The sequence below is a fragment of the Peromyscus californicus genome, unplaced genomic scaffold (assembly GCF_007827085.1).
Source record: "Peromyscus californicus insignis strain IS unplaced genomic scaffold, ASM782708v3 Scaffold_11__1_contigs__length_118956290, whole genome shotgun sequence".
Classification (NCBI taxonomy): domain Eukaryota; kingdom Metazoa; phylum Chordata; class Mammalia; order Rodentia; family Cricetidae; genus Peromyscus; species Peromyscus californicus.
Window position 1 is genome coordinate 115,209,234 of NW_026294402.1, and position 72,089 is coordinate 115,281,322.

The window sequence follows — 72,089 nt, forward strand, 5'->3', positions numbered from 1 at the left end:
ATTGCACTTTTACATACTAACTAGAAATGGCACAGGAACCAAAGTTAGGGGGCTGGGTCTCAGGAGTGAAGAGACACTTTCAGGAAAATCTGGTGTGGTCGACGGAATGTCCCCATGTGGGTCAACAGTGGCCGAGCTACAGCATGGGAGGCCTTGAACTTGTGCCTTCTCTGTCCTACATTGTCAATGGCTGCCTGTGTGTCTGGGTCTGTCTTCCACAGAGCAGGAAACAGCTCTGCCAGAGTGAGGTCCTGGAGCAACCTGGGGCACGGCACCATGAACAAGTCCACTTCCCCATAGCTCCATCCTGAGGCCATTGTTTAGTCATTCCCTTATCCAGTTGAAACCAGAGTGGGACCAAAGAAGTACCCTGGAGGGACACAGACAAGAGCTCTCGCCCTTCAGCTAGACTGACACTTCCTATATGCCAGGGACAATAGATATCTTTCCTATATCCCGAGGAGCAGAATAGAAAACAACTGAGAATTATAGCAACTGAGGAGACCTGAACTGTTGAGCCTACCAGGGAAGCAGCTTGAGAAAGAGTGGATCCAATGGAATAAGGAGAACAATAATGTAAATTAATAAATCTGACATGATAAATATGATCAGGACACTCAGAAAGTGGGAAGACACAGTCAATTAGTTAGAGATGGTAGGCATCAGAAATGCATTTGCTCAATGGGCGGTGGTCGTGCACGCCTTTAATCCCAGCACTTGGGAGGCAGAGGCAGAGGCAGAGGCAGAGGCAGAGGCAGAGGCAGAGGCAGAGGCAGAGGCAGAGGCAGAGGCAGAGGCAGAGGCAGAGGCAGAGGCAGAGGCAGAGGCAGAGGCAGAGGCAGAGGCAGAGGCAGAGGCAGAGGCAGAGGCAGAGGCAGATCTCTGTGAGTTCAAGGCCAGCCTGGTCTACAGAGTGAGTTCCAGGATAGTCAGGACTGTTACACAGAGGAACCCTGTCTCAAAAAACAAAATAAACCAACCAAACAAAAGTGCACTTGCTGAACTGAAGCGCTCAGTGGACGGGTTGGGAACACCAGACTCACTCAGGATGAGTTCGTGAGGAGGTCGAGTGGTCAGAAAGGGATAGAGGATGGAAGAATGAGAGGACTGTGTGGAGGACAGACTTAGAAGTGTAGACATTTTTATTCATGGTTCTCAGGAAGAAATAGTGGAGGGGTAGAAAGAAGAAAGCCATTTGAAGAACCAGTGACCTAGAGTTTCTGATTTAATGAAATCATCGAGACTCTGGTAAGATGAACCCGAAGCAGGAAGATGAGTGCAGCTCAGCTCTGTCTCTCTCTTTTTGTTATTAAGTCCAGGAGCCTGCAGGATATGGCTGCCCCGTCCAGGTCAGGTGACTCAGTCTAGAAGCCCCTCACAGACATGCCCAGAGGTTTGTTTCCTAGGTGACTTGAGATCCTAGCAGGCTGGCAGTCCGAATTAACCATCACCCCAGCACTGCCCTGGTTTTGGCTTCTCTGTATTTGGATCAACTTCTGCATCTCTAAAACCATTTCCTTTATAATTTATGGAGTGATTTGGGGCTTTGAAAAAGGATCATCAAACAACTTCTTTTAACTCCTGCTGGTTTCATCAGTCTGGGGTCTCCCGTTATGGCCACGCTTTCTTCAATGCTGGATGCCCACTTCTGGCCCCCCACTGCGCTCCACCTCACACCCCCCACTACACACCACTTCACACCCCCCACTACACACCACCTCACACCCCCACTACACACCACCTCACACCCCCCACTACACACCACCTCACACCCCCCACTACACACCACCTCACACTCCCCACTACACACCACCTCACCCCACCACTACATACCACCTCACCCCACCACTACATACCACCTCACACCCCCTCTACACACCACCTCACACCCCCCACTAGACATCACCTCACACCCCCACTACACACTACCTCACACCCCCCACTGCACATCACCTCACCCTCCCCACTACATACTACCTCACACTCCCCCACATCACCTCACACCCCCCTACTACATACTACCTCACACCCCCACTACACACCACCTCACACCCCCACTACACACCACCTCACATCCCAGTACATACTATCTCACACCCCCACTACACACCACCTCACACCCCCACTACACATCACCCCACACCCACCACTACACACCACCTCACATCCCAGTACACACTATCTCACACCCCCACTACACACCACCTCACACCCCCACTACACACCACCTCACACCCCCACTACACACCACCTCACACCCCCACTACACACCACCTCACAGCCCCACTACACACCACCTCACAGCCCCCACTACACATCACCCCACACCCCCCACAACACACCACCTCACACCCCCACTACACACCACCTCATACTGCTGTGGAATGTCATTCTGTATGCTGTGAATATGTGTTGTTCTAATTGGTTGAGAAATAAAATGATGATTGGCCAGTAGCCAGGCAGGAAATATAGGTGGGGTAAGCAGATGAGGAGAATTCTGGGAAGAGGAAGGACTGAGTCAGGAGTCACCAGCCGGACATAGAGGAAGCAAGATGACAAGGCAGAACTGAGAAAAGGTACCAAGCCACATGACTAAACATAGATAAGAATTATGGGTTAATTTAAGACGTAAGAGCTAGCTAGTGAGACGCCTGAGCCATTAGGCCTTACAGTTCGTAATCAATATAGGCCTCTGTGTGTTTACTTGGGACCAAGCAGCTGCTGGACAGGGGTGGGAGAGATTCCACAGGACCGGAGAAAACTTCTGGCTACATCATACCCCCCACTACACACCACCTCCCCCACCTCTGGGACATGGGTCCTGGGCTGGCCATCTGTAAGTCTCTGGGCCTTTGGGAAGAGTTCTATAGAGGTGGGAGCTTCAGAGAGGATTGGAGCTATAAGGGAAGCACAGGAAGCTTTGAAGGCAAAGGACTGTGTATCCAGCAAATGCTTCCTCAACACCTGCTGAGTGGAATTCGCTGGAACATATGGAGGCTACAGTTGGCTGCACAGAAGCTTCCTGCCAGAAACTCCTAAAGAGAGAGCCAGACTGGCCTGTGACTGGTACCACTGTGGCTCCTGCATCTCTGCCTGGATGTGCTGCATGCATTACAGGCATTCCCACTCCACCGTGCAGGCCTGAGAGGCTCCTCAGTTGTTCCCCAACCAGGCAGCTGATCGTGTGCACAGCAGGTTGTTAGTGCTTCCCCAGGCAAGACCTCATGGGAGCTGGGATCCAGCTGTCCTGGAGAACAGAACCACAAGCCAGATTCTTTGTTGGAGAAAGCAAGCATGGCTTTCTAACGCCGTGAGCAGTGCCTGAGAGACGCAGGCAGGGGATGAACGAGTGGGAAGCTGGAGCTGCTGTTCCCAACAAGCCTTTTCTATGCAGAGACCCAAGAGAATTAATTCCAGCATTTCTCGGGTGTGGGAGTAAGGGTGTGTGGTCACCCCTCTTCCAGCTGCTGTGAGACATAGCAACCCCTCTCCTTTGTGAGCCCCTCAAAGACCACCACACTCGGGAAGCACACCCCCAGGCAGCGTCCTAAGATGACTTAGGACAAGATGGTGCAAAGCCTCTGACTGCCTCTGTGGTGGCGGAGATGGCTCAGACCAAGGCTAAACTGACCCGTGCTCTCAAGTGTTTGGCCTCTGTTTCGTTCCCTCTACACCCCCACCTGTGGGTTTCTCTCAGGCTCTGCTTCCAGGGCTACCCATGAGACAGCCCCTAGAGGCTGCTCTCTCCCTCTGAGCTGAACTTTGGAACGTTCTCAGGGAGCTTTAAAGCCAAACTGTCTTTTGAAAGGTGAGGAGATTGACGTTCAGGGTTGGAGAAGGACACGTGGCTGCTGGAAGCTCAGGGCACAGAGTGTCTTGCTCTTGTACCTATAGGCCATGGGACTTACGCCACAGGGGATTTCAGGGTATAAGCCTCCATCCTGACAGTCCTAACAAGCTAGGCATGGCTACCCATGCCCAACATGCCAGTCAAAGAGACAAGAAAGAGGAAGGAGCAGAGAAAGAAGAATTAAGAGAAAGAAAGAATTACTCAATGTGGCCACCTCGGGAAGAGGCAGAAGGGGCCCGTTGATATCCTGTCTATCTCAAGGCCCTAACATGAGGTTTAGGTTTAAATAGAGAGCAGAAAGTAGGAATAACAAGTGGTACTGGTCAAGAATGCTGTCTGGCCTCTCGACTCTGTTCTGTCCTGTGTGTGGTCTGACGGGATGGCAGAACTTGGTTAGAGCTCCTCCTGGGAGACAAGTCCCTCTGGCTGCACCAGGTTCAGCGGTTCCTTTCCTTCTGCACAGGTTTCCTGGGGAAATTCCAAATTTTGGAGGTCATTGTGAGGGTTAATATGGGTTGTCAACTTGGTGTTATCTAGAATTACCAAAGAGGTGAGCCTCTGTGTGTCTGTGGGGATTATCTAGATTAGGGTACCTGTCTGCTATGAGGCTGGGAGTACGGACTGAATGAAAGGGAGAAAGCAAGCTGGACATTCAGTGCCCTACTTCCTAACTGTGGACGCCGTGAGAACGGTTGCCTCCAGCTCCATGACTTCCCTGCCATGGTGGACTTCCTATTGAACTCTGGTCAGAAGAAAGCCTGTCTTTCTTAAATTGCTTTTGCTGCATATGTTACAACAACAGCAAGAAAAGTAAGAACTGCAACTGTTACAGAAGTCCTGGGGCTGGAGAGACCGCACAGATGTTTGGAGCACTGGCTGCTGCAGGTTCAATTCCCAGCACCCACATGGCAGTCCACAGCTGTCTGTAAGTACAGTTCCAGGCAACCTGATGCCGTCTTCTGGTCTCCACAGGCACCAGGTATATGGTGCACAGACATACATGCATGCAAAACACCCATACACATAAAGTTAAAAACACAAGTTTAAAACGACAACAAAAAGAAAACTTTACAGACTCTGAGGTGTGGTTCCTTCCACTTCATCTTTAACAAACCCCATGTTTTTAGCTGGAATATTCATTCCCAAATGAAAGACTACACTTCCCAGCTTCCTTTGCAGCTCCTTCTGAATGTGTTTCTAAATTTTGCTCAATGAAATATAAGTTCAGTTACTATTGGTAGAATTATTAAGGCAACTCCACGTAGTTAAAAGGGAGGTTTATTTTGTGGGGTAACTTACAAGTGAAGGGATAGGTAACAGGGTCTGGGAAAGGTGTAGCACAGTTCAGCGATGTTCTCTAGAGAACTCTGTTTGGTCTACCTCCAGCATCCAGGATCCAGGAACCAAGAGAGCTGGCCCCTCCAGATCTTGGGTCTTCAGGGGTCCTCTCTTGGCTCCGCCTTGTAGGCGTGACCGTTACCGAAGCCTCAATGGGGGTAGTACTTCCAGGTCAAAGTTGGAAGAGCTACCCACTACAAGTTACCCCATGAGACATGGGTCAAAAGCCTCTAACATCAAGCCTTCCCCCCTCTTCCTACACCATTTGATTCTTTGGATGTCAACAGGATGACAGGAGCTCCAGTTACCATCTTGGATCATGAGGACAAGTTCCAGACATGAGGATAAGAGCCTTATTAAATAGGAAAGGTGACCCACGGGGAGCCCTGTTCTCCATGGCTTTTCTAGCTGCCACACTGGACTGCATACTTCTGAGCATTGTTTGCAACTATAAAAATTAATTTCAATGTGATTTAAGTCATCCTTTCCCCCCAGGGAAGGGAAGGAGGGTGGAGGACAACACGCTCTGCCCTAATGCATCATTCTACCCCGAGTGAAAAGATTGGCAGCTTATTGTTTTAGCTGTCTAACCCATTAAAAGAAAGTGCTTGTTCTTACAGCCCTCTTTGATTGAGACTAAGCACCTCACTAATGCTTGACCTACCTGCCAAGGGAGGAACAGAAGGAAGTCACTGAGCCAGCTGCCCGGAAACAGCAGCCCAAGGGCCACACGGGATGCCCTCCCCAGGAGCGCAAAAGCGGTGGAGACACAGCCCGCCTCAGCGATGTAGCCCCTGTGGAGGACTGGCCGGGGTGGCAAAGCTGAACAGGGCTACTTTCTCAGAGTTCTGCTGGGGGCTCTGTGCAAGGCCATGACTGGTGTACCATAGTTGGTCCTCAGGGTAAAAGCCTGGGTTCTGGGAGCCCCGGAGAGGTAGGCTGAGCCGCTTGACCCCATTTGCCAATTAAAGAGAAGAGTGACAGAAAAGCAGAAATGGGATTTGAGCAATGTGATTGAGCTGGGAGAGCAAATACAAAGGTCAACCCAGGTCCATCTTCAGGGCACTGACATGAGCTTTAAGTAGTGGAAGAAGTGGAGCGAAGGGTAAGCAGCCCTGGCCCAGGTGTGGCCCTGCTGATCACCAGGCCAGCTGTGGCTCTGGGACGAGCTAATCATCCAGGCTGTGGCCGTGGCTTTGACTCCTGCATAGCTGCCCTCTCCTGGCAGTTCTATTCTGCCTGGTTCTGCTGTTCCTAGAACCCAGGGTGAATGTAGGGTTAGGTCAATGACTGTCCTTGTGCCTTCGGCCTGGAAGGGGGCTGAGCTATGTTAGGTAGACAGACACAGATGTTCCTATGCCGAGTCAAGCAGAGCTCCGAGCCAAAGCAGTGGAGACACAGTCAGAAGAAAGCACAGACGCCAGACCTCATTCTTCTCGCAGTCTCCTCTGGTCCAGGCAAGGAGTCAGCGCTCTATAGCGAAAGGAACTTCTAAGTTGCTTTCTTATAGTGATTTAGATTAAATTGTCAGGGTGCAGGGCTTTATGGGCATGGCAGTACAAGGTTTTCAAGACAGCCAGCGGGCACCCAGAGAGGGCAGGAGAGCCACCTGAGATTGTTCAGCTGTGAGCGCAAGAGCCACTGAGATTCTTGTCATTATTTTGTATGCTGTTGTATTTTAATGTCTTTCTTTTCTTTCTTGTTGACATGAGGGATACAGCCTTTCTTCAAGGGTCCCGCTGTCATCCTCAGCTCCCATCTGCCCTGACAGGCGTGCCGCTTTTGGGGTTCTCTCTCTGCAGGGCCCCCACAAGGCTGGCATCCAGGAATCAATGAGTGGAGTGCCCACCAGAAGCTTTCAGCCAGTGAGAGGTGGGAATTGGTAGAAGCAGCCCAACTTCTTGTCTCTGGGTGATGGGGACCCTAGAACAGCTAGCTGCAGCAGCCTCCCTTGGGAAACCGAAGCCGGAGCCCAGGAGACAGGACCCCCAAGCCTTCCAGGCAGCTTTCATGCTCATACAGACTCAACCCACCCCACAGTGTTTTCCAGTGTCTTGGAAGCTCTGCGTACCTCGGGCTAGCCTGCATGTTGATGGACTGTGTATTGTTGCTCTGATTCTCTGCATCATCATCTTCTCCTCTACCAATACGCTCTGAGATCTTTCTCTTTCTCCTCTGTGTTTCCCGCTATAGTTCAGGCTCATTTCAAATGCCGTATATGATCCCAGACTGCTGGCCTTGAATTTGAGAGCTTCCTGCCTCAACCTCTTGAGTGCTGTAGCTGCCTTTTTAATAACTATTTTCCCTCGCATGCTCGTTCCTTGCTTCTGTAGGAGCCTAGGTGGCACAGCTAAGGTTTCTTGTCTTTATTGCAATGTGGGGTGACAGAAAGTTCCTGGTAAGCTATGGTTGGGCCAGCGACTGAGTGTCATTGAACTTTAGCTAAGTGAGAGCTTGGAGTCTGTTGAACAACCCTTTCACAGGGGTTGCATATTAGACATCCTGCACATCAGATATTTACATTACAATTCATAACAGTAACAAATTACAGTTATGAAGGAGCAGCAAAAATAATTTTTTGGTGGGGGGTCATCACATGAGGAACTGTATTAAAGGGTCACAGCATTAGGAAGGTTGAAAGCTACTGCTTTAGACTCAAGGCCTACGAGCCAGAAGATGTGGGTGGGTTTATGGAGTTCAACATTCATTCTCTCCCAACAGAGTTCTTCGTATGTGGGGCTTGAACGACCCTGAAACTGTAGCTTCAAATGTGGCTTCTGCCATTCAACTCCTTCTCAGACAAAAGCAGTGAAGACTGAGTTGTATTCAGGAGAATGCTTGATTGTCTCTGCTGGTAAAGTACACACGGTTGGTCCGCCGGTACAGAGATGGAGTAGTTGCATATCTATGAACATTCACATTCATCTATCTACATTCATGTGCATATATAATAGCTTATTTACACGCAGATCTATGGAGATCTGCATTAGATGGAGAGGAGTAGCTGACTGTTACAGAAATGGAGCCGACAAGACTGCAGCCATCTGACAGAGTGCCTGACACAAAGTAGACACTCAGTGAAAGCAAACAGAAATACCCACAGCTCCGGAAGGGTAGCCCCAGGGTGGAGGGGCAGCTGCGGTGATGTCCCGTTGTACTCTAATAAAGTTTGCCTGAAGGTCAGAGGACAGAGCCAGCCACTGGATTAAACACAGAGGCAGCAGTGGTGGCACACACCTTTAATCCTAGCACTCGGGAGGCAGAGATCTGTCTGGATCTCTGGGAGTTCAAGGCCACACTGGGCTACAAGAGATTGATCTAGTCTAGGGGAGAAACAGAGCCAGGCAGTGGTGGCACACACCTTTAACCCCAGTATTTGGGAAACACACACGCCATCAATCCCAGCACTAGGAAGGTTGAGACAGGAAGTGAAATGGCTGGGTGGAGAAAGGCATGTAAGGCATGAGGAGACAGGAACTAGAGAGCCTTCCAGCTGAGGACTCAGGAGTGTTCAGTCAGAGGATTCGTGGAGTTGGCGAGGTGAGAAGTGGCTGTGGCTTGTCCCTTTGTTTCCTCTGATCTTTCAGCATTTACCCCAATATCTGGCTCCAGGTTTTTATTATAAGACCATTTAGGATCCGTGCAACAGGCAGCCACAAGGAACTCTGAGGAGCAAGAATGTACCAGACGCAAGGATATGAGGGAGAATCCGGAGCTGGCTAAGTGAGCTCTCACCTCCCACAGCCTGCACAAAGGCTGCCTGTGGGCTCTGGCATCCTAGGAGACACAGATTTCTCTCTCTATCAGTGAAGCATTCCTTCACAGACAGATGTGGGAAGGGACTCTGTGAGAGTCTGTCTGTTCTGAGGAAGTAGGCTGCATTGGTTACTTTTCTCACTACTGTGTCAAATGGCTGACAAGAAGCAACTTGAGGGTGCGCTATGGCTCCCACTGATGGTCATCTGACAGGGTCTAGAACTTCAAGCAAACGTCTCTGAGCACTTGCGAAGACAGCCGTTTCTAGATTAGTTAATTGAAGTGGGAGGATCCACCCTAATGTGGGAGGTGCTATCCTATGGGTTGGGGTCCCAGGGTACACACAAAGGAAGAAGAGGGCTGAGCACCGGTGTGCAGTCTCTCTTGTTCTGCCTCCTGTCCGTGGACACAATGTGATCAGCCACCTCACACTCCCGTGCTACTGTGACGGACTGCACCCTCAAACCCGGGGCCAAAAGAACCCACTGTTACGTTGTTCTTGTCAGAATTTGGTCACAGCAGCAGGAAAGTAACCAAGACAAGGAGGAAGGGGTTATTTATCTGCAGAGGGAGGGTCCTTACGGGGAGGGCGGGAAGCAGGAGAGGCTCATAGCTACGGTGGTGGCTGCTGTCCACTCCAGGCTGCTTGCCTACTTCCAGATGGGTTTGGAAGCAGAGGGAGGCCGGGGAGCCCCACTGGCTGCAAACATGAAGGCCAGGTCCCCAGTGAGCACCTCTTCCAGACAAGCACAGAGCGAGCCTAGGTCTATTACTGCCTGTTACTACAGAAAACACAGAGGGGACTGGGAGGAAGAAGTGAGGAGTGAGGGTTGATGACCCTCTGGCATGGCCACAGCCTGTGACTTGCAGCAGATTCTGGACAGCCAGATTCCTGCCTCCCTGCAGGGTGCACAGACAGTTAATTGAGAATGGGGACTGGATGGAGGAGGGGCACACACAAAAGCATCACATGTGCCTGGAAGTGTCTCCCCTGTCCACACTGCCTCCGGAGTCAGGAACCAGACACGATTTTTTTTTCCACTCTGGGAGGAATGATGGGGGTGGTGGTCCACACACTCACATGAGCCAAGTAGACGTCTCCCAGTTTGTTTTTCTGACACATTGGAAACCTCACAGTGCAGAGAAAATTCATCTCACCAGCTCTGGCCTGCCTTCCCGGAACGCATCCAGAGCCACTGTGTCAACACTGCTCAGCCAGTCACCCTCGGAGGGAGGGTTGGCTCTGCCAAGGAAAAACTCAACCCAGATTCTGGGGTGAGGGGTTTGTGCATCCTTCAAGGGAGAATGGGCCTCTAAGTGGACAAGGCTCTTCCCCCACCACACAGTCGTCCCTGACCCCTCTAAAGGCCACAGCTGCACCCCTGGGGTTCCCACTCTCAGATGGTGCTGAACTGTGTGTTTAGCTACTATGCTGTGCTGCCCTGAAGCAACAGAGAGGAACTGGGGAGGGAGCCAGGGAGGACGGTGAAGTCTGGGAGGACGATGAAGTCTGGGAGGACGGTTGTTCCTGGTACCACACTGGATGTCAGTCATCAGATGGAAAGTTCTGGTGTTAAGAGACCCAGATGTGAACCCACAATGTTTGAGATCTGGGTGTTAATCCCCAGTGTTCAAAACCCAGATGTAATATCCTCTGCCCACCCCCGCCCCACCCCACCGTGGGTTAAGCAACCTGGATTTAACCCCCACCCTCAGTATTTGAGATGCAGATATAATCATTCTCTTAAGAGATTTAGATGTAAACCGGGTGGTGGTGGTGCATGCCTTTAATCCCAGCACTGGGAAGGCAGAGCCAGGTGGATCTCTGTGAGTTCAAGGCCAGCCTGGGCTACAGAGTGAATTCCAGGACAGTCTTCAAAGCTACACAGAGATACCCTCTTCCAGGAAAAAAAAATCCAGATGTAAATCACCCCCAACATAGCATCACAGATTCAAATGTAACTCCCACTTCTATGTTTAAGATCAGTATGTAAACTCCCATTGTGAGGTCAGATGTAAACCTCAGGTGTGTTTCTATGAAACCAAACTGGAGCTACCTGTGCAGACAATAGAGAGGGGACTGTGGGCAGCCCAGGTGCAGGGGCATCAGCGCTTCTGACCTCCATCTTGCATCCTTGGAGGCCTAGTGTTCTTCTCGTGGGTCTCTTCTTCAGCTGCGGTTTGAAGGCTAATTCTTTTCTTTCGTGATTCTCACGGGTCAGAGGTCAGCTGCCTACAGGATCACGAATGTTTAAGGTTTGGGATTTCACAGTGAAAACAGTCCACTGGGCACCAGGAATAGCAATGAAACCCCCTTCTTTCCTACCATGGTGTAGGCCACTCACTCCACTGGGCAACACTGCCCAGTTCACGCAAGGACCACAGTCATTTCTGGGGTTAATTTAGGATCTTGGGCCTTAGTCACAATCCAGATCCTAATAACATCGTGGAGTTTCTTGCCTCTCCTGGCTCTGCCCCCAATTCTGGGCTCTCAGGAGCAGGCAGTGAGCAGGGATTTGTGGAGAGGTCCTAGGGAGCGGCCTCCTCTGGATGATTGTGCAGGGGTGGTTGAGGTTTGGCTGCTGAGAGGTCTAGTTTTCAAAAACTCACTGGGAATCAACTCAGCCACGTATTGCTTGGGTCTCTTCTCCACGTGAATTCGCCCTGTTTGGTGTGCGTCTCCCTGAGTTCCTTCAGTCACCTGGCAGTTGTGGAGACAGTGTGGTCTCTCTATTACAGTGTTCCTCCACACCGTCCAAGGCTGGGAAAGTCTGCTCCTGCCCCTACCTATGGCTGCACTGGCTTCCACATACTCTGCTGAATCCGTCCTGGCACAAGTGTGAGAGGCCACCATCCGAAACCTCAGAAACAAAAGGCCCCTCTCTTCCCTCAGCTCTCCCCAAAGTCACGAGAAGCCCTGTCCTTATCTGCCACTCAGCCCCGCTGACCGGCAGCTCTAAGATGTACATGACATCCATGTGCCATGCAGTGGGTTCCTCCCTCAGACTCCAGTCTCTTCAGTGACGGAGGGGAGTCTTTATAGATTAAATATAATCCACTGACAATTCAAAGCTCCATGGTAGCCTTTGGTTCTGATCTCATGTATTAGAGCAGCGAACAAGCTCCAAAATTGACCAATTCAAATTTTACCTGTCCCTTCTCGTTCTATCCCCTCAAAGACATGCTAATTTGATCTATAATGTGGCCAAAGGGCAGAGAGGAGAAGGGAGGAGAAGCCAGAGGCATGGAAAATCCCCAAACTGGATCATCCACTCCCTGGATAATGGGTCTTGCCTGATCAGAATGCTCAATGAAGACTTCTCTTCCTCTCTCTTTCTCCCCCAGCAAGCCCTTCCCCCCATTCTGCAGTAGCTGTAATCTCCATGGCCTAATGCATTAAACCGTTGAGTCCCTTAGACAAATCACTCCGTTTCTTACTTCATTCACAGGCAGGCTATATCGTTTGAAATTGAGAAAATGGTTAGTTTTCATTTGCAAATAGCAGGATATTTCAAACACCTTACCAAAATGCCAATCCAAGGGCTCAGAAACTATTGTTTTTCTGTGGCTTGGGTGAATAAGAGAAATTTACATATATTTTTCTTGATTGCCTTCATATAAATACCATTGTTTGAATGACTACCCCTTAAGTCATAAATGTGTCCAATTGGGAAATATTGATCTATTAGTCCCCGCCTTTTATTACTGGGGCCAAATACCAGACAAAGGCAACTTAAGGAAGGACAGGTTGATTCGACTCAGAGTTCATGAGGAAGAGATGCATGGTGGCAGGAGCAGGCAAATAAGAAGCAGAGAGAACAGAGAGAGATGGAGGCTGCTGATCAGCTACATTTATCCCTGTGTGGTCCAGGACCCATCGGACAGAACCACTCACATTCAAGGTGGGTCTTCACTCAGTTAAAGCTCTGTGAAAATATCTTCACAGACACACCGAGAGGTGTGTCTCCTAGGTGATTCCAAGTCCAGTCGGTTTGCTGATGAAGATTACCCTTCACTAGTTCATCATGGCTGGGATTCCATATGGCTTCCACTGACCTCTCTCAAAACCATGGCTTTTCTTTTTTCCTTCCTTCCTTCCTTCCTTCTTTCCTTCCTTCCTTCCTTCCTTCCTTCCTTCCTTCCTTCCTTCCTTCCTTCCTCTCTCCCTCTCTCCCTCCCTCCCTCCCCCCCCACTCTCTCTGGCACTGCAGTTTCCAATCTCCTCTCTACCCTCCAAAACCAGTGTCCTTCTTGTTAACTTCTTTGCCAATAAATATCCTTCAAATGATGATCTTGGCTTAGCTCTTGATCTCAAGAACGAGGTCTTCTCTCCTGCCTTACCCTCCTTGCTGATTTTAGAAGTTTCCCTCCCTCCCTCTCTCCCTCCTTCCCTACCTCTTTCTGTCCCTCCCTCCCTCCCTTCCTCCTTCTGTCCTTCTCTCCCTCCCTCTCTCTGTGCCTTCCTCATGTTTCTTTCTTTTCAAAAAAAAGGAATGAAAAATAGTGATGAATAATGATAATTTAGGATGAGATCTTCAAAAATATCTTATTATTGAGACTAAATTCTACAACAGGACATGGAAGAATATCCAAATGTGCTTTACAGTTAGCTGGACTCTCAGGATTCTCAGATTTGGGTGTTCAGAGCTCTTGGGATGGGGAGCAGTAGAGTCATGCAAGACAAGTATGAGGTCCGGCACTCAATCCCTAGAACCCATGCTTAAAAAAATGCTGAGCATGGTGGTGTGGGCTTGTAGTCACAGAGCTGGGAGAGCAGAGATAGGCTGTCCTTGAGGTTTGCTGTCAGCAGCAGAGCCTGCTCATAAACTCCACACCAATGAGAGACCCTGTCTCCAAAGAATAAGGCAGATGGAATCTGAGGAATGTGACACCCAAGGTTGTCCTCTGGCTTACACACACACACACACACACACACACACACACACACACACACACACACACACATTAGATAGATGATAGAGAGATGAGAGATAGATGATAGATAAATAGATAGATGATAGATAGATAGATAGATAGATGATAGATAGATAGATAGATAGATAGATAGATAGATAGATAGATAGATTAAATGGATAGATAAGAGAGAGCACACCCATTGTGGTGGGGAACATTAGGACATCTGCAACACTGGGGTCAACACTGGGCCATAAAGCTCAAAATTTACTCAAGTTTTCATACAGACAGCTTGCTTCTGTGTTGGCTACACTGACAGGATGCATCTTTTGCAGTTACAGTGATGCTCTTGTGGCAGATGTGAACTGGTTCTCATACATGAATTCCTTTGAATTAGAAACAATATTCAATGTCCACTATAAATCAATTTGGCACTAGCCCCTGAGGACCAGTGTACATGGGACTTGCTGCCGCACACCAATTGTCCTGATATGTTTTGCTCCTGGGGTGTGTGTGTGTGTGTGTGTGTGTGTGTGTGTGTGTGTGTGTGTGATGGGTTCTGAGGGTTTTCTTGTTGCACAGACAGCAGCACAAGCAGAGCTTTTGGTCCTCTCTTTAGATGAAAGCTGTGGTCAGATCTACCTGTCATGATGCTTCTGTCCCAGGAGTTGGGGGGTTCTCAACACTGAGGCTTCCCTGTGTTCCTGGTGCACGTGTGGCTGGTGCTGGAGCTGCTCTCACATTTGTGTCAAGAACTTCCTTGCAGTCTTGTTAGGAGCTGATGTCTGGTTTACCGTGTAAGTTCATCATTCAGCAGCATTTCCGAAGGGTAATCCATGCTGACTCTTGGATGACAGAGTGTCCATAAAGCCAGTCTCAGGGCTAGGAGACGGTTCAGGGGGAAGAGTGGTGGCTGTGCAAGCATGAGGAACCGAGCCTGGATTCTCAACACCCAGTTTAAAAAGCTGGGTGTAACCCCACATCTGCCTCTAACCCAGCACTGTGGAGGGTGGAGACAGGAGGGTTGCTGAGGCCTGCTGCCTGCCAGCCTAGCCCCAGGTTCAGGGAGAGACCCTGTCCAAAGGAATAAGGTGGAGAGTGACAGAGCAGGGCATTCGGTGAGAGAGGGGGCGGGGGATTAGATAATCTCGATGCCAACCAAGTCCCTGACCTGTCACCCAGGGTCATCATGTCCTCCTTGGCTGCCATTTCCAGCTTGCCTCACCCACCCTCTGCATCTGTGGTTGTTATCTCTGTCCCCATCAGAACTTCCTGTCACCTCAAACCTCACCAAGTAGATGTTTCTCCCGGGCAAGAGTCCAGATGCAGACTGTCTGCACCTGACACCCACTGAGGAGAACTTTGGGAGCATGGGAGCTTGCTGAGCAGATATATGGGTTTTTAGTCTCTCCGCAGTTGGGTCTCAGACACAGTTTCTCACACAATTGCATCACTTTCTTATTAGAGACAGAGAACTCACAGTAATAGATGGTCAGGTTGAGCTTAATCCTCATGGAATTTAGTGACAGAATCATAAATCTAGAATGGCCTCAGAGTCTCTTGTGTCACAGGTAACTGCAGCCCAGGAGGCCATTCACAAGGTCACATCCAAAGTGGCAGAGCTGGGGCTGGAAGAGAAACATTTCCCAGGAAGGCATCATTCATACAGGGCTGGCTCCCTGTCCCTCTGCCTCCCCGGCTTCCTGGCTGCTTCTGCTACCCTGGAGGGCTAAATCACAGTCGCTGTTCCAAGAGGTCCGTCGCTGTTCCAAGAGGTCCGTATTCGGGGGAAGCAGGTGCTGAGGTTAAACAACCAGTTGGTGAATCACCTGGAAGGTCAATTCCAGCTAGTCATGCTGTGGTCAGCTCCATGGGGTGTGGTGGCCCCTGGGGCTGCAGAGGAAGTTAAACACTTGGACCTGCTGGACGAGACCTCTTACAGAGTGCTAGTAACATTTCAGCTAAGCCTTCCAGTCTCTGCCCTATGTCAGCCGCAATGACCCTGTACCAAGAGCCTTTAACTACCAAGCTTGAGGGAATTAAACATGGATCTTCTGGGAGCAAATGAGTGTTCAGTGAACCTGCCGCTTCTAAGAAAATTACAAATGACCAAAATTGGCTCAAAACTTAGAAAAAACAAATCTGTCCAAGCCAAGTCTCTGGAATGTTGCCCAAGAGTTACCTGAAAAAAAAAAAACAAAACAAAAAACCAAGAATCTGATGGAGTTAATTCTTCTTTAACTTTTGAGGAATAATTATTCATTCCCACCAGATCAATTATTTCAGAACAAACATATGTGAAGATTTTCAATCCATTTCACAAAGCAAATTCAATCCTGATACAAAAGTATGACAATTACCATCCAAAAATAATAGTTTCCCAAACCAGCCGGGCTTAGGGCTGTGAGACGGCTCGGCTGGCAAAGGCACCTGCCACCAACTCTGTTTTGTTTTGTTTTTTGTGTTTTTTGAGACAGGGTTTCTCTGTGTAGCTTTGCGCCTTTCCTGGATCTTGCTCTGTAGATCAGGCTGGCCTCGAACTCACAAAGATCCGCCTGCCTCTGCCTCCCGAGTGCTGGAACAACCAGGGTTCGGTACCCTGGGCCCAGTCAGGAGAGAACTGACTGCCCAGAACTGCCCTCTGACCTGCATAAGAGTGTCCTGTCACAACTGTGCCTGCCCCCCACTAAATAAATAAGCATAATCTAAAAATTAAGAATAAGTCAATCTCATCTATGGATATAGCCACAAAAATTCTAAATAGAAAGGTTCTAACTCAAAAGCACGCTGCAGATGTGCACAGCACTAAGTAGGGTCAAGGGTTTGAGAACGCATAGATGGCGTCTGTGAACCAGGGAAGCTGGAGAATTTCCCAAGGGCACACCGCCAAGCATGGAGCCCCTTCATCTATTCCAATGTCATGTGTTTGAGGTTCTGCTGTTCTCATGTTTGGCTCTCAGATTTCTGAGCTCTGCAATGTGGCCTCTGTGGGGTTCTTAAATCCTCTGCCTTCTGTGCCCTTGGCTGTGGGCAGAAGACAGGAATGTGGAAAGGGGTTGGCAATGTGCATGTGTGCGTGTGTGTGTGCGTGTGTATGTGTGTGTGTTACATGCACATATGGAGGCCAGAGGAAGATGTAGGGTACCTGTCTCTACTGCTCTTCACCCCCTTCCTCTGAGACAAGATCTCTAAACTTGAAGTTTGCTATTTTGGTCAGTCTGTCTGGCTGGGGAGTTCCCAGGACCTGCTGTCTCTGCCCAACACTGGAATGGTAGAGACACACACACACACACACACACACACACACATACACACGCACACACACACGCACACGTGTGCGCGCGCACACACACACACACACATGCACACGCACACACGTGCACACACACCCACAAAGCCCAGCTTTGGAAAAGGCTTGGAGTAATTATTTTTGCCTCCCATTCTCTTTCTTCATCCTTCCCCGGCTCCCTCCCTCCCTGACTCCCTCTCCAGACCTTTCTGGGGCTGTCTCTCCAGGCTCAGCTCCTCCAGGCAGTCCCAGCAAGGCTGACTCTCATGCCCCAATGATCCGTGTCCCTCCAAATGCCCCACAGGCCCCACAGGCCCGGGGGAGCTGTAGACGCCCTGTTGCTTGGTCCTGGATGCCTCCCTGTGTTTTCACAGCTCCACAGCCCAGCCTTCATCTCCTCCCTGGCTTTTCTCACTCAATTCTATTTCATCCCGTCTTTTCAGGGTTCCGTCTTCCTGCTGGAACCGTAACTGATTCTTTTTACCATGATAAATAATATTTATTATAAACCAGTAAGTATCATCAAGTTTAATAGTGTAATTAAAATATCTCATAAAGTCATGATAAGAGGAAAAACCTCTGAATTTTTCTCTGAGACCATTTTTGGTTCAATAAGAAAAATTGAAGCTGGACTCACTCAGAAAATAGCAATTATAAATTATAATATTTGGAGACTAATGGAAGATGGTCAAAGCTGATTTCCTGGGGAAAAGTGAATGTGTGTTAGATATTAACATGGAAATAATTTTAAGTGTATTGTAGAAGTTAAGAGAAAACATCAAGAGTAACGCAAAAAGTATGAAAATAATAAAAATTAAAACAGAAATTAATGAATTACAGGAAAAAGAGGAAACGGATTTAAACATTGGCGCATAAAATCACTTACATTAGACATAAAAAGTAAAGCCAGGTGTAGTGGTGCGTGCCTATAATCTCAGCATTCAGGAGGCAGAGGTAGGGGAATTGCTACAAGATTAAGGCCAGCCAGGTCTACATAGGGAGTTTCCAACCAGAAAATTGGATTCTCAGAAAAAAAAATACTAAAAACCAAACCAAGAAGAAAGAGGATGAGGAAGGGGATAAAAAGAGGAGGAGGGAGGAAGAGGAAGAACAGGAGGAGGAGAAAAAGACAAAGGAATTAAAAATAAATTACACAGGAGAATTAATGACAGATCATGAGACATTAAAAGAAGCTTCATGGACTCCTTGATATACTTAGATGCATGTTAAATCAAAACCTGGATAAAATCATTGTTTCAGGGAAACACAGGGATTACCAAAATTCACCCTGTAGAAGACAAGAATTCTAAACAGACCAATAATCAAAAAAGACCAGCTGGCAGTGGCCCAAATCATTTCTCAGGTAGATGAATTCTTTAAGACATTCAAGGACCAGAGGATTCCAGCATAGGCTGTCTTGGAGCATTGTGAGACACAGGATGCAGACCACATCTCCAACATGTAAGTCAGACGGTCAGGATGCTAAGCCAACTCATTTAGGGAGAGTGTGTGCGAATCAGGCACAAAGGGGCGGTTAGAATAGTAGACAATACAGAAGAAAGGCTTCTCCCAAAGCCTCACCAAGATGGGGGCAGTTCTTGGTCACAGGTCTAAGTGGTTCAACCTGATGTCCTCACACACAGTGTGACTCCAGGAAGACCCATCCTTCCTGTTTCCCACCCCGGTTTCCTCGCAGGGTCAGCAGGGGCTTCCTTCTTTCAAGAGAGAAAGAGCCTTGATTTTTGACATGGGAGTAAAGATTGGGATCAAAATACAAACAAAATCTGTATAATGTTCTCTAAAATAGTCTGAGGAGACACTACAGTCAGTGTGAAATTGACACAGTCTGTGTGCGCTGGATTTACCCCTCACATGACGTCTGTAGCCACGGCACACTGTTCAAGGTAGTCCGTTGCTATTGTCACACTCCTGCAAGTGAGGAGACCAGAGTGAGCAATTTAAGGCCATTATCATAGTGAGCATTTGCAGTCTAGACTGTCTTTATTTCCATGTGGATTAGCACTGGGACCGGTTTTATTAAAACAGTTTCATAGATGTAAAGTTTACATACCGTAACATTCATCTATTTAGTGTGCACACTTCAGCTTTGACATTCACAGAGTTGTGTCCATCACCATAATCTAATTTCTCAAAAGAAAATCCAGGGGCTTTTTGCCCTTGCAGAGGGCCTGAGTTCAGTTCTGAGCACCTACATTAGGCAGTTCACAGCTGCCTGTAACTCGCTACAGAGGATCTGTCTCCTTCAGGCTCCCATGAGCACCTGTATATATATGCACATACACATAAATAAAAATAGAATGAATCTTTAAAGAAAAAAAGAAAGAAAATCCACTTTCAGTAGGGGTCACCTCTCTCTACCCCCAGATGCATCTAAGACAAGCATTGGTCTTTTTTCTGTCACTTTCCATTTGTATATTTTGGACACTTTTTGTGGATATAATCATGCACCATGTGGCTTTTGTGACTTTTAATTAGGTTATCAGCATGGCTTCAAGGTCCATGTTGTGGCTTAAATGAAAATGGCCACCAAGGCTCTTATGTTTGAATGCTTGGCCCCAGTTGGTGGAACTGTTCCGGAAGGATTAGGAGGTGTGGTCTTGTGGGAGGTGTCACTGGGGGTGGACTCACATTAATCCAGCTGGCTCTCTCTCTTCCTCGTGGTTGTTGTCTCAATATGTAAGCTCTCAGCTACTGACCCAGCACGATGCCTGCCTGCTGCGCTGACACACTTCCACCAAGATGGGCGTGGACTCTAACTCTCAGGAACCATGAGACTCAAACTAAATGCTTTCTCTTATAAGCTGCCTTGGTCATGGTGCTTTGCCACAGCAGTGGAAAAGTAACTAAGACAGTCTGTCATGCCTTTCACAGGTTTTCTCAGTACACCCTCTCCTGTCACACTCAATAATGTTCCATGTTATGGATACACTACATGCCATTCATCAACTGATGAACATCTGGGATATGTATCATAGATAATGCTGTGAGTTCTGCTGTGTGAGCTGGGACTCATTTTTCCTTGTCTTGTGTGTACACCCAGGAGTGGAACTTCCTGTCAGAGGGAACATTGCACTTATCCTCTTGGGGCAAAGAGGGCTGCTTTATCCAGCAGTTTCAGAACTGGACATTTTCACCAGCCCTGGGTGAACGCTCTGCTTCTGCAAAGTCCTTGCACACCGTTGTTATTCTGATTTGTTTTGCTTTGCAGCTGCCCCAGTTCGTTTCCATCTCTTCTGCTAACGATGTCAACTGGTGTCTGTACACGTGCTCGCTGTTAGAGCAACGTCTATCCAGAGCATTTGTCCATTTTTGTCTTCACTGTGTTTTTTGATTTTTGTTTTTGTTTGTTTTGAGACATGATCTCATTATGTAGCCCTGGCTGGTCTCAGACTCACAATGGTCTAGATTGGCCTTAAATCCTCACAATTCCTCTTTCTTAGTCTCCCAAGTGTTGAAACTACTGGTGTGAGCCACCACATCCTGCTTCCTCGGCCATTTTCAAGTTGGCTTGCCGTTTATTATTAAATCATAAGAATTCTTTTCACATGATATTTTACATGCAATGAGTGATATTTAAACATTTTTTTCATTTTCTGGTCTTTTACTTATTTATTTGTTTGTCTTTATTTATTTTTATTAATGAGTCAAGGTCTTACTATGTAGCTCATGCTGTCCTGGGACTAACTATGTAGACCAAGATGGCCTTGAACTCTGCCTAGCAAGTGCTGGGATTAAAGGCATGTGCTGCTAAGTCTGGGTCTTGTTTTTACTTTCTTACTGGTATTCTTTGACAAACAGTTTGCAAGATTGATGACATCTAACTACGCTTTAGTTGATAGGGTTTTTAACGCGGTAGCTAGGAAGCCACAGGCTAGCTCAAGCCATGAAGATTCACTTTACTTTTCTCGCACTAGTTTTATACTTGTAGCTTTTCATTTGAGTCTACAATAAATTTTTCCCCCCGAGCTGAGGACCGAATCCAGGGCCTTGCACTTGCTAGGCAAGCACTCTACCATTGAGCTAAATCCCCAACCCTTGTGATCAATTTTAATTGCTTTTGCCTATGCAGATTCTCAGCTTCATTTTGTGAGTCAGTAACCGTTGGTAGCTGTTCATCCCATTCATCCCAGAGTCACTCGTAGGGAATAATCTTTCTTCTCAGAACCATCTTGCATGCTTTCCTAGAATCAGTGGGAGCTGTGAGGGTTTGTTTGTGGCACCTCTGTCCCACTGGCCTGTGTGTCCCTTCTCATCACAGGACAAATCTGCTGTAGTTACTGCAGATGACAGCATGCTCTACTATCAGATGCCAGTTCTTCAACTTTCTTCTTTTGTTCAAGAGGTGGAGGCAGTAGGACCAGAAGGTCAAGGTTATCGTTATTGATATGGTGAGTTCCAGGCCACTTGGGCCATAGGAGATTGTGTCTCAAAAAAAAGTACATAACAACAACAACAACATACTATGTGATATTCAAAAGGACTTTTGGATTGGGCGTGATTCAAAGGAGACATGAAAAGCAGAGACTATGGCTGGATTCCATGTCTAAGGCAACACATATCAGTGTTGATAAGTCAATTAAATGGCTTTACATCTTCAAATAACAACAAAATGTCATTAAAGACAGTTGAATTTCTGGGTGCAGCTGTTGGGAAAAATCATTTTAAGATGTGTTACTTTTGTTTATGTTGCATTTGTTTAACTCTGTGAAGCTGTATTACTCTGCCTATCTAAATACCTGATGGTCTAATAAAGAGCTGAACAACCAATAGCGAGGCAGGAGAAAGGATAGGTGGGGCTGGTAGGCAGAGAGAATACATAGTAGGAGAAATCTGCGAGAAAGAAAGATCTAGGAGCAAGGGGCCAGCCGCCCAGCCAGCCAGCCAAGGAGTAAGCGTTAAAGTAAGATACACAGAAGTAAGAAAAGGTAAAAGCCCAGAGGCAAAAGACAGATGGGATAAATTATGTTAAGAAAAGCTGGCGAGAAACAAGCCAAGGTAAGGCTGGGTGTTTATAACTAAGAATAAGCCTCCATTTATTTGGGAGCTGGGTGGTGGGCCCCCAAAAGAGCAACAACAACAACAACATGCAACAGTATGTGCTCTCACTCAGGAGGCTGAAACAGAATCATTACCAAGAGTTCAAGGCCAGCCTGAGCTATATAGTGAAATATCAGGCTAGCCAGGGCCACATAGCACTGGTACCCGTAGGTAAGTAGAGCCCATACAGCTGAAATAGAAATAGAGTTGAAAGGGAAAGGGTCATTCCAAGAAGTGTTGGTGGCTTCACACTGTTGTTTAAGTATGCAGACTCACGGGCAGATACATGTGGTCAGCAAGAATTAACCTGAAACATAATTATAAAAAAGGTTGCACTCAAAAGGACATTATACATCACCCAAGTGCAGATGAAAAGAACCATTTCACAACATTGACCTAAAAGTGAAATTGTATGTGGAGATTTTAATAACCATTTCCCCATCTTTGAAAGTTTAGATAATCTATTAATTCTGATAGAACAAGGTGAATGATGAAAGCAGTATGTTTAAAATCAGTGTCCAGGGGGCTGGAGAGATGGCTCAACAGTTAGGACCTCTTGCAGAGGACATAAGTTCCATCCTGCATCCATGCCTGACAGTCCACAGTCGACTTTAATTCCTGCTTCAAGGAATCCAATGCCTTCTTCTGGCCTCTCAGGACACTACACTCACATGTGCATATACCAACACACTCAAACACACACACGTGCACACACACACATACACACACACACAATTGAACAATAAAACACACTTCTAAAAAGATGAAATAAAATCAGTATCCAAGACCTTTATGTTTTCTACATAGGGAGTATATATTATCTTTTGTTCCATATAGAACAAACATGTATATAATATTTCACACTGTGCACAATCATATACAATGCAAAAGTATGATAAAATATCCTAAACTCCCAGGAATTCATTTTTTTAGACAGTCTTACTATGCAGCACTGACTAGCTTATAACTCATAACACAGAGAAAAAAATTAAAATACTACATGACTATCAGAGTGTGGTGGTGCACACCTTTAATCCCAGAACTCATGAGGCAGAGGCAGTGGATCTCTATGAGTTTGAGGCCAGCCTGGTCTACATAGTGAGTTCCAGGATAGCCAGGGCTACATAGTGAGACCATGTCTCAAAAAACCCAAATAAATAAATAAGTACTATATAACTAACTCTTGGGTCAAAATCCAAATTTCAGTTAGAACAATGAAATGATCATATAAAATAGTATTTGTGGGATGGGCCCTGAAGCTTTTTAAAAACCAAATGGGAAATCAGTATCCCTACATTATGTTATTAATAAACAGAACAAAAATGAATGAGTCCCAGTTCCATTCAGTAAGTTCAATAAACAACATCAAATGGAGAGAAGGAACCATGGTGATAAAAAGCAGAAGTTAATTAATTAGGCAGCAGACCCTCAGTAGAACTGATAAGTACCTTTCAAAGCTGGTCCTTTGGGAAAAACGAAAAGATAAACAATAGTATAGAATATATTCTGGCTAGTTTAACAGGGAAAAATGAGAGAAAACAGAAATCCATGAAATTATTAATGAGCAAATGAGGCAACCAAACATGTTTAACAAAAAGAGTCTCAACTCCTCAGGAAGTCTGCGCTGTGTAGAGCTATCTACTTCATTATGCTGTGCCGCAGAGTTCTGCCAGGACTGGGGAGATGGCTCAGTGGTTGGGAGCACTGGCTGCTCTTGCAAAGGACCAGGGTTCAGTTCCCAGCACCACATGGTGGCTCACAATCATCTGCCCTCTGGTTCCAAGGGATCACACACGTTAAAAACAACATCAAAACAAACCCTTGGGTCTAATTTACAATGCCCAAGTACTCTTGGATGTGGAAGGCCTGTAATTTGACTTGTTTGTTTGTTTTTATTTGTTTATTTTTGAGACGGTTTCTCTGAGTAGTCCTGGCTGTCCTGGAACTCACTCTGTAGCCCAGGCTGGCCTTGAACTCATGGAGATCCTCCTGCCTCTGCCTCCGGAGTGCCGGGATTAGAGGCACGCCTGGCTCATTTGGCATTCTTAAGAGATTGTTGAGCGTGAGTCTCCAGGGACCCAAAGTATAGATACATAAATAGGAACAGGGTAAAGTGAGGCACAGGAAGAGAAGAAAGGATAACAAAAGAGAATGGATGGATGACAAGGACGTGTGACAGGAAAGCCACAAGCCCCAGAACTAAACTAGCTTCTACTGAAACAGAATAGGCCCGGCTGCGTACAAAGACAGGTCCAGGTCATTGTGAGGAATAATGTGGCTAACAACCTTGAGACACTCCAGAAAGCAGAGAAACGTGCTAAAAATAATGCTGGAGTCAAGAAAAGTGGATAAAGATAAGAATTGTTGGTTTACATGAGGACACAGACAGGAGCCTCAGGGAACTCGCCCTTCGAAAGACAATGTCAGACAGTTTCCCATATGTCTGTCTGTGCTGTAGTGAGTGCTGCATGTCTGTGCTGAATGTATTAAAGGTGGTTGTAACATACAACACAGACACACACATACACACAGACATGCACATAGACACATAAAAAGACACACACAGAGACATACAGAGACACAGACACACAAGACATACATACAGAGTCACACACAGACACACAGAAAAACAGACAGACACACATACACACACACACACACACACACACACACACACACACACACACACACACACACACAGTGGTGCCCAGTGTGTGGTCTATGATGATGCAGGTCACATCCACCAGAAGGCTTAAGAATGGGTCTCTAGACTGGACCTGTGTGGCTGGCCTCTGTGTTCAAATTCTCTGAGGCTCAGTTCCAGTGTCTGCAAGAGCTGGCTAATTAGTATATGCCAGTGACTCAGCCCAATCCCTCGCACACTGGTAAATGGCAGCATGATTATTAATAAAATCATTAATATTTACTCTAGATGAATTTTTAAAAAATACATAAAAGAGGAAGCATATTCCAGATGAATTAACAAAAACCATATTCAAAACAGCCTGCGACTGTTTCCAAATGAGTTTAGCGACTTACAAAAGACATCCATTAACATTTAAATGTGCCCAAATCAAAAATGCTAAAATCAGAGCTTCAAATGCTTTCTGAGCCACAAATTGTTTGGGAAGTGGAATTTGAGCCTCATCACGTTCTCCTCACGGGCCCTGGATGTTTCCCTCATAGAATCGATTTCCTCCCCCTGCCAGAGAGGAGGCGCAGGGACGGATGTGCTCAGCAGTCTGCAGGGCTGCTTGGGATTCTGCGGTTTCTCACCAGCCTCGCCTTGGATTTTACATCACCCAAAGACCAGCTAATAGGAGCCATCTCCAGGGACATTATCTGACCTCCTCCACCAGAGATCTAAGCACTCGGGGAATTTTCAGATGTTTAAAGTGTCAGGCACACCATTATCCGAGAAAATGGTTTTACCTAGCAATTTACCAACTTTTACAAAATCATTTTTCCAAACACCGACGGTGCTTTCTGAAGGAGCAAGATAAATATAGAAAACGGCAGAGATATCTAGACGTGCAGCAGCTTCCCAGACAGATTGCCACAAAATCTTTGTGATCTTGTCAAAGATAAATTAGGTAGAAATGGGCAAAATAGTTTTGTGAAAATAATTGTGTTTGGTGAGTTTTCAATGACATCAGAAACACTCCAGGTCTGATCCATATATATTTTTTTTTTTTTGGTTTTTCGAGACAGGGTTTCTCTGTGTAGCTTTGCGCCTTTTCCTGGAACTCACTTGGTAGCCCAGGCTGGCCTCGAACTCACAGAGATCCGCCTGGCTCTGCCTCCCGAGTGCTGGGATTAAAGGCGTGCGCCACCACCGCCCGGCGCTGATCCATATTTTAACACTCTGTTGTCACTAATTCTTTATGAGCAACTGAAACTTTATCAAACTGGTCATCCATCACTTTTAATTGCATCTTTGTTCGTGTGTGTGTGTGTGTGTGTGTGTGTGTGTGTGTGTGTGTGCGTGCGTGTGTTTTATTTATGTATATGTATGTATGTGTACCACAGAGTGCCTGGTGCCCGCAGAGGTCAAAAGAAGGCAACAGATTCCTGGAACTGGAGTTACAGATGGTTGTGAGAGCCACCACGTGGGTGCTGGGAACTGAACCTGGGTCCTCTGCAAGACAACACGCACTTTTAGCTGTTGAGCTGTCGTTTCTCCAGTTCCCCCACCCTTGTATCACTTTTTTTTTCAACTTCAAACCTGCAAGAACAGACTTTATTGGTCTGACAGTTTGGTTTCCCCAAACCCTGTAGCTCAATATCCGAGAATATGGAATGCACCACGTTGGGTCTGAGAGTCAGTTTTGCAGTGGAGAGTAGGGGTTGAATGGCCCCGCCTTCCCTAGGGTGTGATGGGGTTTCCAGAACTCCATGGTAGCAGCTTTCCTGAAGCCTTGGGCCTGTTTTATGGTCTGGTTTGGAGTTGGTTCTCTTTTATTCCAGACCCTTTATATATAAAGGATAGGGCATGTCACTTTCTATCTGGCTGCTTCCTGATGGCAGGGAGGGTACCATTGAAAAGTTTTGGGGTTCTGGAGTGACTATGAGAGAGGCATTGCTTTTACTTTGTGCTATGTGGGGGATGGAGTGATTCAATGCAAGAGGAACTTCTGTAAAAGTGTAAAAGACACGGTTAAAATGTAGGAATAAGGACAATAAGGGAGAATGGGGTGACCAAGGGGACGATCTGGGGGAGCCAGGACCCACCCAGAGGAGGAGGCTTGTATGTTGCTGAGTCCTAACAGCTCCCTCGAGGGAGGGGGTGAGAAGGCGTGGCATCAATGACACAGACACCGGGAGTCAGGTGAAAGGCAAACAACAGACTCGTTTATTCAGTAACGGGGAAGCCTTACATACCCACCTCCCAGCACCCAGGCTGTGCCCTGATCTGGTGACATTGCATAGTCACCCCTCATTGACTAGGCACAATCAGGACCTCTGACGGCACCTGTTGGTAGGCCCTCAGGCAGACTCCAGGGCGGCTCATAAGGAAGTCTGTTATGTGCATGCCTTGGCAACTGGTTTGAGCCAATTTTCTCGACTCTACAGGCCTGTACTACTATACTTGTGGACATTTTAGAGCATGGGTCCTAGCCCCCAACACTTTCTAGTAATGGTATTTGTGTATTAAAGGGAAAAATAAAAAGAAGGTAAATCAGTGTGAATGTTGAGAACTTTGAGAGGGTTCCTTTTACCTTGCTTTCCGTGTATTTACAGAGGGACAGCAACCCTGGGATCTGGGATCCGCTTAAAAATTTTAAATTACATAGTGAGTTGATTTCCATATCCTGACATGAAGAGTTAGGAGCCTGATTTTTCGGAATTACTAAGGATATTCACTTGTTAAATTAAAATAATTTACCTCCCCTGCAGCATTATATATAACTTTTAAACACATCTGTCTATAAATCTGTTTTTAGAGTTCTTATTTTCTCAATATAAATTCCTTATCATGGAATTATTAGTCAGAAGACAAACATTTTGTGCATTTGGTGTGTGTGTGTGTGTGTGTGTGTGTGTGTGTGTGTGTGTGTGTATTCAGGTGTATGTGCCTATGCATGTGCTAGAGGTCAATGTCAGTTTTTTCCTCAGTTTTACTCCTTACTTTTGAGATGATCCCTGAACCCAGAGCTCACTCATTGACTAGATGGGCTAGCCTGTGGACTCACAGAGCTCACTCATTGGCTAGATCGGCTGGCCCCTGTGGGCTCACAGAGCTCACTCATTGGCTGGATTGGCTGGCCTGTGAGTGATTAGGATCCCTGTCTCTGCCTTCCAGCATGAGGATTACAGACTGTCAATCACCACACTTTTTGCATGGCTGCTGGGATCAGAACTCAGGTACCTGTGCTTGCATGACAGGCCATCTGCTCAGACCCAACATGAACATGTTTTAAAGTGGTTTGTTTGTTTTGGGTTTCTGAGACAAGGTCTTAGTTCCCTAGATCAGGCTGGCCTGTACCCAGGTTGGCTTTGAACTCATGAGCCTCCTGGCTCAGTCTCCTGAGTACTGAGATTAACTCATTGCTATGTCCAGCCACTTAAAGATCTTTTTGTGCCTGTAATGTAACCTCTCTGAACTCAGTTTCCACATTATAAAGGGAGATATTGATCATAACCACCTTGTACCACAGTTGAGGGGATCTAGCCAGATCTTCTACTGTAAGGTTTTAGCAAAATAATTAAGGGTTCCTTGTTACTCATTCCATTCCATCCAGGCAGCTCCCATGCAGGCTCATCAGCTTTGTATTACTACAAGCTTGCCCAACAGAAAGGCAGAACGTTAATAAGTTCCCAGGTAGCCAGAGACTCTGACACTCACTGGCAATGGCTGGATTCTCCACCTATGGTTAGGTGCTGTCGTGATTTGCTCGGGCTGAAACAGAGCCGTTCTGCAAACAGCAAACCCGTGTCTGCTCTCTGCCACCCCACACCCAAAGGTCCAATGTTGTTGCTTTTTTTTTTTTTTTTTTTTTACTCTTTTGGCTCTTTTTTTTTTGGGGGGGGGGAGAGGGTGCCACCCCGCTCCCAAATAAATCTCACATGGAGGCTTATTCATTCTTATAACTGCCCAGCCTTAGCATGGCTTGTTTCTAGTCAGCTTTTCTTAACTTAAACTATCCTGTCTACCTTTTGCCTCTGGGCTTTTACCTTTCTCTTACTTCTGTATATCTTACTTTCACACTTACTTCATGGCTGACTATATGGCTGTATGGCTGGGTGGCTGGCCCCTAGTGTCCTCCTTTCCTTAATATCTTGCTCCTAGATCTTTTTCTTCCCAGATTTTTCCTTCTATTTATTCTCTCTGCCTGCCAGCCCCACCTATCTTTTCTCCTGTCTCGATATTGGCTGCTCAGCTCTTTATTAGACCAATCAGGTTTTTAGACAAGCAGAGTAACACAGCTTCACAGAGTTAAACAAATGTAACATAAAAGAATGCAACACATCTTTGCATCATTAAACAAATGTTCCACAGCATAAACAAATGTAACACATCTTAAATTAATATTCCACAATGGTCCAACACAACTTCGAGAAGTCTGATGCTCATTCAAATCTCTCAGCTCCAAGGAATTCTAGAGACAGACGAAGAATTTGGCTTCCTGAGTATGTTCCCAGAACATTACTACATTTATATTCATAGGCGTGAACACACAGCCACCATGGGTATTGTCAGCACAATCAACATCCAGTTTCAGGGAGACAGTCTCACAACTCAGGGTTCCCTGCCAGCCACTGCCTGGATCTGAACAGGGGACGTGAGAAACCAAGTCAGCTGATCCCTGAAGGCCATGGGCAGGGCTACAGTTGTCTGAACATAAACCCTCTGAGGGATAATGAGCTTCAAGCCACAACACAAAGCCAAGAAGAGAGAGTCTGGCAGTTAAATGAGGCCTGAGTGACTGGTGTGTGGAGGGACAGCTGGGGCTCATGAGGACACGCCCATTCCATCCTTAATTTGCATAAGGTAAAGATTGATCCTCTCTCATTAATCCAAATGTATGGCACATAGGTGATATTTAAAGGGCTCAATGGAGCATTTGATAGATAAACATTTTTCCTGATTAGTGCTCATTGACCTGGTGGCCCAAAGACGAAACCTTGCTCTCATTTCCTTCCTGTGTGAAGGCTGCCAAAGCAGCAGCAGAAAACTCGCCAGGCTGCAGCGCGTCTGCCGCGTCTGCCGCGTCTGCCGCTTGGGCCGCATCTGCCGCGTCTGCCGCGTCTGCCACGTCTGCCGCTTGGGCCGCTTGCTCACAAGGGCGACTGGAGGAGGATGAGGTAGGTGTCGTCTCTTTTATGAAACTGAACTTGTGGGGAACTTGGCAGATTTTACACTGCAATCTTATTTATGCAGAATGTCTTATTTGTTTAGGGAATGCCACCTCTGCTCCTTAGCTCCACAACTTCAACGGGTAAGAACTCTTTTAAACAATTTGAATGATAATATAGTTACATCATCATTGCCCCTTTCCCTTCACCCTTTCAAATTCGTGGCCTTTTTTTTTTCTTTGACTATTATTGCTACACACACATACACACACACACACACACACACACACACACACACACACACACACACACACTAGCAGGATGTGTCTATGTGGTGTTGCTTGTATGTACATTGTTTCAGGACTGACCACTTGGTATTGGATAAACAAATAGGGGGTTATCTCTGGGGAAGACCAATTCTCAGATTCCTTACTTGCCTGTAGTTCTTCGTCTAGGGATGGGGCCATGAGATTTCCCCTCCCCACATTAGCATGTCTGTTGGGGTTGTCATTGTTTGGGTCTTGTTTAGACTGCCATATTGTTTTGGTATCATGAATGTAGCTTCCTGTCATTTCTAGGAAATCAGATTTCCCAGTTCTCTGGCTCTTACAATCTTTTCGCTCTTCTTCCATGGTGTTCCCTGTACTGTGGGTGCAGGAATTGGGTTGCAGATGTATCTGTTGGGGCTGAGCAGTTCTGTGCATTTTGACCAGCTGTGATTTTTGGCAATGGTCTCTCCACCTAAGGTAAAGAGAAACTTCTTTGGTGAAGAGCGCTATTTATCTATGGGCATAAGGCAGGTAAGGATTTTTTTTTTTTTTTTAGTAACAGTTCTTAGTTTTCTATTCATAATAAACTTAATTTTACAATCCAGCTAGACTTGGAGGGCATAAAGCAAGCATGGAGTCCAAAGGACCACAAAGATAAGCTTAGGTGCAAAGAGCACAGAGATCACGGGATACCATGGGTAGACAGGGTGGGAGGTGTTCTCTGGACTGCAGAGGGATGACTTGGGGGTAAAGTGCACGGAAGTCCACAGTCAGCTCCACAGCTCCTGCAAAGCCCAGGTAAGGATTCTTAATCCCAATCACCTGTCAGGAAACACCCTGGCAGTTCATCTTCACTGTCAGCTGGATTTGGAATCGCCTAGGAGACACACTTCGGGGTGTGTGAGGGTGTACAGGAGAGGCTGAACTGAGGAGGGAGGACTCACCCCATCCCATGGGCTGGGGTCCTGGACTAAATAAAAAGGAGAAAGAGAGCTGAGCACCAGTGTTCAGGTCTGAAGGGCTCTCTGGCAGGGCCAAGCATCGCAGACAGGCTTTGCCCTTTCCCATCCCCTCTCCCTTGCTAACCATTAGATTACATTCCTAAGGAGAGCCCCCAAGGTCCATTCCCTTATTTGCTCAATGACATTCCTGAGACAAAACACCAAGGTCCAGCAACCAAAATTCATTATTTGGCTACACCAGCTAACCTGTCCAATCAGGACTTACCAACTCACCTTAGCCCAGACTTTCCCTTTTCTCCTTAAAAACCCCCTCCTAAACCAGGCAGTGGTGGCACACACCTATAATTCCAGTACTCAGGAGGCAAGAGTAGGTGGATCTCTGTGAGTTTGAAGCCAGCTTGGTCTACAGAACAAGTTTCAGGACAGCCAGGGCTACACAGAGGAACCATGTCCCGAAAAAAACAAACAAATCCCACTCCTGCCAACCCCCTGCTGCTTGCTGTCTGCCTTTGCCTGATCCAGAGATGCCCCCACCCACCCACTCCATCTCCACTTGCCCCTCCAGGGTAATCAGTCTCCTGTCTGCTGAGAATTTGGTGTCTGGGTACATCCTGTACTGACAAGCCAGGCCTCCATCCTCTGCATTGTCCTCAACATTCTTACCTTCTAAGTCCTACAGGACAGCTCACCAACCAAAGTCCCAAGTGAAAGGATGAATGGCGCTGGTTCGTCAGTGGAAAAGTCACGGGCCAAGGCTACCAGAGTTAGGAGGAGCTTTATTAGAAAGAAGAGGGGATAGGAGGGAGAAGCCAGGCCTGGCAGAAGGAACAGAGGAAGAATAGAGAGGAAACACAGGAAGGGGGGGTCTGAGTCCAGCTTTTTAAGGCAGGGACTGCTTGCCCACGAGGCGGGTACATTGCCCGCTCCCCACCTGATGGTGTAAGACGTTAGACCCAGAAGAGTGAGAGCAGGATCCTAACACCAAGTTCTTCTACAGACTTCCCAAAATAACACAGCCAGGTCATCACAGCGATAACCCACCGTCCTGGTACCAACCTGTCTTTGGATTTCTATTACGGTGATGAAACACCACGACCAAAGAGCAAGTAGTGGGAGAAAGGGTTTATGTGGCTTACGCTTCCACAGCACTGTCAGTCATCAAAGGAAGTCAGGGCAGGAACTCAAACAGAGTGGGAACCTGGAGGCTGGAGCTGACGCAGAGGCCATGGAGGGGTGCTGCTTACTGGCTTGTTCATTGTGTGTGGGGTGTTATGATATTGTAAGTGGGAGGTCCTAGCGCGTAGAGCCAAGGTGCCCCATGTCAGACAGAAATGCCATGCAGACAGCACTCAGTGAAGAGTTTTATTTGGTAGAGGGGAAGAGAGAGGGAAGAGAGAAAGAGGGAAAGAGAGATAGAAAGGCGAGGGGTGTGTACCTCACGGGAGGAAAGCAGGAGAGAGAGAAGGGGCGGAGATTTTCCTTTTACATGCAGGGCAGTGCCAAGGGAAGGATATCAAGTGGTGGATCAGAATACTAACAGTTGGGGGGCCAAAACAGCTTGACCACACAGCTGCCATGACAGGCTTACTGGCAGGTATCATTGGTCCCCAGGAAAAGCCATAAGCTGACCCCACCCAGGCAGGGCCAGCATCTAAGGGGAAATACCTGACTTTCCAAACATTCCAACCATTAGATAAGATCAACAAATGTCCCTGAGCCTAGCATAGACCTATTTCCCCTTTTTACCAAGATATCCCTAGACAAATGTCAGCCAGTCAGGGTCCTGAACCCTGGAAATCCCCTCACCCCAACCTCTACTATGATTAAAAAACCCACCCCGCCTAGGCTCGGGGCTCTCTGCTCTCACTGCTGTGTCAGGCAGACAGAGAGTCCAAGCTCAAGCTGAAATAAAGGCTCTTTGCTTTTACACATGGGATTCAGTCTCCATGGTGGTCTTTTGGGGAGTCCCAGTGATCTGGGCATAACAGTGGCCAGAACTACACCTGTGCTCAGGACAAACCCAAAGCCCACATGACTTGCTCATCTTGACTCATCAGAGGCATGAGTCACCACCATGGGTGTTCTTGAGAAGCAGAATTAATCAGGAGTCTGGGTTAAGGCACCAGGAATGGAGCATCAGAGCCAACCCAAAAGAATCTGCACAAACGTGGAAGCCAAGTACTTTATTTCTCCCCAGGGTCCATGTAGGAATCTGTCCATAAAACTCACTGGCCATGGAGCTGGGGTGATTGCTCAGCCTGACCATTTCCCCATCATCTTACACAGGTCTATCAAAAAGACTTCTTCAGGAATACACTTCCCCAGACTTCATTTCCATGTCAGCGAAAGTAGTTTCTTCCATCAAAATGGCCTTGCTTGTTCTCAAAACTATTTTGTCCCCAGTTGAATATAACATCTATTGATGCTCTAATCTCCCAAATTTGATGACTTAGCACAATAAACATTTTTTCCCTTCTAATTCTTTAGTCCAGTCATTTAGGCTGTGATCAGCAAGGCAGTTCTTCTGTTGGGTTTCTTCATGTGGCCAGTTGGGGTTGAGACTGAAGTAATCTGTCTCAAAACAAGATGCAAAGGACCTAGATTCTACCACGGGGGGAAGCAAAGGAGACACGCAGTTAGAAGTGGGAGAAGTCTGTGCCATTTCTGTAGTCTCGCTAGACCATGGAAATGCTGTGCCCCGAGTCTTCAATGTGCACACACACTCCTGGGAGCGTGTGACAATGAGGGACATCCCCACTCCTGCCACGCTAGGCTACTGCTGAGCTGCCAAATGATGGACAGGTCATTCTGAGAGTGGAGAGCTGCCAGCCAGTGAACTCGGAGACTGCACCCCAGGCCTGCTGTGACTGAACTTTGGTGGTCTGGGTCACATGTCTGCTGAAAATGCTTCTTGCCTGTTTGACTACATGGACTTGTGATCACAACAGGAAGGGTCATCAGATCTCAGTGTGAAAGCGTTGACTTTAACATCAACAAGTGCCGTCACTCCAGTGGATTTTAGACTTACTTTGTATATTTTTACATTTCCTGTATAGTTGGAATATATAGCTTAGGCCAGATGAATAGATAGTTCTCTGAGTCCAGGGCAGATGAAGCCTGGCAGATTGGATTCTATTGCTGTCTACTGTCAGACAGTAATGTCCCTCCCATCAGGGGCTGGGCATGCCTGTGTCAGAGACAGATAGGCTCAGGTAACAGAAACCTGGTGAAAGTCTGGGACTCCGGTCAGGAGGGACCAGGCAATGTTTCTTTCTGTCATGAAGCTTCATAGGATAATACAATTGCAAGTGTTAAGTGTGCGTCTACTTTCTGCCCAGTGCAGGAACACTCAGGTGTTTATAAATAAGTGCTCAATAGTTACATTATTATTTTTCTTGTGTTAACTCATGTGTGCGCTTACATGCGTGTGTACGTGCGTGCACGTGTGTGTGTGTGTGTGTGTGTGTGTGTGTGTGTGTGTGTGTGTGTGTGTGTGTGAAGGCTAGAGGTCAGCTTTGGGTGTTATCCCTCAGGCATCACTAACCTTGGTTCTTGAGACAGGGTCTCTCACTGGCCTGGAACTTGTCATTTCAGCTAGTCTGTCTGTCTGTCTGGCGAGCCCCGGGGGTCTGCCTGTCTCCACCTCTCCCCAGCGCTGGGATTACGACTGTGTGTCCACTCTTGGTTTGTTTGTTCATTTCGTTTTTAAGTTGTTGTTTTAACGCAGGGTTGGACACCAAACTCAAGTCCTCACACTTGCAGGACAAGCACGTCACCGACTAATCTCCCCAGCCTGGTTGGGTTGTTTGATTTTGGGTTTTCCTTTTAGACGTCACCAAAACATTTTGTTTTTGTCCTCATGGACACTGATCACCAGAGGAAAATTTAGTGCTTCTATAACAGTGCGGTATTTTAAAGTGGAAAATAAAGATAATTCAAAGTATAAACACATAGATAATGGGGCACAGAACTGTTCGTCTTTCCCTTTGGATGAAAACAAAATCAAATTTCAAATCAACACTGAGAGACACCATTTTTACATGTTTGTCTAGATTCCTCTCAGAGCCCAGTGTGAAGTGTGCTACGGTCAGACAAAGAGGAGAAATGTGCTGGGTGAAGGCTCCGCAGAGGCCAGTTAACACGGCCTTATGGAAGGAATGGGGCCCAGAGGTGACGTGACCTCCCAGAAGCCCCTGAGCTGGCTCCCTCTCCTAATTCTCCAACATAAAGGCAGATGACTTTACAGTCCCAGGCTGTGGCTGAGCCATTGGCCCTCCTCGGCATGCCTGTTCCTTCCTTGGAAACTTCTGGTTCTGTATTTGAAATTTCCCCAGTCATTGGTCCAAAATCATGAGTCTATCAACAGCACTTTCCCCCTCATGGCCCATTCCATTCTTCCCGGGAAGTCTCCCATTTCACACTGTAACACTTTTATTAAAGTCTCCCTGAAAAATGAGGGAAATAAAAGTGAGGGTTGCTTCTCACCAGCCTGCCCCCTTCCTTTCTTCTATCCCCAGTCTCTTTCCCTCCCCTCCCCTCTCTCCTCCCCTCTCACCTCTTCCTTTTGTCTTCTCCTCTTTTTTCTCTCCTCTCTCCCTCCCTCCCCCATCTCTCTCTCCCCATCTGTCCCTTCCCTTAAAGACAGAACAGCAAGTGACCAGCACAGCAGCCACACTCTGAAGCCTGTCCAGAGTCCCACCCCACCTGGTTTCTGTGTGGCCCTCAGCACTCAGGGGGAGGAAGGGGTCAGACATAAAGCCCACCCCAACCCATACTTTCCTCTGTTTACCAACCTTGCAATGGACCCCTTCTCATCCCACGCCTCTCATTCAAACCCAGCTTTGTGTTGGAGGTTTGTGGCAGGGATCCTTTTAATGTCCAGTTACATTAATTAACTTTCATGAGCTCTCTCCTAGTCTCTGCCTGTGCCTCTGTGCAGCCGTGGATTCTTATTTAATGGACTCACTAGGCATTCAGTTTTCTCTAGGGAGAAATTAGATTTCTTTAAAATTTTCCTCTACAAAAATCTGTTCTACTCTTTAGGGGTCACTGGACTACGATATTGACTAGCTGCATTTCGAGTGCTCACGGGCAGCATGACTGGTGGCCTGCTCATGGATTTGGACCGGGCAGATCTGGAATCAGACCCCACAGGCTTTAAAAGCAGTTAGAGGAAGTTCCCTCTTACCCCTTTAACAAAAGGAATTTTGTGATTTCTGACCTGATCTTGAATCCCTCGTATGTACTTAAAGGACAAGAAGAATGCTTCCTCCTGCTGGAGGAGGCAGGAGAAGGAGGTGTTTAGTAGAGGAACTGTATAGAAGGACCCAGGGCTCCCCATCTCATGCTTCCGGATCATGCGCTTCCCAGTCACATGCTTCTTTGGGGGGGGGGGGGCTTCCTTTACTTAAAAAGATCACTTACTCTGGGTCTTGTGTAGATGAATTGCTAAATGGTCTTATTTAAAAAAACTCAGACCCAGATATAGTGATGAAAACCTGAGAGGTCAGGGAAATAAGGAAACCCACTTCCTGTCTACCCATGCCTATATGCCTTTCTGTTCTGTTCTCTCATTCGCTCTCTCAGCCCAGCTACATCACTTCCTGTCTGTCTGCACAAACCTCCAGACCTCTATGGCTGGTGCTGGGATTAAAGGTGTGTGTCACCATGCCTGACTCTGTTCCCCAGTGTGGCCTTGAACTCACAGAGATCCAGACAGATCCCTGCCTGCCAAGTGATAGGATTAAAGGCATGTGCTACCATTACCTGACTTTATTTATTAACATACAATTAAAATCACATTTCAGTACAAATAAAATACCACCATAAAAATAATGATAACAGTAACAATGTTTCAAAGGAGAAGAAATAAAGTGGAAGGTGATGACTGGGTGACAACTTGATGTTAACCTCTGGTCCCCACACACCTGTGCAGATGAGCACACCTGTACATACCTGTACACACACACACACACACACACACACACACACACACACACACACACTATAACTTAATTAATTTTAAAAGTCTTGGATCCTTTTTGTAGTACAAATTATATACATTTCAAGCATCCAAAACTGATCAGTATATACACATGGCCACAACACAGCTTGGCTTGGAATAGTCACATCTCAAGTGTTCAGGGGCAATCTCAGACTATGGCTGGCTACCAACTGTAGGTGGGTGCAATATTGATCATACTGATACAAAGAACCATGAGATAAGATACTGGGATAATTTAGGTGGGAAGAGGGAAAAAGCAAACACCTGTAAACATTCCTATACATTTAAATATGTTTCCATTTATTTATTCTTTCATTCATTTATTGTGAGTGTGCATACATAGTACATGCATGTGGGGGTCAAAAGACCTTGTGGGAGTAAGTTCTTTTCTTCTATCATGTGGGGATTGAACTCAGGCCATCAGCCTTGACTGCAAGTGTCCTTACCTGATGAGCCACCTTGTTAGCTCTATGTATTTATTGACTAAGTTTGTCAACACCAACATTGATATTTTAGACCAGCAGATATTATAGTTCATTTATTATCTTTTTTTTTGAGACAGGTCTCACTGTGTAGCCTCTTGCTGGCCTGGAACTCACAGAGATATGCCTGCCTTTGCCTCTGAGTGTTGGGATTAAAGTGTGCATCTTCATACCCAGATAGTTTCATTCATTTTTAGTTTTCAGTTTTCCAAGTGAAAATTTCAATGGTAACATTGTGAGTCTCACTGTGGCATTTCCCTACATTTATGTCATCATTCTTGATCCCTATTCATCTGTTTCCCACCTCCTCCCAGCCCCCTCTTCCTCCTCTTGTGGCTGACCACAGACTTTCTGAGAAGAAACAAAATCTGTGATTTCTCCACAGTGAAGTTTTAGTGTGCCAGCGAGCTCAAGAGTGAGAACTTATTTTAGGGAAAAAGATTGGATTTTGTTCAAGTAAAAATGGTGATTGAAGAAAACAGTGCCAGCCAGGTGGTGGTGGCACTCACAGTTCTCTGTGAGTTCCAGGCTTTAGAAATCAGCTAATTGCCTTGTAAAGATATTGTAAGAGGGCTGGAGAGATGGCTCAGAGGTTAAGAGTGCCTGCTGCTCTGGCATAGGACACAAGTTTGGTTCCCAATGACCACATCAGACAGCTCAGCTCCAGGGGATCCACTGCTCTCTTCTGGCCTCTGTGGGCACTGCATGCATGTGGCACACACGATCGTGCACGCACACTCACCCCTCCCAACACACAGATGCATACATACACACAAATAAAAATAAAATAAACCTTTAAAAAAGTTATTCTAAGTAATTCTACCAAAGGCTGATGGAAAAGTCATTTAAAGTTTTTCTACGTGTGCAAGTTAATCTTAAATGAAGAGTGGGTGTATCATCTGCTGATTAAGTTAGATTAGTGGGTGGAAGTGTTCCAGGAGAGATAACATAAAAATAGAATCATTAGTCACAAATTTAAATTATTCAAGTCCTGTCACATAGAGTAGAATTTAAATGGGGGATATAGAAACAGCTCCTGCTGGTCGTCAAGACGTGGGTGAGCACGGAGAGTCAGGCAAGGGACTCACATGATGCAAAGTAGGTAAACTGAGGGACAATGTTCTTGAAAGGAAGCCTGCTGTGTTGGTTGGTTTTTGTAAAGAACACAAACCTGGATGTAGCTGGAAAATGGACTTTTAATTGAGAAAACTCCTCCATGAAACTGGCTTGTAGATAAGTCTGATGGACATTGTCTTGATGGCTGACTGATGTAGGAGGTCCCAGCCCACTGTGGGCAGTGCCACCCCTGGGCAGGTAATCCTGGGTACTTTAAGAAAGCAGGCTGAGCAAGTCATGAGGAGCCAGCCAATAAGTGAGCAGTATTCCATGGCCTCTGCATCAGCTTCTGCCTCCAAGTTCCTGCCTTGACTTCCCTCAGTGATGCATGGACTATGATGCAGAAGTATAAGCTGAAATAAACCCTTTCCTCCCCAGGGTGCTTTTGGTCATGGTGGTTTTTTTTTTTTTTTTAATCACAGAGGTAGAAACCTAACTAAGACACCAACTTTAATGAATGTGAACCTCTGAGCCTTGTCTTCTGGAGCCTTTGCAAGGCTCAGCAAAGGACTTACGATGTGAGCAGTTGGTACATATTGATAGTGAAATATTTAACAGCACTAGTTAGGGACAGTCTGCTTCACACCGTGCTCTGATCAGCACAGGACACACCAACAAGACAAAAATCTATGCCTTGGAAGCTGACTTCCAGGTCCGGAATTCTTGTCTTATGGAAGTGTGTTTGTTGGCCTGAGGCTTGGCCACTGGACACCACAGTCATCATTATTTGCCAGTTTCAGTTTAGAAAGTAGCATTAAGAACCGAAGCCCTAACCACCAAGAGGAACTGGAAAGTGAAGGTCAACCCCTGTGGCCAGTAGGTGATCAAATCCTGGAACACAGGGCACCTGTGAGCTTCACTGGTTAGCGGTCCTCTCAAATATTGTCCCAGATTATCTCTAGGATAAGACCACACCATCAAGGACTCTGTGGAGAAAGAGGCCTAGAAGTCTGTGTCTGGGACCCTCCTTCATCTCACTTTGACTCTCTCTAATTTATCTCCGTTTGCTACTAAAAAACAAACAACAAACAAAAAAACCCTGTGAGTGTGTGTGTGTGTGTGTGCGCGTGCGCGCGCGCGCACGCTTCTGTGGTGAATAGTGTATGGTGTACATGCACGTGTGAGCCTGTGCACATAGGGAGAAGCTAGAGGAAGATGTCAAGTCCTGCTCTATCACTTTGCCTTATTCTCTTGAAACAGGGTCTCTCATGGAGCCTGGAAGCTAGTCTGGAAGCCAACCAACCCCAGTGATGCTTCTGTCTCCACACCCCTCTCACAGAGCTGGAGTTACAGTCAAGTGCATGGCCATACCTTGTTTTTTATGTGGGTGTTGGGTTCTGAACTCAGGACCTTACGCTCGTACAGAAAGCACTCCGACCACTGAGCCATCTCTCCAGGCTCTGTAATAGTAAATGTAGCACATTTAAAAAGTCTTCTGGGCCACTGTGGTTAACTGTCAGACCAGAAGGAGGCCATAGTGACTCTTGAATGTAACCAGTTGGTCGGAGGAGAGGTGGGCTTGAGGACCCCCAAACTTAAGTCTAGCGTCTAAATTTAGAGCAAATCAGCGGTTGTGTGGGCCCTGCCCTCGGCTGGCAAACTCCTTGTGGCTGTGCTCCTCACTACAGTGGCCATTGGACTGCATCACTAATTCCATCGCACAGCCAGCTCCTGGGCTGGGGGTTTGTAGATTGGGTCGGTGGGCCATCTGCAGAGCACTACGGTCACTGACCCGGTAATGTGGCTTGTTTCAAACCAAGTCTTCCCAGAAGCCTGCAGGGACCGCTTTGGGGCTCCGTTGGTGGCTGACTTCATGCTGGACTGGGCTGAGCTGGGAAAGACGTGGTGCAGTGTGTAAACCTGAAACAGTCACCAGCTCCTTCCTGGTCCTGACCGTGGCCGAGACACGGGAGTGTGAGCCCCGGGTTGCTGGACGTGTGTGTTCCCTCCCCCTTTATCGAGACAGCGGGTCGACAGGGCAGCTCCTCACAAAAAGGTGACTTTCTGTCTTCTGTAAAAACAATTTGTTGGGTGGGAGAAATGGCTCAGAAATTAAGAGCACTGACTGTTCTTTCAGAGGTCCTGAGTTCAATTCCCAGCAACCACATGGTGGCTCACAACCATCTACAATGGGATCTGGTGCCCTCTTCTGGTGTGCAGACATACATACATGAAGGCAGAACACTGTGTGTATATATATATATATATATATATATATATACAAGTCTTTAAAAAAACAAAACAAACAAACAAAAACAACAATCTGTGTGAATGGGCAGTTCCTGAGTACATGTGTACATATGTCTGTGTGGAGGCTGGAAGACAGCCTCAGGTGTCTGTCCATCTTGTTTTAGAGCCTGGAACTTGCCAAGAAAGTTATGCTGGCTGGTCAACAAGCCCCAAGAACCCACCTGTCTCTGGCTCCACAGTGTGAAGGTTACAAGTGTGTACCACCACTCACGGGTTTTTGTTTGTTTGTTAGAAAGAGGTCCACTGTGCAACCTTGGCTGGCCTGGAACTCTCAGAAATCCACTTGCCATTGAGTCTTGAGTCCTGGTCAGTGCGGGGACTAAAGATGGCCTCTTTCGCTCCCTCTTGAGAGGCTCACACATAGCAGACCAAGCAGGCCTCAAACTCACTCTGTAGCTGAGGATGACCTTGGACTCCTGGCCCTCCTGCTCTCGGGTGCCGGATTCAGGCACACCACCACGCTCAGTTCAGGCAGTGAGGGGATCAAACCCAGGGCTTCCCTCATGCTATGCGAGCACTCTGACAACGGAACTGCTCCCATAGTGGCTGTCTAGTGGTCTTCCTGACCTGATTAAAACCAAAGACTTGGGGTGAGAGACCAAGTGTACAACCTTGAGATTTCCCCCAGGGAGGGAAAGGAGTTTCTGGTTTTTAAGTTTTACTTCCCAATGAACTAAAAGCCAACCTGGGAATAAAAACAGGAAAAGCTGTACAAATGAATTCAATAAAACAAAAATACAAACTTCTCTGGGGAATGAAACACAACAGGTAATGCTGGGGCCAAGATTGGGAGACCCCTGTGAAAGGGATCTTTTTTTTTTTTCCTTAGGTTTTTCTAGACAGGGTTTCTCTGTGTAACAGTCCTGGCTGTCCTAAAACTCACTCTATAGACCAGGCTGGCCTCGAACTCACAGAGATCAGCCTGCCTCTGCCTCCCGAGTGCTGGGATCAAAGGTGTGCGCCACCACGCCCAGCTCATGTGAAAGGAATCTTAACAAGAAGTTTGTGCACAGGGTCAACTAGCTCAGGTCTCTGTACCAAACACCTGGCATCGAGAGCCCGGCTTCCCACAGAGAGGTTCCCATGTCCCCATCCCTCCTTCCAGCTTTTAAGGCTCATCCAGCCGTGTAGTCCCGGAATGAGCCATGCAAGCATGCATGCACGCATCTGTGAGCTTGTGCAGACCCCTCTTTCCACACGGAGAGCACTCTGACTCTTCTCACAGCAGGAAAACAGACACAGGTGGGTTGGCTTGGTCATTAGGCACATGGCTGGTCCCCTCTTTTTTGCTAAGTAATTGCAGCGTCTGGCTCCCTGAAAGACTGGCTCTCTTATTACAATGTACAGGAAAGGAAGAAGAAATAAGTTGTTACAGACATATGCTGTTTGAGCAGCTAGAGACAGGGGAGAATAAAAATCTCTCTTTGGAATTGTGCTTAAGGCAAAGCAGCACTAAACAAGTAGCATCCCTGCCAGCTCTCTCTCCACCTCGCAGGTGCTTCTGGGAACTTTAGACAATGGAACATATAAGAAACTAGCAATATTGCTGGAGCTACGAAGTCACCTGTCATCACTAGGACAGTCAGAGCCAGGATTCTCAGCTCCATGACCACATACAACACCCCAGCTCACATGGTCCTCTGCACACCGAGCTACTGTAGAATTATACTTACTGTCTTCTCTAAGGCTGCACAAAGATGAGCCTTAAGGGCTGGAGAGACCACCCAGTCTGTGACAGTGCTTGCTACATGAGCATGAAGGCCTGCGTTCATATCCCAGAACACAGGTTAAAAAAAAAAGCTGGGCATGACACTATAACACCAACACTGTGAAGTGCAGAGGCAGGAGAATCACTGGGACTTGCTGGCTGCCAGCCTAGCTCCAGGCTTAGTGAGAGACCTTGTCTCAGGGGAATTAAGGTAGGGAGTGACAGAGCTGGACATGCAACATCCTTCTCTAGCCTCCCCACACAGGCACATGGGCATCCACACATACGTGTGTCACACACACACACACACACACACACACACACACACACACACACATACACACCCCACAGACCATATATAACTCATGCTTGTAAGTAAAACTTCCTCAGACAACGTTTGCAGAAGACAAGACACTTCCAACTTGAAGGGTCTTCTGGGATTCTCCTCTGTCAACTTTAACATCTCATGTAGCAGGTTTTTCTTGGACCTCGAGCTCTTTTTTTTTTTTTTTTTTTTTTTTTGGTTTTTTGAGACAGGGTTTCTCTGTGTAGCTTTGCGCCTTTCCTGGAACTCACTTGGTAGCCCAGGCTGGCCTCGAACTCACAGAGATCCGCCTGGCTCTGCCTCCCGAGTGCTGGGATTAAAGGCGTGCGCCACCACCGCCCGGCTGGACCTCGAGCTCTTAAACAATGACACAGAGACCTCTTATTAAGTATGAAAGCTCGGCCCTAGCTTAGGCTTGTTCCCAAGTAGCTCTTATGACTTAACCATTCCTATTATCTGCCACGTGGTTCATTACCTCTCCTCCATACTACATGTCTGACTTGGTCCACATCTTGCTGGCAAATCCCCCTTGCCTCAGATTCTTCCCAGAGTTCCTCTTTCTCCCTGGAAGTCCTGCCTATTCTTTCCTGCCTAGCTATTGGATGTTCAGCTCCTTATTGACCAATTAGAAGATGCCTTGGCAGAGACACATCTTCACAGTGTACAAAAGATTATCCCACAGCAGTTCCCTCTTTTTGTCTAAATAAAAAGGAAAGGTTTTAACACTAATACAGTAAAACTATACACACTAAGAACAAATATCAGTTAAGAATTATATTCACAATGTCCAGTCCACTTGTATTTAACAAATACAGAGAAAGTACTGTATTATCTATCCTATCTTAGTGAGTCCAAAGTTTTATACCTAAACTACTTACCATCATAACTTATATTGCCAACCTACAAATATCTTTTTAGATCTTGAAACATTTTCTTAGATGAACAACTTAAGCTTTTATATCTCTTAACCTTATAAACCTTACATCTCTAGTAAGTTTCTTTTCTGAATTTAGTAACAAAGAAAATGATATAACCATCTAGTCTTCAACCTCCATAAAAGACCCAAGAAGCATAAAATACTACCTGAGCCACCCAGCCACACAGCCACACAGCAAGCCACAGAGAAAGAAGTAAAGAAAGGTCTACAAAAATAGAGGAAGATAAAAGCCCAGAGGCAAAAGGTAGATGAGCTAATTTAAGTTAAGAAAAGCTGGCTAGAAATAAGCCAAGCTAAAGCCTGGCATTCATAAATAATGATAAGTCTCCATGTATGTATTTACTTGGGAGCTGGGTGGCAGACCCCCAGAGAGTAAGAGCCAAAACAGTAAAAACAACCAACTACAGACCTCTTTTGCTTAGTTTCCTCCTTGACCATGACCAACAAGAAAAGACAATCAACCCCCTGAAGAATGATAAACATCTATAACCCACCGAATGACCTAAACCACCCACCTCACCTCTCAGGAATGTGGGTGTCATGTTCTCAAAATTACTTCCTGTTATCTGGGGGCAAGGGCATCTTTAGGGGACCCTGAGAAAATTGGGATAACGGTCTAGTCCTGGGAGAGCTAGCTGTATCATTTGTTCCTAGTCTGTGTGTGATGGGAGAGTGCAGGACTTATCTAGATTCCTGGCTGGCATAGTCTGTGAGGCTGGACCATCTCAGCTAGTTGCATTGAAGTTGTTCTGGATGCAGATTTTTTTGTTTTCATTTTTGAGACAGGGTTTCTCTGTGTAATAACCCTGGCTGTCCTAGAATTCACACTGTAGACTGGCTGGCCTCAAATTCACAGAGATCCACCTGCCTCTGCCTCCTGAGTGCTGAGATCAAAGGTATATGCCACCACCACCTGGCCTGGATGCATAATTTTGAGCAAACTGCAACAGAGGCATTCTGAGAGGCTGGATCACCTGGGTGACTTGTCTTCCTCACTGGTGTCTGGTCTGTTTATTCTGAAAGCACACACACTTTGAAAGGTAACACACATATTTGCTGTGGATTATGTTCTTTGTTTATAATTGGCCCATAGCTGGGCAGGAAGAGATCGAGTATGAGAGTGAGACTAAAAGAATTCTGGGAAGATGGGGTCAGAGATGGGGTTTGTCGCTGGCAAACCCAGAAAATCAAGATGAGAATGCTGTACTGAGAAAAGGCACTAAGCCAGGTGACTAAACATAAATAAGAATTATGGGTTAATTTATGTAAGAGTTTGTTAGTAGCTGAGCATTGACCAAGTGCTTATAAGTAATATGAAGCCTCTGAGTAGTTATTTGGGAACTGGGGGATGGGAGAGAAATAGTGTTACAATGTGGGGCCGAAATTTTCACATAAAACCTGACAAAGCTTAGAAAGGGGTTCTAGACACACAAGAATGGAGTCAAGCACTACTTCTGAGTGGCTGCCTTTTTTTCAGGTGAGCTCTGTTCGCTGGTGATGAGCAGAGGCACAGCTCCTTTAAGAGATGGCTTCCTGGTTCAGTACTGGGGCAAGAACGGGTGGCTCTTTAAGAGGTCCTGTTGTCAAACACTTCAATGGTATTCATGAGCAGTGCGCAGCACACTACTTGGTGGCAGCGTGGACCCAGAAACTTCCCAGAGTTGGGGTGGTAAACTTGGCTCTCAGAGCTGGCAGGAAACATCTCTCTGCTGCCATGAGACCAGCCTCTCAGAGAACTGAGGGGGAGCCAGCACCACATGCCATGGTCTAAGTTACACAGCAGTTGTTTTTTTTTTTTTTTCTCATGCAGACAGAAAAGGTTACAGATGCACAGTAAGGACAGATTCAGACAAAAAGAGCCTCTAAATGGGTCACAGAGTGTTTAAAAATATGTGTAGGCTTGGGAGAGAGAAGAAAAAGAGTAGAGAAAGTCCTTTAAAAAGAAATAGAGTAATAAAAAATATAATAAGCCATGTAAATGCAGAAAATATACAGAGTTTAGATACTGTATGTTATTGTGTTGTCTTTAAATTTTTTGATGACTAATGAACAAATAATAACTGCTGAGAGACATTTGATTATTCAAGCTGCTACATTAAACCAACCTATATATTTTAAAATGTCTTGAATCCAAAATTTAAGTCAAAAGATATGATACTTTGGGAAAGGAGTTGTGCTTTTATTTCCACAAGAAATGAGAGGCTATGGATTCATTCTGGGTTAAGAAAAATCAGATTTGACTGAGGAAGACCCCTTGAAAAATCTCTGATGGGAACAGATGGCCCAGATGATCCAACATTTCAGAGTTCTGTTGCAGTTTCCTCTGAGTTCTGCCCCTAGAACAGCATCAAGGTGACTGGCTGAGATGATCCAGCCTCACAGACTACTCCAGCAAAGACTCAGCCATTATCTGCTGTGGGATGGTCTTTCTGTGCATTGTGAATATGTGTTGCTCTCACTGGTTGATAAATTCTGGCCAGTAGCCAAGTAGAAGGAGCAAGATGCTAGAGCACCAGTAAACCACGGGCTGTGTGGTGATACAAAGATTAATAGAAATGGGTTAATTTAAATGTAAGAGATAACTAGTAATAAGCCTGAGCCATCAGCCAAATATTTTTAATTAATGTAAGCCTCTGAGTGATTATTTGAAAATGGCTGTGGGACCTGGTGGAATAGAGAAAAGCCTCCGTTTTCAGTCATCCTAAATTTTCTCAGTGTCCCTCAAAGATTACTAGTGCACCTAATCAGCAGGAAGTGTCTAGAGAACTATGCCCACATTCCCAAGAAATGAGTTATGGATGTTTATTATCATTTAAGGGGAGTTGCTTACAAGTTGTGATTGGTAATGGTCAAGAAAAAACTAAACAAAGGAAATTAGATTCAGGGATCTCATTTGCTGTGGATGATTGATTGATAAATAAAACACTGATTGGTCAGTAGCCAGGCAGGAAGTATAGGCGGGACTAGCAGAGAGGAGAATTGAGAGAACAGGAAGGCGGAGAGGAGGAGATGCCAGCCCGCCGTCCAGGGAGCATCATGTAAAGGCAGCAGGTAAAGCCACGGAACACGTGACGACATATAGATTAACAGAAATGGGCTGAGTATAAGAGTAAGAGCTAGACAAGGGTAGGCCTGAGCTAATGGCCGAGCAGTTTAAATAATACAAGCATCTGTATGTTTATTTTATAAGTGGGCTATGGGGCTACCGGGGCTTGGTGGGACCTGGAGAGAAAAACTCTAGCTACATAGACAAGCAAAAAAAAAAAAAAAAGGCAACATAAATTCAATAAAAGAGTAGATTATTGAATCTACTTTAATCCAGAAAAACAACTGCTAATCTCAAAATATTTTACATTGGTATGGATTTTGGTTTATTGATACAAATTTAAAGTTAATTTTGTTATACTGTATGTATATTTCTACTCTTGTTTAGGGTATTATATTTATGCAACTAATTTAAAAATGTAATATATAATTAAGAAATATGGATTAATAGTCATCTATAATAGCAAACTTATAGTCATGTTAGTTATGTTTTCAAGGTCATACAGAGATATATTTCAGATAAATAGGCAATCTTCAAACACTTCAAAGACCTACAGAATATGGCATTTAAAATGTTTTAAGAACTTAGACTTTTCTCAATAGTGAGACACATCTGCTTCTGGCAATGCCAATTACTTCAAAGAGGATGAGGGGCATCAAAGAAACTCTATATGGAGTTTGTTTTCTTTATGGCAAAAGCTATACATGTGAGCAAAGAAACTTCCCTAGCCTCAGTTGCTGACAGTACACTGTCCAAATTAGACTAGCTGGACACAAGACAACTACCAAACTTTGTCAAGACAAGGTAGGACAGTCCTTCAAAATTCCCCGCTTCACAGGAAAGTCTGTCAGACATGCTTGTCCTGTAGGCCAGAGTTGGATGCTCCAACATTACAGAGGAACTTTGGGTTACTGTCCAGACAGTCTGATGTCCCTATCATTAGGTAACATTTCATGCTTCTGGGATCTTTGATGGAGTTGGAGACTAGATAGTTATAATTATAGTTTCCCTTAGTTATGATAAAAGATAAATTAGATACAAAACTTTGGACTCACAAAGATAAGATAGAGTATTTTCTTTAATTTTGCCAAATACAAATAGACATGGTAATTGTAATTCTTTCTTGATAACTGTTTTTGTTGTATATAATTTTACTATGTTAAGGTTAAAAATTTCCTTTTTAACTAGATAAAAAGGGGGAAATGCTGTGGATTGTGCTCATTGTTAATAATAAAGCTGATTGGCCGATAGCTGGGCAGGAAGAGATTCAGCAAGAGAGCTAGACTAGGAGAATTCTGGGAAGAAAAAGGGTGGAGTAAGAGAGGTGCTAAAAAACTCAGAAAAGCAAGATGAGAATATCGTACTGAGAAAAGGTACCATGCCAGGTGACTAAATATAGATAAGAATTACAGATTAATTTAAATGTAAATGTTAGCTAGTAACAAGCCTGAGCTATTGACCAAGCATTTATAAGTAATATTAAGTCTCTGAGTGGTTATTTGGGAATTGGTAGGCAAGAGAGAAATGTCTGATTACACATATCTGCATCAACACAGGTATGGAATGCACAGTGTGCACAAATCAGCTAAAGATCATTCTCTGCTCTATGTTTGAGCAGGTAAAAGGCATCTGTCAACTTTATAAGCCCATTTGGACTGCATAACCAAACTATAATATAAATATCCATCCATGCCATATGAAAGGATGACATGTAATAATAAGTCATGAGGACTCTGTAGCCAACAAGGTTTATCATTGTCTCATCTAGTCCCAGAGCTGTTCCCATAGTAGAAGGATCAGCATATACATCATCTGTCTTGTAGTTTTTCTTGGTTTCTTCCTTCATGTCTGTGGCCAAGATTTTCAGAAGTCTCCCCCAGTCAAATCTATTCTTTATAAATTTTGAAAAAATCCACAGCTTTTTGTTTACTGTGGAAACAAAGGCATAATCTCTCACCCAATGCAACACATTTCACGACTTCCATTCTGAAGTTAAGACTTCCTTAAAATATATAAGCTGGTTTAATTCAGCAGTTTCCATAATCCAATGTCTCTTAACAGCTGATGTTTTTTGCTTGTTAGACATTGCACAAATCCTAAATGGTCTTATAATAATAAAAACCTGAAGCCAGATATTGGGATAAATGCTGACCAGATTTATCAGATCAGAGAGACAAAGGAACAAGCCACTAGAGAAACTTCTCACTACTACCGAATTCTCAGGGCAAATGGAGACAAGATCCTATCTCCAGGAATCCTCTGACTGAAAGCCTCTGAGTCCTCAGCTGAAAGGACTCTAGTTCCTGTCTCCTCATGCCTTATACACCTTCCTCTGCCTAGACATATCACTACCCTCCTAGTGCTAGGATTAAAGGTGTATGACTCCCAAATACTGAGATTAAAGATGTGTGCCACTACTGCCTGGCTCTGTTTCTCTCCTAGTCTGAATTAATCTCATGTAGTCCAGGGTGGCTTTGAACTCACAGAGATCCAGATGGATCTCTGTCTCCCAAGTACTAGGATTAAAGGTGTGTGCCACCACTGCCCGGCCTCTATGTTTAATCTAGTGGCTTGCTCTGTCCTCTGATCCTCAGGCAAGCTTTATTTGATATACAATATACCACCACAATTAGCATTTAAAAAATTTAAAGTTAATAAAGCACTATATAGGGTCCAGATGCCCTGTGTATTTCCCATCCTTATAAGGCTTATTCTTATTATATTACTTTATTCTTTCTTTAAAGATTTTATTTTATTATTTTTAAACTATTTTTTCCATGACTCTCTATACCCATTTTCTCTTCTTTTTAGCATCTAAGCACATTTTCAATGTATCTGCAGCCTTTTCTGACTGTGTGAGCCAATCCTTAAAGGACCAGGCTACATGCTGCATGGCTCCACTTAGCACGTGGCACTGGCAGCTGGCTCTGCTCCCCTTGGGTCTGTCCAGCAAGCTACCCCACTGGTTCTGGGCTACAGCTGCTGTGAGCCTCATGCCCACAGGCATTAGCCAGGAGTCACTTTTACCCACCCAGCTCTGGGAAGTTGGTGGGCCTGTGCTAGTCTAGTCTCAAGTCTCTTGCCAGGTAGCACACCAGCTACTCTATGCTTGAATATACATGCCCACTATTGGATACCAATTGTAGCTGGACTTTCTTTGGACCATCAGTTCCAAAATAATGATGTGAAAACTTCTTATTAATTATGAATGCTTGACCTTAACTTAGGCTTATTCCTAACTAGCTCTTATAACTTAAATTAACTCATTTATATTAATCCACATTCTGCCATATGGCTTGTTACTTCTCCTCCATTCTGTTATGTCTGATTCTCTCCAAGTCTTGCTGGTGAATTCCTTGTGCCTCGGATTCCTCCCAGAGTTTCTCTGTCTTCCTGGAAGTCCTGCCTTTCCTCTCTTGTCTAGCTACTTGCCATTCAGCTCTTTATTAAATCAATCAGAAGGTGTCTTGGCAGAGATATATCTTCACAGTGTACAAAAAGATAATCCCACAACAATCACAGATAACTAGGTTCTGTGGAATGAAGAGACTGGATCAGAGTAGCCCAGAATAGGACAGTCTAAGCCTTATAACTTGAACTTGAGTCTGAGCCTTGTAACTAATGACATCTTCAGTGCAGAGTGGGATGTGCTAGCTACTGTCCTCATGACTGAGGCAAAATGCCTGACAGTGCAGCCTACGGAAGGCAGGGTTTATTCTGGTTCACAGTTTTATTTTAGCCCATCATGGCAGGGAAGGCGTGGCGGCTGGTCACATTTCATCCAGTCAGGAAGCACAGAGAAGTGTGACGGCTGATCTTGGTTGTCAACTTGACCACATCTGGAATCAACTAAAACCCAAGCAGCTGGGCACACCTGTGGGGCATTTTCTTGACTGGATCATTTGAGGTCAGAAGACCCACCCTGAGTCTGGGCCGTACCTTCTGGCAGTCTCTATAAAAGGACATGGAAGAAGGAAGGTTTTGCTTTTTGCCTGCTTGCCCTCACCCTCTCTGGCAAGTCTATTTATCCTGCTGCTGAGGCTTTTCCTCACTGGCAGTAGAACATACTTCTTCAGGATCCAACACAGACCAAAGACCAGTTGAGACATTCAGCCTCAAGGACTGAACAACTACTGATGCTTGGCCTTTCCATTAGATGACAGCCATTGTTGGACTAGCCTGACCAGTGTCAGCCACTGTAAATCCACTTTTAAATATATAATCACTCTGTCAGTTCTGCTCCTCTAGAGAACCCTGACCAGTGCAGGCATGGAGGCTCAAGCTCCTCTGGCTTTCTCCTTTTTATCCAATCTGAGAGTCCTCATGGACATGCCCAGAGGTTTGTTTCCATGGAGATCCTAAAAACCACCAAGTTGACAATCAAAAATAAGCATCACATTAGCCAAAGTTCCATGTCCTAATTCTGGTTCCCATCTAGATCTTCAAGCTATGTCTCTAGCTATTGTTAATTCACTGAGGCACAGTCACATTTGGTCACCTGGTTAGACACCGAGGTTTGGGTGGGGCAGACTGTTGAGGCATTTTAGTTACTGTAGATATAGCCCAAGGCTAGCAGCCAGTAGTGCAGAAGCAACACATAGTCTTAGAAAGAGATGTTTAAAAAGTCTTATTTGTGTATATAGGTATGGGTATATGCACCTTAGTGCAGTGCCCTCGGGGGCCAGAAGAGGGTGTTGGTTTCCCTGGAGCTGAAGTTAGAGGAAGTGAGACATCTGATGTGCTGGAAGCCAGCCTTGGGTCCTTTGCAAGATCAGCCACTTTCTTAACTGCTGAGTCATCTCTCCAGCCCCACAATGTAGTCTTGACTCCCTAGAAGAACAGAGTATCCAGGAAGAGAGAGTGCTTGTGCGTGCGTGCTTGTATGTGTGTGTGTGTGTGTGTGTGTGTGTGTGTGTGTGTGTGTGTGTATACAGGAAGATAAGAATCATCAGAAAGGGCTGTAAAACAAAACTTAAAGGGGTACTCAGGTATAAAGCATGAGCTATGAAGCCAGTACATGTCTTGTGTGGGAGAAAAGAGAATTTCTCTCCTAGAACCCCACTAATTACCTTAAGGTCAGAGACAATAACTTTCAGAGTCTGGACGGGGCTGCAAGTGGTACCAACAGTGCCTGACTATAGGAGATGGAGACAGATGGTTCCTTCTTCCATGCATTGCACCCGACCCCATCTATGGGAGGGAGAGGAGGGGAGAGAGGGAGGGAGAAAGATACAGGCAGCTGAGTAGATGCAAGAGCAGACTACCTTCCAAAACATACACTTTTGGAACTTGACAAATAATGGCTAGAAGGATCTAAGGGCTGGAGACCACGGCCTTGGAGTAATGTCACTCAGTCCTGAAGTAGAAACAGGGAGAGGGAGGCAGGGCTCTGCTAGCCTGAGGTGCATCTGCAGGGAAACTGAAGCCACGGGGTTCCCTCCCACTTCCGGCCTGCAACGTATTTTTGAATATGTGTGGTGTAGTTAAATGTCCCGTTCTTCCCACTTCCGGCCTGCAGCATATTTTTGGATGTTCGTGGTGTAGTTAAATGTCCCGTTCTTACAAAGATTGGAGCCTTGAAGCCTGTCTTTCTTCTCAGCTGGACCTTAGCCTGGGGTGACCATCACTCAGGGATCTCATGCCTTAGGAGCCTGAGTTAGGGCTTTCATGTTCAAAGGACACATCCATTGAAGACTTGGGATGTGGACTTGCTCTGATCTTCATAGCCTTCAGTTCTCACAGCCAAAGCAGGCTCCCTTAAAAGGGTGACTGGATTCTCTTCCTCTCTCCCCACCCCCATGCTGTCAACTGTTCAAGGGCAGAGGGAGCTTACCCAGCTGGGCGATGGAGGAGCCATGGCCACACCAGCAGCTTAGGACTCTTGGACTCTTGGGATTGTCTTTCCAATAGGCAATCCCTCCCAAGACACCATTTCCTTATGAAAAACACCAGCCAAACATTCCATCTAGACCTTGGGGGTTGGGCCTGTGGTTAAGAAATTGGTTTTGAAATCTGTTTTATTCCAACATAATCTTAAATTCCAAATTTGCACAGATTTAGAGAGTGCAAATCCTTTCTTTTCAGTGAGAGAATAATCAGGGGTCCACCGTTGCATGAGCTGAAGACAGATGACCGGGAGGAGGGGTAGAAGGATCTGTGGGTTTGAGGTCAGCCTGATGTACACAGTGAGTTCCAGGCCAGCCAAGTCTACACAGTGAGATTCTATCTCAAAAAAACAAAAACCAAAACCTGAACCCCCCCTCATAAAAATCGAACCAAACCAAACCAAAACCCCAAAAAACCAACCAACCAAACAGAAAAACAAATCAGAAGGAAACCAGTATATCAATCTATGAATATATATATTTTTTGGTGTGTGTGTGTGTGTGTGTGTGTGTGTGTGTGTGTGTGTGTGTGTATGCATGCCTGCACAAAACTCTCAGGAATAGTCCATCGAACTCTGCTTTTGGCCATGCGATAAGGAAAACAGGTTTTTCATGGTAAAGTTCATTTAACATATTTAAGATTGTCCCACAGTTTTCTCTCATGTCTTGATCATTTAACTTTCACCACAGGAAGAGATTCTTCAGGAAGCTGCAGGGCTTTCACATGGGGTCCGGGGAAGCAAAATGGGCAACCTGAGGCTCAGAGCCTGGAGTCGATCCCTGTCAATCACTGCCAACCCACAAACTCACAAAGAACGATGGACGCCGTCAAAAAACACCAAGATTCAGGCATTGTTTGTTCCATGATGTGATCATTTTTGTTGTCAACTTGGCACAGTCTACAATCACCTGGGAAGAGAGTTTCAGGGATTGTCCAGAGCAGGGTGGCCTGTGGGAAGTCTGGGGTGTTGTTGGGATCCTTAATTGATGAGGCAAGACCCAGTGGGTGGCACTGTTCTGAATTTGGATCCCGAATTATATAAATGTAGAGTGAGTCCAGCCGTGACAAGCATGCATGCATGCATGCATGCATTCATTCTCTCTGCTCTTGACTGTCTGGTCAGCTGCTCAGCTCCTGCATCCTTGACTTCCTCACAATGATGGGTTATAACTTGAGATCATAGGCAAGATAAACCTTCCTCCCTCAGCCTGATTTCCATCCAGGTGTTTTATTCTGTTGTTTGTTGTTTGTTTGTTTGTTCATTTTGCTTTGTTTTAATCACAGAGGCAGAAATAAAATGAGGACACACAAACACTGCCCGAAGCAGTCTCGCCACACACGGGGCCTCTTCCAACAGTAGCCCTAATGTTCCTGGTTCCATGAGCTTCAGATGAAACAGTAAGGATGTTCTAAAGAACAGCATGGACAGACTGCCTACCATCTGTGGACTCTATCGTCATCGTGGGCCCCTTTCTGTGACTGTTGAGTGTGAGTCGAGGTAGGTTCCAGGTTTATCTGCAGTCATGGTTGCTTGAAGCTTGCATTCACACAGCATCTATGTCAGCTGGCCTCAGAAAACAATCACTCTCTGAGCTCTCAAATCTTTAACTCAAATTTCTCTTCATACATCAGGTGAAGATGTGTGAATTGCAGGTGCTAAAACTAATTACTGCATCACTGGATCTGAGATCTGTGTGGTTGGGGATACACCACCACCGCCATCACTGCCATCACTGCCATCACCGCCATCACCATCGTCTCAGCTGAACACTAAAGAGCTGCTTTTCTCAAGAATGTCGGTGAGAGCTGTAATAGGCTTCCAAATGAAAAAGTCAAGTTCTGAGAATTAGGTCATCCAAAATGGAACTCAGAACCCACACTCTAAAAATAGACTGTTATAGAAAGGAGCTCTCTAGATGGCGTGTTTGAGGTGAAAAGCTGGAACTAAGGCCCTTGCATACGGTCAGTCCCTCAGATGTCCCACAGTCACTTGAATCCTGATGGTGAGCCCAGTGTGTCACCCCAGCTGGGCGGTGGCACCTGGATATTTGGTCAAACATTATGCTGGCTGTTGGATCCAGAGTCACGAAATAATGGGGGACAGACCACCAAAGTCTATTAAATCAGAAGCAGACTTTATTCCAGAAAAAAAAGAAAAAAATATTACCGAGGGGCACAAAAGCTTATCAGCTACTGAGACCACAGCCAGAGTTGGATTTTGAGGCTGTGGCCATGGAGGCGGGTTCTGGTCCCCTTTTTATAGTAAGGGGGAAAGCATTAGGCATGGAGTGCATGCTAGAAGTCACGTAGAAACATCTATTAAAAAGTTAACTTTGGTCCGGGCAGTCGTTGGCTTATGGGGCAAGGGGTTAAAAGTTAACCCCTGGCTGTTGACAGAGGAACCGGCTGTAAAGCAGACAGCCATTGTTAGACATTAACCTTTAAGCTGATGATTGTCGACTTTCCCCCCCTTAGGTTTATAATTTTATATGTCTATATTCCTGGACCCTTCACTGGCTAGTTCTGAGCAGGATGTTTGGGGACCGTTAATAGTTAAAACTGTGGACTGTGAGCACAGCAGGGTACCGTTCATGTGGGGGGGGGGGGCTCATCAGTCAAGGGCTCGGGCCTGAAAGAGGACGGAATCCCACCAGCAAACCGCCATGCGCTTGAACTGTAACCCTCTCTGCTCTCTGCCTGTCGGCAAACCTAGTTGGCACTGGTTTTGCCAGCCCTCCAAAATCATGTTGTCAGCTTCTTAAATTCACTCCTCCTCCTGTCCTGCCGCTTCTTTCATTTCCCCCTCTCTCCCTGCACACACATACACACATACACACACACACATACACACACATACACATATACACACATATACACATATATGCACACACACATACACATACACACACACATACACGTATACACACATACACGCATATACACACACATATACATACACACACATAGGCACACACACATACACATATACACACACATACACACACATATATACATACATACACATATATACACACATATAACATACACATACACACACATACACCACACACACATATATACACACACCTACATATACATAACATACACATAAACACACATACACCACACACATACATACAGACACACATCCACACACACCTTTGTTCCATTGGTCCTGTTTCTCTGGAGACTCTTGACTGAGAGCCATGGTAAGTGAACACATTTCTTTCCTCATCACTGTGACCAAAGGCCTGAAACAGCTTAAGGGACATGGAAGGCAGGGGTGTGAAGCTGCTTGCTCACGGCTCTGTGGAGCCGCCCAGCAGGGGCCTGATGGGTTGTGCTGCTCTTTGCTACATCAGGAGCCATTAGGAGCAACTGATGGTTACAAACCCCAGGCCAGCAGGGTGAGAACAAAATGACTCATGTAGAAATGGCTGTACGGTTCAACAGAGCAGAGGACAGCCCACTGAGGGTGCTCCAAGTGGAAATAACCTCAGAAGGACAGCAAGAAGAGTGTGTCTGTGTGTGCGGACCTCAAGTGTCACTCGGCAGGGGACAGAGAAGTAGGTTCTCTAAGCCAGACTTGGCATCATAGCAGGAAAGTTGAGCCTGAGCTGGAGGAATGACAATCACCACAAGAGCCTTATGGGGACATTATCTCAGTTTACACTGTGGGAAGGTGTCTGCCGCTCACAGCACACACAGATGACTCAAAGACAGACAAAGGAACCGTCAAGCGAGTTCCTCTCGGGAGTGAGCGATCCACACGGAGTCACACATCTGCCCAGCTTCCGAGGGATGGGAGCCTCCTGGGGGACATGGGCCGTCTGCTCCCTCTGCCTGGCTTACAGCTCTAACAGCTGTTGTCCCTCCTTCTTGTCTCATTAGTGGCCACAACCCACTTTGGATGGTAGGCACTTTCCACCCACCTGGACGGGATGGCGGGTGCGGCTGCCTCACGTCTGACAAGGCTTGAAGGCAGCCAACCTTCTCCTGCTATCAAAGAAAGGAGAGCCAGCGCGTGGGCCGCTAAATATTTGAGCTGTGGTGTGGGTTTGAACAAGAATGGCCCCCATAGGCTCATATATTTGAAAGCTTAGTCACCAGGGAGTGGAACTCTTTGATAGAATTAGAAAGATTAGGAGGTGTGGCCTTGATGGAGGAAGTGTGTCACGAGGGGTGGGCTTTGAGGTTTTCAAAAGTCCACACCAGGCCCAGTACTTCTCCCTCACATCCCCCTCCCCCATGTAGCTCTCAGCTCCTGCTCCAGCCCCAGGCACGCTGCCGTACTTCCTACCATGATGACGATGGACTGAACCTCTGAAACTGTAAGCCAGCCCCAATTAAATGGTTTCTCTGATACTTGTTACCTTGGTGTCTCTTCATAGCAATAGAACAGTGAACCAAAGCTAACTGTGAAAGAGCAGAAAACAGAAACAGAAAGAAAGGGAGAGATCGATGCAGACCTGAAGACAGACTGTGCCGTGGAAGCAGGGGTGTGGGCTGGGACATAGAGAGGTGCCATCTGGGTGCCTGGTGGGGAAACGAGACACTCAGTTTGTGGTGGTGGCTGGTGATGTTCTCTTCATTAGAGATAGCACAGACTTAGTCTGAGGGTCTCTCAGATTAACAGTCACACCAGACCAGAAGACGTCTAGACCAGAAGACATTCTGCAGTCTGAATGGGATGACCGTGGCAGCAGAGGCAGAAACAACACCTGCTCCCAACTCAGCATGCGCAGGCTTGGCTGATGGGTACAACCAGGTGGGCAACAGCCATGAACCCATGGTGACTTCATCTCCACCGAGTCACCTTCAACCTGTGAGTCACGATAACCCAGGGAGAGTCCTGCCATAGAGCTCTGTCACTGTACCAGGACGTCTGCAGAAGGCTACTGAAAGGAGAGGCATTTTCGCTCACAGTCCAGTGGACTCAGATCACAGTCACTCGGTTCCATTACTTTGAGCCTGACGGCAAGTGGGGTATTGCTGTGGGATGGTCTGTATGTCAAATGTGTTGCTGATTGGTCAATAAATAAATCACTGATTGGCCCGTGGCCAGGCAGGAAGTATAGGCGGGACAAGGAGGAGAATAGAGCTGGGAAGTGGAAGGCTGAGAGAGAGAGACACTGCCAGCCGCCATCAGGACAAGGAAGATGTAAAGTACCGGTAAGCCACAAGCCACGTGGCAAGGTATAGATTAATAGAAATGGATTAATTTAAGCTGTAAGAACAGTTAGCAAGAAGCCTGCCACAGCCATACAGTTTGAAACCAATATAAGTCTCTGTGTTTACTTGATCGGGTTTGAGCGGCTTGGGACTGGCAGGTGAGAGAGATTTGTCCTGACTGTGGGCCAGGCAAGAAAACTCAAGCTACAGGGTATCATGATGGAGACAGTGTGGGGGATTGAAGCTGCTCCCCATGGTGACTGGGAAGGAGAGAGAGAGAGAGAGAGAGAGAGAGAGAGAGAGAGAGAGAGAGAGAGAGAGAGAGAGAGAATAAGCACTCATCATATGGGGCACAAGACACAGTCCCTAGAAACACACCTCAGTGTTCAAAGGACTTGACACTTCCTCTAGGCCCCAGCTCCTAAGTTCCCTCCCACCCCCTCCCAACCGTCCTCTGAACCATGCACATCAATGGAGTCATCCACTGCTGAGGCCAAAGCCCTTATGGCAACCATTGCCGACAGTTACCAGCCAACACTGACCTCTTAACACATGGTCCTTGGGGCCATTTAGCTCCATCTGCCGGGAGCTGTTCCTGGAGACAGCCCCACCCTGTGCAGGCTTTACTTGGCTACCTCCCTGACTGATACTCTATGTATCAGTTTCTTTTCTCATCACCATGACAGAACCTTTTGCTGTGGGATGTTCTGTATGTCAAATGTGTTGCTGATTAGTCAATAATTAAAACACTGATTGGCCATTGGCTAGGCAGGAAGTGTAGGCGGGACAAGGAGGAGAATAAAGCTGGGAAGTGGAAGGCTGAGTGAGAGAGACACTGCCAGCCGCCACGATGAGAAACAGCATGTGAAGATGCCGGTAAGCCACGAGCCATGTACCAAGGTATAGATTTATGGAAATGGATTAATTTAAGCAGTAAGAACAGTTAGCAAGAAGCCTGCCACGGCCATACAGTTTGAAACCAATATAAGTCTCTGTGTTTACTTGGTCGGGTTTGAGAGGCTGTGGGACTGGCAGGTGAGAGAGATTTGCCCTGACTGTGGGCCAGGCAGGAAAACTCTACCTACAAATGGTGTCCAACGTGGTGGCAAGAGTTTCCACCTAAAACCTGAGAAAAAAGATTCTAAAAAGGAGCTAAAAACAGTTCCTAATTGTCTCTCTCAAATGAGCGGCAGCTGCTGGTTTGAGCTACTGGTGGGTTCCTGGAGTGTGCGCTCAACCTGCAGTATGGCGGGAATAAGACCTCTGCAAGTGGCACATTAAGCTGCATGGTGGATTTAGCCTTTGCAGGTACAAAACAAAAAAAGAGGTTTCTGGACTACACGCTCTTTGGATAAAAGCATAGACCCACATAGCTCCCAGAGCTGGTGGTAAATGTAGCCATGTTGGGAAGCTGAGGTGGGCGGAGCCAGCTGCCACAGCTGCTGCAGTTTAAAGCAACAGATTCACAATAAGACAGATTCAGATGTAATAGTTTACAGTGTGTGTAAAATATACGTAGGCTTGAAAGAGACAAAAAAGGTGATATATAAAGTTATATAAACAAATACATAGTTTTAAAAATAAAGTCTTTAAAGAGACAGTAATATTAATATAAAAAATAAGCCACGTAAAGATGAATATTACACAGAGAATCTGGATTGTGTTGTCTTTGGGACTTTTAACTGCAGAAAAACATTTGATTGTAAAAGCTGTTGAGTTATGTCAAAATGTATACTTTAAAGGTACCTTGACTTCAAAATTTGGATATAAGGATATGTTGCTTTGGAAAAGAGTCTCTTTTGTTTCCACAGAAAGCCAGAGGCTATGGATTTGTTCAAGATTAAGATACATCAGGTTTGACCAGCCAAGACCCCCTGAAAGGTCTCCTATGACACCATGGCCCAGATGATCCAACATCCAGAATGGTTTCAAGGCAACTGGCTCAGACGATACAGCCTCATGGACTATTCCATAATCCTAAAATTTTCTTTGTTTCCCCATAAGATACAGCGTCCCCCTCCAGCAGGAAGTAGTAAGAGAAACTATGCCCAAATTCCCAAATTATATGTAATTTTACTTTGTTAAGGTTAAAACCTTCCTTTTTGAAAAAAAAAAGGGGGGGGAAGTGCTGTGGGATGTTCTGTATGTCAAATGTGTTGCTGATTAGTCAATAATTAAAACACTGATTGGCCATTGGCTAGGCAGGAAGTGTAGGCGGGACAAGGAGGAGAATAAAGCTGGGAAGTGGAAGGCTGAGTGAGAGAGACACTGTCAGCCGCCACGATGAGAAACAGCATGTGAAGATGCCGGTAAGCCACGAGCCATGTACCAAGGTATAGATTTATGGAAATGGATTAATTTAAGCAGTAAGAACAGTTAGCAAGAAGCCTGCCACGGCCATACAGTTTGAAACCAATATAAGTCTCTGTGTTTACTTGGTCGGGTTTGAGAGGCTGTGGGACTGGCAGGTGAGAGAGATTTGCCCTGACTGTGGGCCAGGCAGGAAAACTCTACCTACAACCTTTGACGAAGGCGTTGGAAGGGAGGAAGGAAGGGAGAGGGGGAGAGTGTTTGGGGCTCACATTTTGAGAGTGTAGTCCATCAAGGATGAGGAAGTCACAGAGGCAGGAGTGTGAGGGAACTGGGTCACACGGTTTTATTGGCTTCCATGTCCTGGGCCACTATCCTTCACTAAAGGAGGTCAGAGCAGGAACTGAAGCAAAGGCCATGGAGAGATGCTGCTTACTGCCATGCTCTCTAGGCTTGCTCAGCCTGATTTCTCATACAGCCCAGGACCACCTGTATCATCCACAGAGGTCTGGGCCCTCCCACATCAATCATTAGTAAAAAAGCAAATGCCAGAGACCTGCCTACAGAGGAGCCTTATGGGGACATCATCGCAGTTGAGGGTCTCCCTTCCCAGATGACCCCAGCTTATATCAAGTTGACAAAAATCTATCAAGACACGTGGCTCTCATGCCCAATCAGGATGTAAAGAGAGATAAGAGGGGGTGCTCAGCTCAATCTCTCTTCCTTCCCTGTGATTCAGATCCCAGCCTGTGGCATGGTGCCATCCACATTTAAGGTGTCTCATTGCTCCTCAGTTAACCTAATCTAGAAACACCCTCACAGACAAAGCTTTGTCTCTTTTCTGAGTCTAGATTCTGCTAAGTTGATAGTCAGTATTGGCCATTACATTTTGCTTAAGTTTCTCTGTGACAGACATCACCCCTAGCACCATTCTATGGTTGCATGGCTTTGTTTCTCTCTCCCCTTCCAGTGGTTCTCAACCTCCCTAATGCTTCCACCCTTTAATACAGTTCCTCACATGATGATCCCCAACCATCACATGATTTCATTGCTACCTCATAACTCATTTTGCTACTGTTATGAATTGTAATGTAAATGGCTGATATTTTTTATGGTCTTGCCCATCCCTATGAAAGGGTCATTCAACCCCCAAGGAGTTCACAACCCACAGTTTGAGAACCACTGCTCTAGGATGTAGCAGATTTGTATCTTACCCCTTCCTGTCACGTGCAGACACTCAGGTAAGCAGTGCATGAGTGGGCTATCCAAACAAACATCACCCCACCAGAAATATCTGAAGAGATTTTATTTCAAGCAGGCAAGACATCATCCCAGACCAGCGTTTAGTTTCTCTGAGAACCAGGGTGTCCAACTGAAGCATTATGCTACTAAAAAAGAAAAAAGAAATGGTCTGGAGCCTGACTCATATGCTGGACTGCCCCGCCGATTGATTTCTGAGCCATTAATTAGTCTCTGGGCAGCTGAGCCCCAGAGCATCATCATTCTGGCCCGTCACTGCCGCACAAGCAAGAAGTCGGGCCTGGCCCTCATGTTTCTGCTCTTGGCTTCACTGTTTCCCCTCTTTGATTTAAACAGGATTTGGTTCCTTTCTCAGGCTTAGAGAAGTACAGGAATACTGCTAAATAAACTCCATGTAAGGTGCAGGCAGGAAAACTGAGGCTTGGCTGGTGAGGCACTCAGCGGGGAGGTGCCTGTCCCCAAGCCTGAGGACCCGAGTTTGATCCCCGGGACTCACATGGTGGGAGGAGAGGACCAACTCCCATAAGTTGTCCTCTGCTTTCCACATATACCCCGTATCACAAATGTTCTCATGTGCATGTGTGCACTCACATGCATGTGCACACACTGACATGCACAATAATAATGTAATTTAAAAAATTTTTTAAGTGAATTACTTCCTCACCTCAGAGGCTCTGGCTTTCCTCGTCAGCTACATCTCTGGCATCTCCCACGGCAGTTTTCTTTCCCTCACTGGACTGGAACAATCACACTTTCATGTTGTTGAGTAGCTTTACCCTTCTGTTAACACACCTACTCAGCCTTGCGCTCCACTTCTCTTCCCACATTGTTCTTAGTAATCTATAGTTCTTTATATCCCAGACACGAGGCCTCTGTCGGAACTTCCAGATACTTTCTTACACCCTGCAGTTTGTTTTCATTCTCTTTTTTAATGACCAAACTCATACATTAAAAATAAAAAAGAGAGAGATTTATTTTATTACTTACTTATATGAGTGCAGTTCCTGCAGAGGCCGGAAGAGGGAGCTGATCCTCTAGAGCTGGAGTTACACATGCTCGTGAGGCACCACGTGGTTGCTGGGAACTGAACCCACAGTCACTGCATCTAACCACTGAGCCATCTCTCTACCACCACAGTTCATAATTTTGAGTATTATTTTTAGAATTTCTTCCTTTATGGTCAGTCCACGGTTTTGTTTCTTGTTTAACTTAAGATCATAAATATATTTTCCTACTTTATTTAAAAAATAATTTGTTTGGCCTTCATGCTTATGTTTAAAACTTACCTAGAATCTCTCTAGCCCCTCTTCTGATCCTAATTGAAATTAAAATTGGAACTTTTGTTTTTGTTTTTTGTTTTGTGAAACAGGGTCTCACTATAGCTCTGGCTGTCCTGGGACTCACTATGCAGAGCAGGCTGGCTTCAAACTCTCAGAGATCTGCCTGCTTCTGCTTGCCTTCTAAGTGCTGGCATTAAAGGTGTGTGCCACCATGTCCAGCTTAAAAAAAAAATGTGTATTCCAGGATGGTCTGGAATTCCTGGTCCTACTGCCTCTTCAGCATAGCCTGTGGCCGGCATGAACACGGTCATAGGACCTCGAAAGTGTCATGAATCCAGACGGTGTGCCTGATGGCCCTGCCACTGAGCCCTCCTCTGGTGACATTACTCCCTCCATCACAAGTGATGACATTCGCCATCTCCCAGCCTGGTGGCCCATTTCTCTAGCTGCTGGCATATGTAAGGCTTGCCCTGGATCTCTCTGAGGGCTGGAGCTGTCTCCACCCACTGAGAGAGGGCTCAGTGGTTAAGAGCATGGCTGCTCCTGCAGAGGACCTGCGTTTGGTTCTCAGCACCCACATGGAGGCTCACAATGTTCTATAACTTCAGTTCCAGAGGACTTGACGCCCTCTCTGGCCTCTGTAGGCACTGCACACATATGGTGCACATATGTGCATACACTCAGGCAAAGCATTCATTCAGATAAAATTAAAAACAAACACCTAACTTTCCTAGCACCTTGCCCCAGCCCCAGGACCTTACCCGTGAACTTCTGGACCCTAGGTGAGGGAGCGTCTTTGAGGATGTGCCTTTGTTTGTTTTGTTGGCTGTCATATTCTGCCTGTTTGCCTTCTCAACCCTGATAGTGCTTCCTGGGAGCCCACCCCCACCTCCAAATAAACCATTCACATCCAGACCCTTCTCTCTGGGTCTGTTGCTGGGACAGCCCACACTGAAGCTCACTTGCTCACTTGTATCCAGAGTTGAGGAAAGAAAGCCTTACAGTAACCAGCCTTCTGCCCCAAGGCATGGTGTCTCCAGTCCGAATAGGGAGAAGACTAAAGGCCAGGTTTTCTTTCTGTATGTGTGTGCACATGTACGTGGAGGCCAGAGGACAGTCTCAGGGTCATCTTAGGAACACTAGCCACCATCTTTGAATGGGCCTGGAGTGCACCACTGTGAGCTTCGGGGGCCCTCCTGTCTCTGCCCCCCAGCACTGGGATTACAAGCGTGCGCCATCACACCTGCGTTTTTGCCTGGGTTCTGGGGACTGAACTCTGGTCCTTACACTTGCAAGTCAAGTGCTTTCTCTCCTGAGCCACACCCACCCCAGCCCAAGACCATGATTCTCTAATGGAGATGCCTTGTTTCATATGGATTCTTGGCTTTGAATATTCCATGCATACTGTTCTGAGAATGTTGTTTCAGAGACTTCCCTGGTCATCAGATGTGTTCAACCTGAGCATCTTCTCATTTGGATTCCACATGAGGCCTTGAGCACAGGGTCTGGGATGATGGACTATTTCATCCCATCAAAGTTGTTCCTCCTGGTGGTTCGGCGCAGAGGAGCCTCTTGATTTATCTGGACCGGCAGCAACAGGGCAGAGCTGTGAGCATGAAAAGGCTGTGGGAAGACTGACGTCTACCCATCACCTGACCGGTGTGCTCATTTGCTTTAATATGGTGACCTGGCTGTGGGGGCAGAGGGCTCCTGCCGGCCCCTCAGGATGAAAATGTAAAGGAATGGGTATTTTTAGAAAAATCACTTTTCTGTAACACATCGAGTTCTTTTAAAGGTATTTTAGTTCCCCAAACTGTAAAGACTGAGTTGGATTTGTTTTTTGATTCAGACAAGGGAAGGAATAATCTTGGGGAGTTGGAGTCACACCAATCTTTAACATTTACTTATTTTTTTATTATTATTATTTATTGTGTGTGTGTGTGTGTGTGTCTGTCTGTCTGTCCACGTGCAACCTCATGTGTCCAAGGGTAACTTGTGGAGATGTTTCTCTTCTTTCGCTATGCAGGTGCCGGGGAAGGAACTCAGGAAGGCAGACTTGGCAGTGAGCAGCGCTACCCACTGTGCCACCCTGCTAACCTTGTCACACACATTTTCATGGCAAAGTCTCCAGTGAGTGTTTAATTCTTTCCCTAAAGTAGGTCATGGAGACATGCGTCACTTTCTCCAGTGTCTTTGAAGGGTCAGATCAAACCCAGCACGATGGCCAGGTGTGGTGGCTCATGCTTATCATCCTAGCACTTGGGAGGCTGAGGTGGGATAATATTTTGAAGTTAGCCTGGGCTACACCTCAGAAAATCAAAACCAACCAACCAACCAACCAAACAAACAAACAAACAAACAAAACCAACCAACCAAAAAACAAACACAAAAAACCAAACCCCACAACAAACAAGCAAGTAAAGCCAGCAAGTGAAGTAGCAAATGACCTCTCAACTCAGAGATGCCATGATTTGACTCCCAGCCCTCCCCCACACCCACGACCTTTGACTCCCAGCCCTCCCCCACACCCACGACCTTGAGCAAGGACGCTGCAGAGATTGTCAGCAGCTGGCTTCCGGATCCCTGACTTCTGTCTCATTTGCTCCGAGAACATGAGCATATAGCAGGGGAGGAATGTTTATGTCTGTGTATTTGATTTAGGTTTTTCTGTTTGAGAAAATGCTGTCTCCATGCCAGAGGCTTCCTTCTCCACCTCAGGGGAGGGAGAGAGTAACTGCCTCACATTTACCAAGGTGGCTCCATGGTTTCGCTGGGACACCCAAGAACAACTGGAACACGCTGCCACTCTGGGAAATGGGGGAGGGAAAATGAGGACGCACAGTTGAGAGTTGAGAGCTCGGCACTTGCTGCAAGGTGGAGCGAGGGGTTGGGTGGAGGTGAGCCCTGTGGATCAGAGGATCACTGACAGGAGGAGTGAAAGTATTGGAACCCCCAGAGCTGTGGCAAGACCTTCAACAAGAGAAGCTTCAGGAGGAATGGGATGTCCCAGTGCCAGCCTTCAAGGAGCCCCCGCCCCCGGCCCCAGCATCCTAAGAAGCATAGGTAGTTCCAAACACTTGCCAGATCAAGAGGGAGCAAATGGAACTCTGCTCACATGAAGCAGGCTTGTTCCTTCTCAGTCTCTCCCTGCTCTTCCATGGCCCTCCACCTAAGAGGCTGGCAGTGACCCATGTCTGACGGATCCAGAGATCCCTAGGGACGTGGACATGGGAGGGTCTCAGTTGTGTGGCTGTGTGTGGGGGGGGGCAAGAACACCTTGGTAGACCACCTCCCCATAAAAGCCCATAGACTTTGCATCTAGCAGCTAGGCTGATCCTGAGCCCATTAAAAATTTACAGGTTGAATGGTTAAATCCTGGTGGGAGCCTCCTGGGAGGCAGCCATATCCTCTGTGGGCGGGAGATCTTACTGGATACTGAAAAGAGCAAAATTTTTACACTTGATCTTAGCCAAAAGGCCGAGAAGCGATGAGCAAAATTTTTAAAATAGAAAATTATGAGAAAAGGAGCAGTGGGTGCCTTCAAGGATTCCCATGGAGTCCACTCCCCTTTATCTGTATCCTACACCCTCCCACCTTCCCCCATAGTGGTTCTCAGGGGTTCAGGTGAGGAAGTTTCTTGTTCAACTGTGTCTGGTAAATTCTTGGGTCTGGTCTTGATGATATGATTTGAATATGACCATGTGCCTCTACGGTCTCAATTCACCCCAATAAATTTACAGGGTAGCTCCCTTACTATTCCCAGGAATACATCATGAGATGGTTGGGTGTGCCCAACAGATCATGCAGGTTCTGGATTCACCCAGGGCTGGATTCCCCTCTCTCAAAACAGAGTCCAAAGCTGCTTGTAAAATGGAGCCTCCTGGGGCAAGGCACGTGCTGAAAAACCACTGCTTCATACAGTCTGGAGCAACATAGAGCAGGGCACAACCTGTCTCAAAGAGGTTCTCTTCCGCTCCAGTGTAGCCGGCCACATGCTACCTGCAGCCCCTGATGGGGGAGGTGTGTGACTTCCACAGGCTGGGACAGGGGCCAGGTATGATTGCCAGCACTCAGCAGGTGGGCAGTGGGGATGGGCAGCAGTCTCCTTCAGGCCTCCAGCTCTCACCCTCTCCCTCAGTGGGCGTGCCCAAACAGGTGAGCCTCAAGATTTAAACTCTCAAAGAATGAAGGCAAGATTTGGTGCTCCGGCCTAACCCAGCTTCCAGGCCCCAGGCTATTGGTACTTTCCCAGTGATTGCAGAAGGACTCTTTGTTCTCAGTTTGGCTGCTGGTCCTTTCGAACACAGAGGACTCTGTTGAGGACCCTAGATGGAGAACAGGAGACCTTGCCCCCATTCTCGGCGGGGCACTGCCTGTGGGGAAGGAGGACAGACGGAGGGGCACACCCTTAAAGTCTCAGCCAAGGACGCCAGTGATAGATGTCAGCTCCCATAAGCACTCTACTGAAAACCCTCCTTTGGGTTGGATGGCACTTGTGACAGAGTGCAAATACTCTATGTCACCTTACCCCTGTCCCCTACCCCCGACCCCCGTGTGTGACTATCCAGGCAGCAGTGAAGATATTCTAAAGAAACATCTGAGTCCGTCCTTTTGGCTATCAGACTACTGAGACAATGGACCGCAAGAAATTGGAGTTTCCACCAAGAACCCCGTGCTGGGGGCAGGAAAAGGTTGAAGACTGCTTCTAGCCAGAGAGCAGCTTGTCTTCTAGGAAGATTTCACAAGTTGTCAGGCCACCTTGCTGGGGGAGCGTCCAGTGATAATGGGTCAAACTTGACCAGTTCTGCTTCACCGGGCTTCCTCTTTTGCTCTATTTAAACCGAAACCTCAGATCAAGACCCCACAAATGGACTTTGAGGGGACCCCTGGGCTTCTCTGTTCCTCTCCCCAATGTGGGCACATTGACTAAATCTCCCTTTCTCACTTTATGCCGCTGGTTTTGTAAACTGTAAATTGGCCCGTCGAGGACAGTGGCTAGCGTGTTGGGGCTGCCAAGGCAGCCTGGATCTTTTCTGCTTCACAGGCAAGCCCCATTACGGAGCTTGCTGTTCCCACCCTCTTCTCAAGGAAACCAGTGTTGATCCCACTGTCCAAGGAGACCTACAGTCCTGCCCGATCACCACCTAACCCTGCAGCCCTCCGGTCTCCTCCTGCGGAGGGGTCCATCCCACACCCTCTCAGAAATGCAGGTTTCCTAAAAGCACACAGCTCCTGATCCCCTCCCCTGCCGCTGTCACTCTACCAACCAGAATCAGGGCGTCTGGAGAAGAAGCTATTTGGGAGGGATAGCCGGGACAGAACCGGGCTACACATCACATGTCCTGGAAGCTGAGCCTGTATTCAGTGAAATATGAGGCTGGAAATGCCGGGGAGACAGCTGGGATGCCTGGCCAGCCTCAAGGGAGAATTTGAGCCTGGGATATATATTTCAGAATCTTTCTCATACAGCTAAGAACCAAAGCACTGGGTGTGCCCAGAAGGGAGCAAAGTCAGAGCCTCAGGCAATACCTACACCCGTCCACTACCCACCCTCAGCCCTGCTAAGTCCCTTCCCTCTTGCCTCCATGACAATTCTGCAGAACTGCCACCCAGGGTCCTCCTGGAGCTTCCTGGTCCTCCTGGAAGCTGGCAGAGGCTGTCCGCTGCTCTGCATAAGGGAGGGCCATCTGCAGGGTGAGTGCAGACCATACAATGGACATGAGTGCACTAGACAGGAGCTTAGATCAAAGAGGGCGCCGAGTTTCTGAAGGCCTTTCATCTTCCCTGATGAAAGGTGATACAGAAATGTGAAATTATCATGATTATTTCACTGCATTCTGGTCAGAGCTGGGCTAGAGCTCACCCGGATGGCCAGGAGCTAGATACCCCCTGTGGATGGCTCTATAATGCACACAGACAGGCTAGTCACACTCTAATACTCCTGGGTGTGTTGGTCTGTTACATCGCCTGAGTGACCTTTATGGTCAAGGAGACCCTACAGAGAATCATTGACTTGAATTTCTATCAACGACTCAGATGCACCATAAAATATACATATTTTGTTAATATATGTAGAAAAAGCCATGAGGTTGGCAAAGGAAGCAGTAACGATGTTTGGGTCTGTCCACACCTCTCTAGAGAGAGCCGGGAGGAGACACCATCCTTAGAGTGAAGCTTTCAATTCACAGAGATCAGCAGGAAAATTAGCAAGTGCCTCTCTTGTTCCATAATTCATTCTCTTTGTTTTAGGTATTGAGCTTAAGCGGGTGACTCGGAAACCACAAGGAAGCTTTTAAACACAGATCTGGGCCTGGCAGTTTTCACTTTACCAGTGACTTCTCCCATCATTAGGGAGATGGACACCATGTCACCTTGTCATTCAAATTCCTTTCCTTCAATGGCACCTGCTGTTAGCCTGCAGAGGTGACATTGGCTTTCACCTCCCCCTACCCTAATTCTGGGATTGCAGTTGTGGCTGGATTTAGAGGTCCTTGGCTTGGGGCTAAGTTAAGACTCGGATGTCCGACGGGAGACAGAGAGAGCTGTCTGTCTCCCTGTGTTTATCTGACCTTGTAGACAGGGAGAAGCTGGCTGCTGTTTCCCACTTTCTGCGTCTGGGGAAAGTGGAAGGCCACAGGAAGGTGACAGCTGAGGCTCCCACAGTGGGTCCCCAGGGTGGGTCACTCACTGTCAATGCAGCTGTTGCTTGGGTTGGGGCCCTGTGCTAATTTGGACGATGACATCCTGGTGACAGCAGAGGGGACAGGGTGGGTGAATTGAGGGAGGGGAACGTTGAAAAGGCTCTTCTAAATGATGGCCGACTTAGTTGTGACATGATGCCACCCAGGCACAGCTCCCCCGCCCTCACAGGAGTGTTGAGACAGCACAGGTGAGCTGGGTACATTTCCAGTGGGATGTGGCAGCAGGGCTCTGCAGAGCCAGGCTGGAGGCTTTGAGAGCAGAGGACCTGGTCTGAGGACTGCTGTCCATTGTTTGTGGCCTCCTTCCCCTGCTCCTGTTTTCATTCTAGGAGAGAGACTTCTGCAGCCAGGCAGAAGAAATACAACCCAGAGGTGCTGATTTGTAAAGAGAGTATCATGTTTAAGTGGGTCAGATGCTCGAGCTCAATAGCTTTGCCTTGATCCACTAACCCCATCGCTAAAGCTTAAAACCTGGTTACAGTACCTGGGGCATCACCACCAGGAAGCACCCACACCACCAGGATACTACAGACACCGCCACCAGGGAGCACCCACACCACCAGGATGCTACAGACACCGCCACCAGGGAGCACCCACACCACCAGGATGCTACAGACACCGCCACCAGGGAGCACCCACACCACCAGGATGCTACAGACACCGCCACCAGGGAGCACCCACACCACCAGTACCACCAGGGAGCACCGCACCACCAGTACCACCAGGGAGCACCCACACCACCAGGATGCTACAGACACCGCCACCAGGGAGCACCCACACCACCAGGATACTACAGACACCGCCACCAGGGAGCACCCACACTACCAGTACCACCAGGGAGCACTGCACCACCAGTACCACCAGGGAGCACCCACACCACCAGTACCACCAGGGCTTCTCTTTCAGAATGGAATGATGGTCCTTCACCACTTCACACTCTAGCTCAACTAGAGACAGTAAGCACATTTTATAAGCGTAAGTCATTATTTAGGAGTCAGCCAGGGTCATATCAGGGGCATCATGTCCTCTACTCATGAAGCTACTGATGCCCAAGATACTGCAAAGTTCCATGGATGCCAAGAACCCCATGATGATCCACCTCTGAGCCGAAGGAAGCAGAGACAAAATGTCACTGCGGATTTAGGTGGAGGAGTGTGGGGACAGGTCGCTCCATGTCTAGCACTGTTTAACTGCTGTACTGACTTCCCCAAATGCCAGCAGTGTCACAGGACAGACAGCTGCCCCTCACACTTCCCACCCCACCCCTCTGCTGGCCCAGGACTGATAAGGCAAACCCACATCTAATTACCCAGCTCCTGCCAAAGATGAGGCTAAGAGCTCAGGAGCCCTTCTGCAGAGACTCAGAGGATCACACTGCACCTTAGGGGTTCCAGGGATGAAACTCACACTGCAGGCTGCCGGCACCAGGTAGGGGTCCTTGGAGAAAGGCTGTGTCCTCAGTGTCTGCTGGGAGGTGAGAAGAGAGCACCCTCAGAGGTCAGTCCGTTCTCACTCGAAAGGACAGACAGAAGGAAGGCAAATGTAGAGGGGAGGAGTCAATGTAAGAGAAATTTTCACAATGCTGAGCAAAAGCTTTGGGTCTTTGCTCCGGCACCCTCCTCCAGCACCAAAATTTCAGGGCTTCCATTTAATTAATTAATTGAAGAAAACTTTTCTGTGCACGTTTGTGTACCTGCTTGTGTTCTGGTCACCATGTGCTTCTGGTGAGTGTCCTTGGAGGCCAGAAGAGGGCATTGGACTTCCTAGATTAAGTTACAGACAGCTGTGAGCTGCCATGCGGGTGCTGGGAATTGAACCTGGGTCCTCTGCAAGAACAGTAATGCTTTTAACCACGGAGCCACCTTTCGAGGCCCAGAGCTTCTGTTTTTTGTAAGATGATAGAGTGAAGGTTTCTTCAAGCTGAGATCACTGCGTATGGGTGCCTTTTAAATTTATTACTGAAGTTTCCATGAGACACTCTAATGCTAGAGTCTTTGACTCTGTCATTTTATCCAAAGTTTTGGCTATAGAATGTTCCAGGGGCATTGCTGAAGCTTTATCTCCTTCATTAAAAAAAAAAAAAAAAAACAAGTCTGGAAATAGCATCCTGGCACAAGCTCTCGAACTGTCAGAGACTGGGAGAGTTGGAGGGCAGGGAGAATGGATTAGTTCTGTCTTGTTTGTGGCGTGTATAACGTGAAGTAAAACTCAGAAAAGTACACAAAGGATAAATTTCATCCTTTATACATTTAAAAAATAAACGAAAAAAATTACCAGTGTTCTCCAATATTAGTAAGGCCAAGCTCTCAGCCGAGAGAACTTTGCTCCTTCACCTACCACACAAACGAAAGAGAAGAGCATGAGGTAGTGAGTGAGCAC

General features: G+C 46.7%; 1 long non-coding RNA gene across 1 annotated transcript; it reads left to right on the plus strand.

Moving 5' to 3' along the window:
• The first annotated feature begins 29,848 nt into the window (after nucleotides 1-29,848).
• LOC128101458 (uncharacterized) lies at nucleotides 29,849-59,759 on the plus strand. The gene is made up of 4 exons (XR_008215104.1): nucleotides 29,849-30,011; nucleotides 30,106-30,145; nucleotides 54,272-54,485; nucleotides 54,620-59,759. It is a non-coding gene; the product is annotated as an uncharacterized LOC128101458 (long non-coding RNA).
• The last annotated feature ends 12,330 nt before the right edge of the window (nucleotides 59,760-72,089 follow it).